We start from the raw sequence: 69323 nt of genomic DNA, 5'->3' as shown, positions 1-69323 counted from the left end.
TAATTCTTACTAGTTTTCATGTGGTGTTAAGGTCCAAGGACTCATGTCTTAAGAACATTTCATTGCTCTCCTCCCACTCTATTATGTCATGGGGAGTTAGGAGCCATGGAGCCTTCATTGTTGATGCTTTAGCTTAGATTCATAGTACTACCAGAGAAACATATTAAATTTATACATGGGGCCTTGAGTCATCAACTTAACATCTAACACATCATTAAACTACCATGCCATCCTTGCATGCTTCAACATTGCCCCAATGTTTCACATTCATCACTTACAATCACAAGCTCTCATTGTTCAAGGGGATTCATGACTCCTTACCAGTCAATTATAAGTTATTAAATACGAGTCTTGTGTCCTTGGATGCTCACAATTTATCTCAATAGGGTAATTCATGCAACATGGTCCATGCTACATGGACCATGGTACATTTACTTTGGCATTTTGTTTCCATGTTGTGACTTGTTGTTTGGATTATTATGGTTGTTATTAGCAGTATGGAAATAAAAAATATGTTAACCACTCCAACTCTGACTTTCTTGTTCCTCTTACTTTCCATTCGATAAACTTTTGTAGGCCTTCAACACATATCAACTCTTTTTTCTTCATGTTCGGTTAGGTCTCACTAGCTTAGTTTAAAGGGAAATCTCTTAGATCTTAATTCTCATTTTTGCCTACTAATAGTCTTGTGCTTATCCTCTTTCAAAAAGGCTTGATAGTTCTAGTAGATCTTGGTCCTTATTACCTCTCACCACTTTAACAACATTATGCATAGCCACTTTTAGAAAGGCTTGAGACTTCTAGATAGCTTAGATCCCAGCTCTAGTTGAGGAAAAATGAATATTGAAAAATCTATCTAGATTTTGGAGATACATTATTAGATGTACTCAAACATGAACACATTAGAATCAATATGACACCAACACACCCTAACTCTTGATCATTAGGCATATGCTTAGACAACACTGTGTTATTGTTCACCTTAAAGCTATTATTTATGAAAAAGCAAAGGATTTGAGTAGAAGCATATATCCTATCCAATCTAGCATTTCTAATATGAAGGCCCTTTAGGTTATTGGACCAGATAAAGCCATTGTGAGAGTTAATAACAATAAAATTGAGACAAGCATTTCTTTATTTACCCAAGATGATGGAACTCATTCCCTTGAACCTCTATTCTACTTCTTAAACCATGTTAAAGTCACCCATGCAAATAATGGGGCATCTTAGAACTAGAAAGGACTCCCACATGTGAGTTCTAGTCCTAACAAGACTAGAATGTTAAGAGACTCCACTATTACCTCTTACATTGTAGGTTGATAGACTACCCACCTAGTCTCTAGGTCAATAGAGGTTTTGAGACCAAGATTAATGGATCTATTCTCAAATATTAGGGCTTTACATCCAGGGTTATGAGTAGTGAATATCCACTTCAAATAATAAGAGATACTCTTAATATATTTAAATAGTTAGATCCATTTTTGATTTCTTGTAACCTAATGACATCATGATTAAGATTGTCAAGAAACTTCTAATCCTTAATTATCTTAGTTCTCAAACAATTGGTTAGCCCTTTGATATACTTATAATAAATTAACTTAATAAACTACATCATTTGTGCTATCCCTCTCGCCACTCTAGTGTAGTGCCTTCAAGGCTTGCTTTGTTGAGTACCTTGCATCCATCGTAAAATGTTTAGCATGAGCATACAAAATTAAAAATTAAAACTATATTCATGCTACTTAATAACAACTCAGTACCTACACAAAATCCATAGCCAAGCAAGTTGTGTATAGTCTAGGCTAGAATTCCACAAACTTTAAATCCTCTTTCATCACCTTGTTTTGACATGTCAACCACGCCTATGTATCTCCACAACTCTTGGCAATCATCGATAAGAAGTGCCAAATATATGTTAACATCTCTAGCTTGGTGTTTTCTTGGAATTATGAGAAACAATTATAGGTCTTAAAGTAAATAAAAGGTGGCAAGTTGTAGTTACTGGCCAAGTAGACAATATACTTGAGCACATGGATAATTGATTTACGCTATCCAAGGCAACACCCATCTCAATTTGTTGTGGACCTTGTTCAAGCTCTAACAATTTTGAATTGATATGCTTCAAGGCAAGACAATCCATGGGAATGCGCATAATCCCATCTATACTTACATCCTTTGCTCCCCAATCCATAAATCTTGCTAAGTCTGGGTTTTGAAATATGTGTTGTATATAGGATGCCAATGGAAAATGCCAAAGTACTTTGCGAGGACTCTTTCCACTCATATCTTTATAATGAGGTGTTTCACATTTTGGGCACCTCTTTTCATTCTTATAATTGCCTCTGTACAAAATACAATCCTTGGGACATGGGTGTATTGTGTTATAGTCGAGAGTCCAAGCTTGGTTAGTATCTTTTTCATCTCTTGATGTAGGAAGGACATTGTTTGTGGTGGGGGTAAAATTTTTTTTGAGATAGTAACATGCAACATTTGAAACAAACACCACATTTAGATTTAAGTATTAAGAAATTTAAAAATATCTCAATTAATATTGACAATCAAGAAGTCACTTACTTTATTATTGCTAAAACAAATACATTACTCCAAGCATAATGATTTTGGAGGTTAGGAATAAGCAAACACATGTTTAGAAGTGTCAATTTTGAGCCTTTGTAGATTTGATTAAGCAATTCACCCTAAGAAAAAAGTATTTATCATGTGTGCCACTTTCTCTGTACCAATCATTAATAAAATCATCCATGCCATCATCATCATCATCATCATCATCATCATCATCATCATCATCATCATCATCATCATCATCATCATCATCATCATCATCATCATCATCATCATCGATGTCATCATCCTTGTTGTCAAGTTGCAAGTCAGATAGTTTCTTCAATTTGGCATAATTGCTTGAATCACTCCTCCAAAAGAGTTGCATGCATTCAATTGACATATGAGAGATGCCATGAGAGGGTAGATGTACATTGTTCTCTACATCATAATATCGAAGCTATCACATTGGCATGATTATGAGCATTCAAGATGTAAGAAACAAACATACCTAGCTATAAGAATCCAAAACAATAAACATAAGAGTAAAGTATACTAATCATAGACTAATCTTAGTATGTAAGAGCATAAACACCCCAAGAAGACTCATGTGAATGACATTCACGTCATGACCTTCGATGTAAGCCTCGACACCTATCACACCAACATGGAATATGTTCCTCTTCATAGTAAGATGAAGTTGCAAGTGGCTCTTCTCCATGTCTCATCATGGTAGTACGACCTCCATGGCTATGATACGGAGGTGATGGTGCACGAGAGGAGTCTAAATTTGTACAAATAAAGAAGTTAAACTTTGATACACTTTTCTTAAGATTGCTGTTAAAAAACCCTCAATACTCTCATCACATTGTGTCGAATCTTATTCTCACTACTAGTACTAGAACATACAAGTGTGATCAATAAAAAAATAACATACTACATTATTTCTTCTTATATGCATACAAATAGCAAGCGTGCCATGATTCTTGAAAATAAGAGATTTGAGGGATTCCATGAGGAGTCCTGGATCTTATTTTGATGAGAGATGTGACTATGAGTGACATTCTCACAGTAGAAAGTATGCCTTTTGTCATTGCAATAATTTACTATGCAATCTAAATCTAGTATCAAATTACTATTATATGCATTCATATTTAATGTAACTTTCATGTCATTTTAATTTCGCTTAAATTTATTAAGGAGGCAGGATAGTCTAGGGCGGTGAGTGGTCACATACTCTGCTTGGGTTGCATGGCGAGACGTGGCTTTATAGCCACTTTTGTAAGTCTATGCTTACAAATTCTCATAGTATAAAGATACTAGCTATAGAATTGATAGAATGGAAAAAGAGTATAACTTTGGATCTGTTCTTATATAGATCAAAGACTATAGACATGCCCCCATTCCAACTGAGATCTAGATGGCCACATACCTAGAATACAGAGCGACACAAATGACACTTTTACCAACATGCCCTTTTGTGAGTATTTTTTGTAATGTTTAGATATCTTTTCAAGCTAAATTGATTTGAAAATAACTTTTTAATCATCAACTAATCTAACTTTGCTCTTATTAATGCAAGAGATTCATGGGGAGAGAGATCTTGATGTGTTTGCTAGAGAGGAGGAGCAAGGTAGACAAATAGACAAGGAGCGAACTTGAGCCAATATATCCTCACAGCAACTACCTCTCTTGATGATTCACATGACATAGTGATGATGATGATGATGATGACAGTGGAAGCAGCTAGCCCTTAGTGGCTTTTGTTGATATTTCGTATATACAACCATACAACTTGCTTTTAGATTATATAAATCTTATTTTGTACATGTTGACATTGTATACATACGCATTTATATTCACATATTCACTCTATTTCACATGTTCTTGTCTCTTCGAGTTTATTTTGTGCAAGTTTGATATTCAAAATGATGACTATTAATTAAGTAGAAAGAAACACCAGAGCATGGAAGAGAGAGCTTTATTCTATGAATTTGTCATCTTTTTCTTTTTGAAAAATTGAGCGTTGCTTATGTGACATCTTAAACAGTATGCATAATTTAATTGACGTAAAGAGCATATCTAAAAATATCTCTTATGTGACATGGTCATAATGACATCGATAGCGACGTCCAATGAGTTGTTTAAGTAATGCAAATTGACATAACTATACTCATGGATTGTAGTAGTGATGGTATAAAAGCCCTTTAGTTAAGGATCAAATATTGTTCATTAATGGCATAGCTTAATTATTTTTAATTAATGACATAATTAAATAATAATCTCTCAAGGCCATGGAATTGGCCTCATGGTTTAATGCAATTCTTAAGGATGTTGGGCACATTGAGCAAATTTACGATGGTAGGATAGGATTTTATGAAATCGTTTTTAGTAATAGGGATGCTACATAGAAAGTTCTTAGCTAAGGGATCTACTGAGCATACTCAACCATAGTCTTGAAAGCTACCTTGTACCTGGCCAGCTTTACTACTAGAAGTGGCCACAATGGGCTACTGCTTGCTCAACCATGGCATGCATGAGCTACCAAACGTGAAGCAAGAACCACTTGTGGATACGTAAATGTTTTAGCAATAGGTAAGTCAAAATTTGAAAAAGCATGAGAATCTAGCAGTAATGATCCCTCGGGATAAGATAGCCCAAGGAAGCGAGTACCACTCAAACTGTAGCAAAAGATATGTTCTATTATTTACCAATGCTTAATGCTTAGGATATGCATAAACCCGCTTATCTATGAGACTGCAAATTGAATGTCAAGCCTCATAATGCACACATAAATCAAGCATCCAATAGCTTGCAAATAGAGAAAAACATTAAAGTAGCCTCCAATACCATGAAGGCTCAACTTCAAACCTATCTCTATAGGAGTAGCAATAGGCTTGCAGTCCTTAAGACCAAATCTTTGTAGTAAGGTTTCAACATACTTTGTTTGACACAAAGCAATATCTCCATCACTCTACTTGAATTGAATGCCCAAATAATGATACAATAGGCCCAATTTTGACATGTCAAAAGTTGACTTCAACTCAACCTTAAAATCACTAATGTATGTCTCATTAGGAATAGTGAGCAATATGTCATTGACATAAACCACAATGATTGGAGGCACATATGAGGTGCTTTTAGTTGGACTATTCAAAACACTATGTTTAGTTAAGTATACATGTATCTTCCATACCAAGCTTGGGGTGCTTGCTTTGGACTATATAAAGCTTTTTCAATCAGAACACTTTGTTTTCTTTCCCTTTCTACAAAAAGTCATGAGGCGAAAGAATATATACTTCCTCCATTAAATCACCATTTAGAAATTGAGTTTTGATGTCAAATGATGTACATTTTAACCATTATGAGCTATTTGTGTAGAAATACTACAAATAATTGTCAGACTACAATTGGGAGCAAAGGTCTTGTTAAAATTGATGCCCTTTTGTTGATCATAACCCCTTGTCACAAGTTTAGCTCTTTGTAGTGATTAACACTACTATTTTGGCTTGTGCTTAAATCGAATTGTAAACTCCACTTGGTATCAGTTAGCTTCTTGCCAAGAGGCAAATCACATAAGAACCAAGTATTATTTTTGATGATAGTATCATGCTCAGATTGCATAGCAATCATCCAATTCTTTGAATTTTGTATCTTTCCAAAAGACAAAGCATCATCTTCATCAGTAGAACCAATAATTGCATAACAATGTGATGCATAACATGCAACACTATATCCTAAACAAGGAGCATGAATGAGTATGACTAGCCAATGTTGCATCCAACTGTTTATCTCATAATGTTTGTGCCACCTATTTTTGCATAGCCCTAGACTAATCAATCTTTGCTCTCTCATCAAGAAGTACATAATTTATATTATCATGAGAAATAGGTTGATTTATGTTATCATAAGAAACCTACATAGACTAAAAAAGTTGTATGGGAAAGTAAAAGCTAAGCGACATCTTCCAAAAATAAAATATTATAGTTAATCAAGATACACTTACTTTATGGGTGGCATAACTTATAATTTTTGTCTTCATTACTTTACCCAACAAAAATCCATCTTACAACCTTGTTATCTAACTTTTTGCATTGTTGCAATGGTATCAAAGCATAAGCCAAGCAACCAAAAAATATGCAAATGGCTCACTTATAGCTTTTTACCATGTCAAATCATATATGGAATGATAGACTACAAAGCCTTAGTGCGACACCTTTGTTAACTACATAGGCCCCACATAAGAACCTCAAGCTAGAAACTATGTGGGAAAGCTTGACTCTTAACCATGCCTCCATTAGTGATCGATCTATTTTTTCTCTTAAATATATTTTATTGTGGTGTATATGGTATCATACATTGGTGTTTTATCTCATATTTAACTAGATATACATTAAATTCTTCGAACATATATTTCCCTTGTCGATCTAAATGGAGAGCGCCTGCTCTACATTTTGACAAATTTTCAACCATACTAACAAATTACTTGAATCACAAAAACACTTTGGACTTGGCTTTTAAAAAATATACCTATGCATACATGGACTAGACTTCAATGAAAGTCACGCTGTATATTTAGTTGCCAAGAGCTATTGTTTCCATTGGACCACACCACTATGTATAAGCTATAGTTTTTGCAAAAATCTCTCATTGAACCATCTTCTAAAAAAGAAGCACCCTAGAGTTTACCCAATATGTAGCCTTCACAAATATCTTTTTCATGCCCCTCAAGAGTAGGTAATGAAGACATCATATTAGATTTGAGTAGGTGGAACGAACAAGAAAAATATAGATGACCAAAATGTGCCACATACCAAAATCTTGCATCTAAAATTGCGTATGAACCATCAATGGCACATGCCATGTCTTCCACACATTATCCATAGTTATTGAGCTCTTACAACCCATGACATAGTGAATCAAATGCAACAATCATATCCTCCTAAGAGAGATCATGAATTGTGTATCTGTCATCCACAAACTTCATTATCAAGCCAATCTTGGTGAGTGCAAAAACTAACAACAAATCTTTTTTAATCTTAAGTACATACAGAGCATCCCCATAAGTATGAAATTACTATGATTAATAATAGTTAGTATAATTTTTCTAACTCCTTTTATAGGATAAGAGGGGTTATTGGTACATGTCACAGTACTGCCCTTAGGAATAGTCTCAAAAGAAGCAAAAAATTATATGTACTATAAAAAGTCATGAGGCTAAAAAATATATACTTCCTCATTTAAATCACCATTTAGAAATTGAGTTTTGATGTCAAATGATGTAGATTTTAACCATTATGAGCTACTTGTGTACATATACTACAAATAATTGTCATACTACAAGTGGGAGCAAAGGTCTTGTTAAAATCGATGCCCTTTTGTTGATCATAACCCCTTGTCACAAGTTTAGCTCTCTGTAGTGATTAACACTATTATTTTGGCTTGTGCTTAAATCGAATTGTAAACTCCACTTGGTATTAGTTAGCTTCTTGCCAAGAGACAAATCACATAAGAACCAAGTATTATTTTTGATGATAGTATCATGCTCAGATCGCATAGCAACCATCCAATTGTTTGAATTTTGTATCTTTCCAAAAGACAAAGCCTCATCTTCATCAGTAGAAGCAATAATTGCATAACATGCACTATGAGACCCTAAATAAGCAACGTAAATGAGTATGACTAGCCAATGTTGCATCCAACCTATTATCAGAAAATGTTTGCACCAGCTATTTTTGCATAGCCCCAGACTAATCAATCTTTGCTCTCTCATCAAGAAGTACATAATTTATATTATCATGAGAAATAGGTTGATTTATGTTATCATAAGAAACCTACATAGACTAAAAAAGTTGTATGGGAAAGTAAAAGCTGAGCGACATCTTCCAAAAATACAATATTACAGTTAATCAAGATACACTTACTTTATGGGTGGCATAACTTATAATCTTTGTCTTCATTACTTTACCCAACAAAAATCCATCTTACAACCTTGTTATCTAACTTTTTGCATTGTTGCAATGGTATCAAAGCATAAGCCAAGCAACCAAAAAATATGCAAATGGATCACATATAGCTTTTTACCATGTCAAATCATATATGGAATGATAGACTACAAAGCCCCAGTGGGACACTTTTGTTAACTACATAGGCCCCACATAAGAACCTCAAGCTAGAAACTATGTGGGAAAGCTTGACTCTTAATCATGCCTCCATGAGTGATCGATCTATTTTTTCTCTTAAATATATTTTATTGTGGTGTATACGGTATCATACATTGGTGTTTTATCTCATAGTTAACTAGATATACATTAAATTCTTCAAACATATATTTCCCTTGTCGATCTAAATGGAGAGGGCCCACTCTACATTTGACAAATTTTCAACCATACTAACAAATTACTTGAAGCACAAAAACACTTTGGACTTGGCTTTTGAAAAATATACCTATGCATACATGGACTAGTCTTCAATGAAAGTCACGATGTATATTTAATTGCCAAGAGCTATTGTTTCCATTGGACCACATCGCTATGTATAAGCTGTAGTTTTTGCAAAAATCTCTCATTGAACCATCTTCTAAAAAAAAAGCACCCTACGGTTTACCCAATATGTAGCCTTCACAAATATATTTTTCATGCCCCTCAAGAGTAGGTAATGAAGACATCATATTAGATTTTAGTGGGTGGAAGGAAAAAGAAAAATATAGATGACCAAAACATGCCACATACCAAAATTTTGCATCTAAAATTGTGTATGAACCATGTGCCATGTCTTCCACACATTATCCATAGTTATTGAGCTCTTACAACCCATGACATAGTGAATCAAATGCAACAATCATATCCTCCTAAGAGAGATCATGAATTGTGTATCTTTCATCCACAAACTTCATTATCAAGCCAATCTAATTGGTGAGTGCAAAAACTAACAACAAATCCTTTTTAATCTTAAGTACATACAAAGCATCCATAAGTATGAAAATACTATGATTAATAATAGTTAGTATAATTTTCCTAACTCCTTTTATAGGATAAGAGGGGTTATTGGTACATGTCACAGTACTGCCCTTAGGAATGGGCTCAAAAGAAGCTAATAGATTATGTACATAAATAATATGCTTTGTGCTACCATTGTCAAATTACCATATATCTAATTCCATAATAGACGTGCAAGAATCATGTAAAGAAGGGTCATAACTTCATTGTACACTAAATATCCTTTTTATATTCTACACAAAATTTGCAAATTTTAACTTAGAAGGAGAGGCATCTTCAAACATCCATAGTAGCTATTTCTTCTTAGTCTATTTTGTAGCCAATTCAAGACAATCCTTAATGATATGATATTTTTCCCTTACAATACCTGCAAAACATTCAACACTCTCTTTTCTTCTTATCATTATCAATCTTCTTTGTCCAAGCACCTTATCAATCTTCTTCGTTTAAGTAGACAATATTTGCATATCTCTACTTGCTAATAGAAAATCAAGGTTTTCTTTATCTTTCTAACTAGCCACAAAAGCTTGGTTTGCAACACACATGATGAACCTATTTTGCCTAGAATTTTCTTCTTGTCGTAAAATAAAAATGAATTCACCAAATGACAAAGCATTCAGATTGCTTTTCATCATCACACAAATAGTAGATGCAAAACTTGGACAAGAATTAGGAATACTATTGCGAATAGTTTGCACAAGTGAATTGTCTCGCAAAATCTTATATGTAGCAATCAACTGCTCTTTAAGGTCTTTGATCTTACAGATCCATGGAGTCACCTTCATCCATACGTTCACTCTCTAACTACTTATGTAGATAAGTAACACATGTCTTATTTCTTCCTCGATACAAACATCCAAGACTATCTTATGTATCCTTAGTTGTCTTACATGAATGAATATGTGGGATCATGGTATATTTAGCAACCAATGCAATCAAAGTATGAGCCACTGCATCTCTATCATCTCGATGAATTTACTTAAGAGTAGGTGATGGTGGTACTCTAGCATCAATTAGAACAAACTAGAACCTATAACATCCTCAACAACACCTCCTTTTGTTACTTATGTTGTTCTTGTAGCTTTTAGAATACCACCAAGATGTCTTTCGATTCGATACACAATGTTCCAAAGCCCCTTTCAATACATGATACATGATATAAACCCACAATGGATAGTTGGTTTCATCCAACTTATCCTCAACAGCCAGCATATGGAATGTATGATTGTTGCCAACCATGGGCTATTAACTATACTTGATGCAAAACTTTCATGTATAGGAAAAAATATGCACAAAATCAATATGTGCTATATAGCACAATATAAAGGAGATTGTAAGGGCTCTTACCGTATAGAATTAACAAATATCTAACATTCTACACAAAATGACAAAATAGCATATGCAATATTACTAATAAAGTGCAAATAGAGGTTGAAATGAATCCGAATCACACCGTACCCATAGAGCTCTCTTGTAGTATTTATCAACTTCTAAATGGCAGTCAAATCTTGTTTCGATTTTAGGAAATCGGGTGAAGGGTGTTGACAACTCTGCCCAAGAGGTTGAAGTTCATTCTTATGCCAATTTTTGGATTTAGGGTTGCAGGAAAGCAAGTGTGCAGCTTGGAGAGGGAGAAACTTATGAGAGCACAAAAAGTATACTAAGAAGTATCAATAGAGAGTATTTACAAGACTAAGTATACCCTAAAAGTGAACATGCATATAGACAAGATCGGGGGGAAAAAACCTCTGCAAGAGGGGAAAAAGTTTGTCAATAGTCCTAAGTGTATCCACACACATTACTATCGAAACAAGTTAGCAAAGCAAATTTGTGGGAGTCAAAACCCATTGCAATGTATGGGGCAAGTATTTAAGAGAATGTCCTAAGCTTAAAAAATATGAGTCGGAGATCGATGAGGAGTAAAAGAAATCTTAGGAGTGGTGGCTTGAGCTAACAACTCTCTATAAGAACTAAAGAAGAAGATGATGAAGGTTGGTGTGCAATTGAGAATAGAGCAGATAAGCAATGATCAATGGCTAAGCAAGAGCTATATGTGCCAAAAAGCCAGTCATTAACCTACCTCAAATCACAAATTTTAAGAATACGGTATTAATTTCTAAGAAATATTAAGGCACTACAAGGCTTAAAGTTAAAATGACAAACAAATTATTGCTTGTGATTAAATACTCAACACACACCATTAGTTTGAATGTTAGCTAGGCTTGTTGTGTTTGATGAACTACTCAGTTGCTTTGGCAACGATATGTAAAATCATGTAGATATGGTGGTTTTGTTTTGGTGATTATAATAGTTTACATTTCTTTTATGATGCATATATCGATGACCCTTGTTAATCCAAGAGGTCAACAATGTGAGATCGTAAAAACCAACTTTTGAATGCATGATTTTAGCTTAAAGTCTCACATTACATGTTTCTAACAGGCAATACTATGAGGAAATAAAAAAATTTATTACAATATTGCGGGGAAGTTAAAAACATATTACAAGAAGGTCAAAGGGCTGATACAAGGAAGCTATATAATCACATGTATCGTAGTCCTTGTGACGAAATCAAATCTACAAATTAGTCATAAACATTAGCATCCCTTTGTTTGTTAATGTGCAATTCGAATTAATAATTTATGTGGCACTCTTCTTTCCCTCGTAACACATAAACTTGGAAGGTTTTCAAAGACGATGAAAACTTGGTGTGTTATGCTAATCAACGTTAAGTTCCTTCGAAATGGCTCGCCAGCATTGTAAGTAGTAGACCTAGTGAGCTACCAAACTATGGAAAATAACATGCATGCACAATGGTGTTGAACAACCGAAAGGTAAAAGTTTGCTTGAGCCTGCAACTAGAATATACAACATTAAGACCCTTACCAGCTTGTTGTAAGATCATTAGTGACATCCTTGTAATTGGCAGTCGTCGACAATCTCGAGTTCTCTAAATTCCATAGCGCCAATCGACTGTTTTTTCGCCGGATGGGCTAGCTGCAATAGAGAAAACAATGGAGTTGGTGCTGGGAAATCGATTGTTTCAGCTTCTGTAAAATGGACTGCGCACCTCGTGTCAAAAATCTTAGCGTTGTAATACACCAAGTAAACTCGGCAAACGACATGTATGAAAAGAGAAAAGAGTATTCCTAAGTGACGTCAAAAATCAAGAAGACTGTCATGCGAGGGCGTACATCTTCGAGAAGAAGAGAAAATATCAGACATTTGCAGCAAGCTAGGCTACTAGTTACCTGCGTTCCAAAATGCTGGCTGGATGAATGTACGTTTTATTAGGTATCAGGTGTGATTCCTGCGGTGCCAGCTGCACTACCGCGCCCATTGCTGAGTACGTGCAGGAGCTGGTTGCTCATGCATACCCTGTAGCTCATCATCGTTTTGATCATATGTAGCTTCTTGCTGTTGCATGTAATTTGCCTGCTGAAAACGTCGACCAGCGACTTGTAACTCGTTTGATTCTTGGCGACCAGTGACGTATGTCATCTGCCACGTCTGTTGTATTTTTGCCAAGGTCAGTGCAACAATAATTTACTCCCCACCTAAGTGAATTATGTAAATACGTTATTAACTCTACTCTAATCGCAATTACACTCCGTAAGAATATTATGCGGCGGCAAACGAAATAGAATTCTACCTGGTTCGACGTAGTAGCTGCATAAGTACTATTGCCAGGGTCAGATACTATATTGGGGCTAGTCGACGGATTCATGCTAGTATTATAGTATCGATCATCCTCATCCCCAGCTGCAGCTACTGCATATTCGTTATGACCAGGGAGTGCCGGAAGCTGTATTCGATTTTGCATAATAGCTCCATAAGCTTTGGTATCAGCCCTGGTCAAATTAGGAGGCTTTTTCCCACCACCCGAAGACGACGATGGCTTGGATTGATGAGGCAGCGAGCTGGGCGCCGAGAGATCCCTAATAGCTGTACCGAGGGCCTTTGACGTATCGGCCCGGATCAGATTCGGAGGAGAGGCTTTCATAGTGTTGCCCTTATATTTTATACTATCAATTATAACATTGGCTGGGGACTGCGTATAATTAGTGGAAGGCTGGCTGGAACTGGACATGAGATTGAGCTGCTGGCCAGTGTTATCTGTTGGCACGATCTGCATAACTACTGCTGCGCCAGGAGGCCGTGAAGCTGGAGCGGCGCCGCTGGCGGCGATCCCGATATTCCCAATCGAGAACGTCATCTCTTCCAGCGCACTGTCCAAGCATTGGAGAGGGACCGATCTTCTTCTTGTTTGCACGTTCTTACAATTCGTCTTTTGCGTCGCCCATTGATCAGCACCTGCTTCAATATTGTCACCAGCAGTCTCGTTCTTATCAACGCCACCTGCAGAGCAAACGTGCGTTCTTGGTCAGTTGTCAAGTGGTACAGGATATTACTAGGTATTCGCAATGCTGCTTCATCCATTTTTCACACAAGAGTCTGGGAGAGAATACACAACGTACTAACATGATACATAAAAGAATTGGACCTTGTGTGTTGGTATCATCGATACAGCTGTCGGGTTCGGACACGATATAAGGAGGACGATGTTGCTGGTCGTCGTAAAACTGCATATTAGGATAATTGTTGTACATGGCATTAACATTGGCCGGAGGGGATTTCGATGGACCTGATGTTGCTGCTGCAGGAGGCAATACTGGGCCTGCAGCTAGCTGCATCATCGGTGGCCCTGCAGCTCGTTGCATGGACGTTGGCGGCCAATCATCGTCGTGTGCGTATCTCATGTAATTATTGTCGTTATGAGGATTAGGCCGAGTCCTGAACTTCTGCTGCTGCTGCTGTATCATGTAATTAGGGTCTGGCTCAATGTAATTACTGACTCCTTCGCCCGATACCTGTCGACGACGATGATGACGATGGCCTCGCCGTCGACCTCTCGGCGACGAGTAATTAGCCGCATCGTTGCTGCTTCTGCTGCCGCCGGAATCCGAGCTGTCGCCAGAGCTGTGATACGACTTCGTCTCTCCATTGGCCGATGCTTCAATCGTTTTGACCCACGATGACAATCCTTCCTGATTCAGGTCATATCGTATCATGCAGCCATATTGCAAAATCCTCCAAGAGTTATATTCTCGCGGCCATGTTACTGCATTATACAGAGTCGATTGTGGCGTGTGGCCAGCTAAATTAACTAGAGGCGTACGTTAATAAGGGATATGCTTATTCCTGATTACCATGGAGGCAGCGCTGAAGGCCAGATCCTTGGTATTTGGAACCATAATTTCGAGCACCAGCTGGCTCCTGCTTAGCTGTTTATCATAGATTCATAATCGTTCCAATGAAGCCAAACCTTCTACTATTCACTGCTTGAAATATTCACAAACGTCTGTTACTAACTGACTCAGGAAATACCTGGACACGGGCATTGACTAGAGTGGTCACGTATCGAACGTGCTTCCCGACTATATTTGGAGTCTAGAACCCATCCATGCATTCAGATCCAAAGTGCAATAATGAGCATTTGGATACTCGTGATAATACGACAGGACCAAACTTGTCATCATGTATACATATGTCTGTGTGTGAGGATTGAACTTATGATATTTACCATGAACAGCAGAAGCTTCCCTGGAACCACAACGATATACCGTTCGTCCTTCTTGTAGGCTGTCTTAGCTTTACGAAGGAGGACTCCGTGCTTCATGATGCGTTTATCCTGCTCATGCACATCCTCCGAATTGTATATTGTAAGTTGGTAGACAGGCTACTAATTATTTGTTTCGTCTGCGTCAATGGTCGTTTCTTTTCCGCATGAGAGCAACAAATTCTTTCTTCCAAAACAATCAAATAATACTTACAACACCAATGAGCCCTTTTTGCTTGCCTAGTTCGGCGGTCTTGTCCGCGGACAAGTTGTTCCCGATACACTGATGAAAGAAGAGACGGGTGCTTAATTGTAGGCTAGGCATATATATAATGATGCTGCAACAGCTGCTTGAAAGGCATTATACCTCTAGAAGATGCAAGATGGTGTTCTTCTCCTCCGCGTTTTGTGCCAAAATCTCCCACTGCTCCGCCCTTGTCATTCATTGAACATGCATGAAAAGAATATCTGATAAGTCTCTCTGAGCTTGGATGATCCTAGTGTATTCAGCCTAGTACGCCGACGTTGTAAATCCAGCTGCTGCCGCCCGCTTTTTTACTTACTCGAATCTAACAGAAAGTAGCGTGTCGTCCTCATTCTCACCTCCACTCACAGTCCTTCTGTAGGTTGGGAAGGTTGCTGACTGGAAGGAATCAGCGTATGATTACATTTGCAGCAAGCGCCGCGGCGCCGGTACATGAAATCAGTCGAGAATGTCAGTTGGCATATTGATTCATGATGTATCTGAACCGATGATCGAGCTAGTATAAGGGCAACACATTGCACATGCAGGTTTTATTGAGGCGCATGATCTCACAGTAACAATCCGGTCCTTATCTTGAAGAAACATCGTTTCCATCACAAAGTCAAACTCTAGGATCGCTCGTTTCCATTCGCCCTTCTGTCCAATCATGATAATAATAGGATGCAGTCATGTATATGCTTTTAGAATTAGTGTCTTCTACGAACTAAGCGAAGCCCATAAAACATCATATGTCACAAGAAGTTCTGGAGAAATTCCCACATTGTGAATTATGATAACATTGCGAGCTTCTAGCTAAGTGCAGTTGGGGGCATGGCCAATGTATTTTTTAAGTACATGAAATAACGGGCTTACTCGCCTTTCTGCCTGCCAGGCTGGTGGCCAGTCCGATCAAGCCAAATCCACCCTGATTGGCGTAGCCTCTGCTGTCTGCATGATTGCTGTAGGCTACTTGAAACGAGAAAAGATGGGCATATGAAAGCCTAACTGAAGATCGATGACTACTACTACTACTGGCCATATTAACGAACTCTTACGTCGAATTACGGCGCGGGCGTGTGGCGCAAATAATGGGTGCAGCAAAGGATCGATCGGCACAGAAACTGTGCAGAAATAATAAGCGGTCCAACTCATGGATTGATCGTTAATCTAGCAGTATGATCGTGGGTGGCACGTGCACTGGTGATCGTCACCCACATTTTCGAATATCGACCTGGGCACTGCTCTGAAATACCGAACCATCACGACCTTTTGAAGAACTCACGTCATTCATTCATGACGTACTAAGAAGGCTTATATAATACGGTGAGACCAACTAGGTCTTCAAGACAAATCTCACGTTCGTCGCCATGACTTCAAACTGAAGTACTCTTCTCATCAACGATCATATTAAAACGATCAATGGCAGGAGGTATGAGAAACTTCTCATGCATGCATGCTCTTCTATTTATCCAATATGTTGTGGTGGGAAACGTACTCACACAAGTCGCACATGCATGCCATAACTCTCTTCACCTCACCATTCATAAGCACGGTAGTAGTGGTCATCTCCATTGAGTTTGTCGTCGTTGTGGAAGGTCCATAGCAATATATTGACGCTCAAAACGACGAAAATGTTCATTAAAAAAATTACCCCGTCGTCACTAAACACGTCGATATTAACGTCTTCATGAAACCGTTGCTATTAGCAATCGTATTTGCATTAGTATGTGCATCGCAAAACCGACATAAATACCGAACCTAATAGCGGATGGTTTGTGACGCTAATAGCGATGGATGCAGTAAAATTGCAATGCTAATAGCGATGGTTATAGAGAAAAAAATAATTGTGATAGGGTAGCTAGCACTATATGTTGTATTTATATTCTACAAATGGATTACATGTTAAGTGTGCAATGGTCATCAAAATGAGTGCAAAATATACTTGAACCCACAAGACTAATCATACATAGAATAAATACAAGATCGTTGACGAAAACTCATAGAATCATGAAAAGATACAAAAAGGATGATAATAACATAGTATATAGAAGATGCATGTATAAATCATAGTACCAAAAAGGAAGAGAATGTGCGCTTCAAACGAATCCAAGCGCAAGCTATAGATCCTCGCCATCTGAAAGCTCGTCTCGACACAAAGGAGCATCGAACAAAGTTTGCAAAAAAAAAAAAAAAACTACACATCAATCCACCATATAAAATACATTTTAATAAAAATAGTAACTACGGACAAGAAAGATGAGTGACTTATTGGGCCGTTGTATGCATACAGTCTATCGATCAATGCAGTGAGACCGTGTCTCTCTGCATATCAAGTCTCTAAGCCGGTGTGATCACGATTTGTAATGGAGTGGTGCAAAGACACTACAACAAAAATGCTCCATAGATGCGCTTGTAGGTGCAATATTTGAATTGTGTTTAAAAATGTCGGGCGCGTTTATTACCGCGTCTACTAGCGCGTCTAAAATTTTGCGTCTACAAGCGCGCTTATAGTGAAAACTACATGCACATATAGACGCGCATATACACCCAAAGATAGATGCTCCTATAGACGCACTTATAGATGCGCATATACACGCACATATATACGCGCAAATACATGCTCATATACATGCACATATACACGCGTATATACACGTGCATATACATGCGCACATAGATGCGATTGTAGACGCGGAAAACAGTGTATGAAAAAAAAACCTCAAAGGAGATGTGGTTGTTTAATACGAGCGCATCTACAGGCGCGTCTACTCTGTGGATCAGACGCGCTCTTACACGCGCCAGGTCCACAAAACTCAAAAAAACCTAGGAGGTGTTATGGATCTTCAACGCTTGCGCGTCTACGAGAGCGTCTACTCTGTATATCAGACGCGCTTGTAGACGCGAATTAGCAGTGAAGCATAAAATAAAACTAGGAAAAGCAAGCAACAACTAATATACCCAAAGCTAAGAAGGAACCAAAATACAAATCAGAGTAACCAGAGAGAGAGAGAGAGAGAGAGAGAGAGAGAGAGAGAGAGAGAGAGAGAGAGAGAGAGAGAGAGAAGAGAAGAATGACTCACCAGCTTGAATATTTATTGTGATGGGCAGCGGCACAACTACAAACTCCTTCTTCTCCTCCATCTCCTTGCTCTTTGGCTATTCTCCTTGTCGCAACAAACATACCAAAAGCTAAGAAGGTAGCAAAATACAACTCAAAGAAAAGATAGAGAGAGAAAGAGAGAGAGAGGGAGGGAGGGAGAGGGAGAGAGAGAGAGTGTGTGTGAGTGAGTGAGAGAGACAAGAAGGACTCACCTTGAATCGGTGTTGTGATGGGCGACGACATGGCTACAAACTCCTTCTCCTCCCTCTCCTTTCTCTTTGCCTCTTGCTTCCTCCTCTCTTTACAATTTCTTCTTTGCCTCTTCCTTTCTCCTCTCTTTGTGTCGTGTGCCTGTCAAAAAAACCCAAAAGAAACGCACGACGGGACTACTTTGAAAAGAATGACACACAAGCAATATTTTTTCAAAATTTTTAAAATTTAAGTGCACGTCTGTGTGCGCGTCTATAAGCGCGTCTATAAGCGTGTGTATATAGAGCAGGAATTGCTTATAGACGTGCTTATATATGCACAGTTAAACGCAGTTATAGATACACATATACACGTGCTTATACATGCGCACATAGATGTGATTTCACCTACAAATTAGACGCAAATATAGACGCGCAATCGCGTCTATATTTTTTAAATTTTTTTAAAAATTTTAGTGTGCGTCTGTGCGCGCGTCTATAACTGCTACTTGTTGTAGTGACACGTCGATATTCGTGTCTATTTGCGCGGATATATAGACGTAAAATTCGCGTCTATTTACACGCTCTTTTACACGCACATACAGACACGATGATAGATGCACTCGACTTTGCGCGTCTAAGATGCGCGTCTATGCCTCGTTTCTGTTGTAGTGAGAAAATAAAATACAACTATTAGAAACACGATTGTCAATACAAGCAATATTGCAAAAAAGAAAGCGAGAAGAACAAAAGAAAAACTTACAAAGTCCTCTAGATAAGTCTATGGCCGCCACTCCCATGATGATGGACCACCCTACCTCCAGTTGTACCCTCGCTGCCTCGCACTGCTATCTCCAACGTCCTGGAGAATCTGTAGCTTCCTCTAGTCCTTACTCCCCTCGGGTATGTTTTTCCAATGGTCCAGGATGTTATGTCGAAAAACTTGTTGGCACAACTCTCTCTCGTATGAGACATCACCCTCCTTCCCTCATCATTCATGATCATGGCTCCTGTCTTGTCATCTACAAGGTATCCAAACCCCTCTGGGGTATGTCTAAGATGTGTTTTCTCCCACCTATGACTGCACTCTTGGATATAACCACCAGGAGATCCTTGTACATCTGGTATACTCATGGGGATGGTATCTCTCGGAGTAGCACCCATAGGGGTGCCACATGTGCAGACAACTGAGCAAAAGCTGGATTCACTGGAGTAGACATCCCCATAGGTATGACAAATCCTACAGGTGATGCAACTCCACTAGAACGACGAGATGGAGACATTGTATCGGTGCCTTCACAACACTTGAGCCACCCTCTCTCGAACCTACACGAGAGCGAGGAGTAGCACCTGTATCTTAAGTCGACCATAGGCTCACCGCATCCACATCTCTGCAGCATCCCCTAGAACCAATTCCTCCATCCGCTGAAGTCTGGAGCGTCGACCTTGTCTAGTGTAAACTGAAGCAACAGAGTGTGTTAAAGTAGATCTAACGGAACGACCTGATGGTGTCTAAGACAGCTCCTAGTTTGCCACATCTTTGAATGGAGCCATCTGATCTGTAGACAGGCACGTGAATATCTTCTGTAACTCCTTATCACTAATCCCTCGACTCATCGTGCTCTCTAAATATCGTTAAAGGTCACCTGCATAGACAAAAGAAAAGTAATGTTAGCATAATCAATATAAAGATTCAAGCAAAGCATGGTAATATAACTCTGAAAAAAATGATATTACTTAAAATGCATATTCTACAGTACCCTTATAAGTGATCCATCAAAGAATTGAGTAGACAGATGCTGTAAGTATGATATAGCCTATGGTCCCATAACAATGTCCTGACATAACTCCGCATACACTGGAAGGTCGATAGATAGGTCACCACAAAAGGATGAGTCCAACTCGTTCTCAAAGAAATCTCGGCCTCCTATCTTTCCATCATCATTACCCGATTCTATCTCCTCTACATGCTCCAAGCCATCTTCGACCTCCACCCCCTAGCAATATCGATCCCTCTATCTGCATACTATCCTCATCCACAATGGAAACATTGCTTTCATCATACACTCTCACACTTTGGGGAGCTGAAAGCACAATATACCACTATCGAGGTTATCGGGGGTTTGGATAGAAATTTACATGTTTAAAATCACATACAAGAGAGATTCAATATTTGTGATATATTTGTGTTATAATAATTTTTTTTAAAAAAGTTCTTCATGCATATGTTCACAATGGGCCAACAAGACAAACGTGTCTTGTAGATCGGTCTATCTTTTTTTGAAATCTATTTTTAGAAATCTAGACGAATCTTGTCGAATGGCTACCCCAGCTCCTTCTAGTATCACTTTGAACCACTGCACATCGAATATGATCATGGAGAAGCTACGGTAATCCACTGAGATAACACTTTGCAAGTTTTCAAAGTACTCTATCTCATCTCTAACGATGTTTGGATCTGTGGTTTATCGTCAGCTCTCTTGCTCGAACTTTGCCATGACACCACAATCTGTTGTAGAGCACATTTTGTCAATGCGCTCCGATGTGAAAATGTCACCCGGGCGACTACGTTGCACTGTATATTTTGTATGAACATTGAAACAGTTAGATTAGCTATCACAAATAAAATCTAGATACGAAAGCTTATAAAACATGTGGTCACCTTTGGACTATATCCCTTTGATAATTTTCACTCCTCTTAGTAAAGACTTCCACCCCTTTGCAAGAGGCTGCGATCAAAGCTCCATGTAACCATCGCATAGACATAAACCGCGGCATCTTCTCCATGCCCTCAAGATATCAAATCGGTTGGTGGCACGTACTGCGTCAAAATTCTGATCGTGCTTCTTTTCGATCTTTCTTGGCTTGCTCGTACCTAGCGAGCCATGTCGCTATGGATGCATGGTATACCATACAAAAACGATTCACTTTCTTCTCCATTGCAGCATCCATACTTTTTTCTACCCCATTTTCAACCACCACATCTTCGGCCAGTCTATCATCATCCTTCAATGACCATAGCATATTGTTGTCTGAATCCATTGTTGGTAGCCCACTGTGAAATATGCACTAATGCCTCTGACCCTAACCAACCTTTAGACATGCTACCTTCTGGTCGAGCTTGTTGTCACACAAAGCCTTTTCCGGTTTTCATGAAGCGCTCCAAGAAAAACATCCATCACGTATGGACATGACCCACAATCTCCACTTCATCTACAAGATGCACCAGGAGGTGGATTTTTAGTGTGAGCATCCTGGTGGGCAGGTACTTCTCAAAGAGACAAACTGTGTCCACTACTCCCCGCCTTGTGGATTCAATAGATGATGTCTTGATCTCCTTCTGTGAGATCCATTGCACTAAATTTGATAACCTATAAATCGCCCCACATATTTTTGGAGTGAGGCATCCTCTGATCGCAATTGATAGTACAAAGTGCCACACATAAAGAAGCATTACAAGCACCGACTAGACTTCAAATAGTAAAATAAACAAGCCACTTACAATCCATTCGTAGTACAAATTTGACATATCTTATGCTAATCATGGGATTTTAGCCCTGATAGTTGGTCTTTAGAAAAAGTGAATTTGAGAGAATGCATTATACTCATTGGAGTGCGGATAGATATGATAATTTGCTTTACAATGTACTCTTCTTTAGTGGACAAAACCCAAGGAGCACGAGGTAGTTGTAGGTGACCATTGATAGTCAACTGTGGCCGAATGTGGCCAAAGCGCCTCCATCTTGCTTATATCCTTCAAATCTTGGGGAAGTTACTATATGTATATTCTTTACATCATGGGCATTCAAGGTCTATTTATAAATATACTTATCTATGAATTTTTTTTGAATAAAACATATCATTTTTCTATTCAATTTATAAATAACCCCTTTATATTACACCCTTCTGTATGTAAAAAGTATATAAAAATGGTATTTTAAAAATAGATTATTTTGAAACCACATGATACACACATATATTCATGAGTAACTTACCCGAGCTTCAAATCCATTGGTGCCCCTATAGTATCTCTCTTTCTTGTGATGTGGTCCCATAGTATGTTGTCCACATTCTTGAAAATATGCATGGGATCCAACAAGTGGTTGATTTGTAAGTAGGTCCAATACGACAACTTGTAGAAAACTGAGAACTGTCACATTCCATTTGGATGTGACTCCGTGTGGACCATTTTCAACTGGTACCAGCTTTGGGCGTTCATTCGTACGAAAGGTCGTCCAAGAAAACATTTCCTCAATTCATGACCCTCCGAAAAAAAAGAGGCATGTCCTTGATATACCATATTCTTCATGGTTTATGACCTTCGGGAGTCTAACCACACAATGGACAGGCATGATAACTTGAGATAATCGAGCTGTCTTAATACCCCTATTTAGTGAATAGAGACTTGAATGAGCTATGATAGATATGACCAACGAGAATAGAAGTCTACTTACCTGAGCACTCCTCGAATCCTGAAAAGTCATGCATGGTCCACATGAGAATGGCTCATATATTGGCGGACCGTTGACCATCACGCTTGCTCATATCTTTCACGGCTATTCCCTCCGCTTATAAAATGTTAAGCTCATCGACTAATGGACGAAGATAGATATCCATATTCTTGACTTTGTAGCAACCAGGAATGAGCAAGCTAAGGATCAGGTGTTCTTTCTTCGTAGGAAACCATGACGGGATGTTGTAGTTAACAAGGACTATAGGCCACACACTGTAAAAAGTTGAGCGGAGACAGAATGGGTTCATGCCATCCATAGAAAGACCGAGCTGAAGATTCCTTGGCTCTCGTGCAAAGCCTAGAAAGGTAGAGTCAATGTGGCTTCATGTGTGTGAATCTGCTGATATTCGTTGGACTCTATCTATGGGTCTATTCTGCCCATGCCATGTTGTCAAGCTTGCCATGCTTGATATATGAAATATGTGACGTATACGGGGGATAAGTGAAAAGTGTCTAAAAAATTTCTAAGGGATAGTTTGCCCTTGCAAGTCTTGTCGATACCTGTGAGCACCACACTTTGGACATGTCTCCATAGTTGCATACTCTACTCGAAATAGCACGCAATCGTTGACACATGTATGGATGCTATTGTAGTCCATGCCAAGCTTTTGTAAAACATGTCACACATCATCACGAGACTCACGCATGGTATTTTTAAGTGATAATATGTGATACTTCAGCAACTTGAAAAGACATCATAAAGCACCTTGAAAAAGTGCAATTATTTTTTATAATGGTACCGAAAAGAAATCAATGAAGCGCACATAGAATTTACTTGAACAACTTGGTCACACTTGCATCGCTCCACCCGTATTTTATCCATCATATAAAACTTACTAGTCACTAAGATTCCATATACACATGTTCGAGAGATTTTAAAATAGTTACTAAATTTATACCAATTAAAAAATAATAGATTTTTCAACAAGAAGAGGTTAAAAAAAATGGATAATTTTCATTATTATAAGGGATTCAATCTTTTTCATCTGCCTCTTGTGTTGCACCATTAGTATCACTAGCTTTTGTCCATGCACCTTTTCAACTAGATTATCCTCTTCTCTACTATCAACAAGAGCATTACTTTCATCTAAATTTAGACTTTGATTTTCCAAATTTTTAGCTCTACGTCTTGTACATCTTATTTTCCTAGACTTGTCATGATCATGATCATGATCTTTCTACAAACCACAAACTTTGTCTTCGAAAATTGCAATAGTTAACTTCTTGATATATCCAATTGTTGTAAGGAAAAAATCATATACTAATATATCCACCTCATCAAGTTTCAATATGCTTGTGCATCGGCTTCACTTTACTCATTTTCTTTTTGTTGTAGGATTTCTTGTAGAGTCTATGGCTAGTGTGTATTTACCTATAAGTGTATCCTTATGCTTTCTAATTTGGAACCTATGTACTTGTATGGAGAATACCTTCTTAACTTCCAAAACTTTTACTATCCAAAATGGATGACCCATCTCATTATCCTTTCAATAACAAGTATTGCTATAAGTGAGCCTGCCTTAATATCATTAATATCATCCTGCCATATTTCTTGCAGCTTCTTAATTGTTTTTCTTGATCTTCTACTACCAATATATATTTCTCACTCCTTAAGATGTAAGATCTTTTGGATCTCCTCTGATATTTGTACATTTGCTCATTGCAAGAGGATTTGCAATACTCAAAATTTTAGGCCATGCAAAAGGTTTTGTTAGATGCCAATGATCATTTTGTATTTTTGTAAGTATTTTCTCTTGGTCCTAGAAAAAGTCTTCCCAATCGAGTCACATCCTATGTGTTTGCATACTTTCTTGCTTTTCTAATTAACTACCTTCGTTCTTGTATACATTTGGTATGATCGATCTCTCGTCTCTTCTTGCATATTTCTTTTCCTTCTTTGATGGAATCGAAGGGTTTTTGTTTTGTTTCAAGCATTATAGTATCTATAGGATACATCTCAAGAACTTAAGTCCCCTTGAAGGCAACCACTTCTTATTGAAAGAGATTTTCTTTCTATATAGATGTACTCTACCACCTTCATTTTCCCTCTTTATTAGAAATGAATGTTGGCAGCTTGGGTCATTTAACTTGTGCAAAGATTTTACATTTTTTTCCTTGGAGCCATATGCAAAAAGCTTGAAGTCATATGTTTCTCTTAGGTGCATGACAATTGCTTTTGGTGTATAAGCATCATGTATGATACACATCATTTCAAGTAAGCTAAAGGCATTATGTCAAGATAGTCCCTTGGTAAATATACTGAACATTTGATGAATATGATCATGTGTATGACCCATCATCAAAAAATTCACTTTTACTTTTTGAAATATCACCATATGTACAAGCATATCGAGGTAGCCCAAAACTGTATGATTTTTGTTCTAGGCTTGCTATCACTACAACAAAAAGGCTCCATAGACGCACTTGTAGACGTAATATTTGAATTGTGTTTAAAAATATCGGGTGCGTTTATTACCGTGTCTACTATGCGTCTAAAATTTCGCGTCTACAAGCGCGCTTATAGTGAAAACTACACGCGCATATAGACGCGCATATACACCCGAAGATAGATGCTCCTATAGACGCACTTATAGATGTGCATACACACACGGATATACACGTGCATATACACGCGCACATACACGCACATATACACGCGCATATACATGCGCACATAGATGCGATTATAGACGCGGAAAATAGTGTATTAAAAAAAATCTCAAAGGAGATGTGGTTGTTTAATGTGAGCGCGTCTACAGGCGCATCTACTCTGTGGATCAGACACGCTCTTACACGCGCCAGGTCCACAAAACTCAAAAAAACCTAGGAGGTTTTATGGATCTTCAACGCTTGTGCGTCTACGAGAGCGTCTACTCTGTATATCAGACGCGCTTGTAGACGCGAATTAGCAGTGAAGCACAAAATAAAACTAGGAAAAGCAAGCAACAACTAACATACCCAAAGCTAAGAAGGAACCAAAATACAACTCAGAGTAACCACACAGAGAGAGAGAGAGAGAGAGAGAGAGAGAGAGAGAGAGAGAGAGAGAGAGAGAGAAAGAGAGAGAGAGAGAGAGAGAGAGAGAGAGAGAGAGAGAGAGAGAGAGAGAGAGAGAGAGAGAGAGAGAGAGAGAGAGAAGAGAAGGACTCACCTTGAATATTTGTTGTAATGGGCAGCGGCACAACTACAAACTCCTTCTTCTCCTCCATCTCCTTGCTCTTTGGCTGTTCTCCTTATCGCAACAAACATACCAAAAGCTAAGAAGGTAGCAAAATACAACTCAAAGCAAAGATAGAGAGAGAAAGAGAGAGAGAGGGAGGGAGAGGGAGAGGGAGAGGGAGAGGGAGAGGGAGAGGGAGAGAGAGAGAGAGAGAGAGAGAGAGAGAGAGAGAGAGAGAGAGAGAGAGAGAGAGAGTGTGTGTGTGTGTGTAAGTGAGAGAGACAAGAAGAAGGACTCACCTTGAATCGGTGTTGTGATGGACGGCGACAGGGCTACAAACTCCTTCTCCTCCCTCTCCTTTCTCTTTGCCTCTTGCTTCCTCCTCTCTTTACCCTTTCTTCTTTGCCTCTTCCTTTCTCCTCTCTTTGTGTCGTGGGCCTGCCAAAAAAACCCAAAAGAAATGCATGACGGGACTACTTTGAAAATAATGACACACAAGCAATATTTTTCAAAATTTTTTAAAATTTTATTGCGCGTCTATAAGCGCATCTATAAGCGTGTATATAGAGCAGGAATTGCTTATAGACACGCTTATATATGCATAGTTAAACACACTTATAGATGCGCATATACACATGCTTATACACACGCTTATACATGCGCATATACATGTACAAATACATGCGCATATACATGCGCATATACATGTGCAAATACATGCGTACATAGATGCGATTTCACCTGCAAATTAGACGCAAATATAGACGCGCAATTGTGTCTATATTTTTCAAAATTTTTTAAAATTTTAGTGCGCGTCTGTGCGTGCGTCTACAACTGCTGCTTGTTGTAGTGATGCGTCTGAAAACACGTCTATATTCGCGTCTATTTGCGCGGAGATATAGACATAAAATTCGCGTCTATTTACACGCTCATTTACACGCACATACAGACGCGATGATAGACTTTGCCCGTCTAACATGCGCGTCTATGCCTCGTTTCTGTTGTAGTGTGTGTTATCCAACTGCAAATAAAGAACAAGTGATAAAGCACCCTACCAACTAGAGAGTACAATGTTTAAAATTGTGATAAAAAGGTCAGGATCATTATGAACATTTGGATAAGTAAAGAATACTCTAGGATAAACTCTTCCATGGTACAAAGGCATCCCATTAAATGCATTTATACAAGAGTTTCTTCATTGACATCCTTTGGAAGACAAGAAAAATGAGGTAAGCATGAGTTCTTTTGGTTCTTACCATCAATGACAAGTCTAATATATCTTTCTGGTACGTCAAAACACTTAGACTTATGATGCATGGCCTTCTTTCTCTCTATTGGTCTTCCTGATGAATTTGTAGTGCTTCCTTTGCCATCACAAGCTCCTCATCATCTCTTGCATTCTTTCGTTAAGCTTTTAAATTTTCACAAATGCTATATACTCCCATTCCAACTTTCCTTTGGATTGATAAATTGTTGAAGAACAACTTTCACAATATGGTGAAATGTGGATAGCTAACAAACTTATCTACATTTTGAAGCATAGCTTGCTCGTAGATGGAATATACTTCAGTCCTAATAAAGTTATCTGCAAGATGTAACCTCCCAATTGTTGGCATAACTTCACGCTGTGCCACCTTAAAGTACATTTCCATCTAAGAAACTGCAACCTTACCTAGAGGACCAATAGTAACATTTGGCTCAAGTATGTATCCATTATAGTTAGACATTTTGGATTTGACTCTTTCGAGATGAGTAATGCCTAGGCTCAAGCCTATTTCAAATGCAATCCTGCAAACCACTATGCTATAAAAATAATACTCAAACTTTCCACATACCCATGGTGTCAACATTGATGAAAGAAAAGCATCCTACTGACTATACATCAAAGAAAAATAAGGTTATTAGAGTGCCTTCAATGTTTGATAACCATATGTAACAAGACAATTCTTCTAGCAACAATCGCATTGTAATGCATACTTGATTTGTGCATCATTTATCTACAAGTAAGCTAACATGCTCCATACCATAATTTCTTCTATTTTTTTGGAATTGCATAATTGTCTTACCTCCACATCTTTCTTACATGCAGCATGAGATATCTTTAGATGATTTGTGATGTTGATAGTATGAGTGATTTACATTATTTGATGATTTCACATCTACATCATTTAGGAAACCTTTGATAACCTTGAAAGTACTAAGATCAAATGAACCTGTTAACCCTTAGATGAATAAGGTGGAAAATCTGAAAAATCTAAAGCAGAAGACGAAGGCATGCCAGGAAAAATATAGGAATACAAGAAGCACAGAAGAGTCCTAAATCAACGAGAAAGGCGCACAAGAAAAAGTGTAAGATACTACAACAAAAAGGCTCCATAGACGCAATATTTGAACTGTGATAAAAAAAGTCGAGCGCGTTTATTACCATGTCTACTGTTGCGTCTACAATTTTGCATCTAAAAGCGCGCTTATAGCCAGAGTTATACGCCCATATAGACGCGCATATAGACGCGCGTATTGACACGCTATGTAAATATATAATCATATTTATAAAAAAGTGGATATATTCATATTGTACGTCTATACACGCGTGTATCTACGCATCTAAAAAAGTGTTTACTCTGCAAGTTTTTGACGAGAATAGATGCACATTTATCCTGCAAATTAGACGTGCTGATAGACGCGCAAAACAGAGATATGAAAAAAAAACCAGAGAGCATGTGGCTTTGTAACATGCTCTCTGGTTTTTTTTCCCCATCAATATCAAATTGTATGCTTAGGGAAAACAGAGAAAGATTATTTTGAAAATTTTTGTACTGAAAACAAAACAATGTATGTAGAACACGAAATTTCATATATATAGATGAAACGTTTTTACATGATGAGTTCTAGTGCTTGTGACCTCAAGCATGGTCATGGTTGCAAGCACTAGCTGAAAGTAATACATACCAAAAATGAAAATTACAAGCCAAGGGGAGGCATGCATGTATGGGGCTCCTTTACATCTCCTCAGAAGAGGCATCATCATCACTACCACCACTGCTGCCTGTGCTGCTGCCGTTGTCGCCACCACTACTGCTAGTCCCCCCTTCGCTATCCCCAACAGCATCAGGGTTCGCCTACACAAAGGATTAAGGTATATAAATACCATTACAAACAATAAATTAGAGTTACCTATACTTTTCATGTAAAAAATAAAACATACCTCTTCTGGTTGTGGAATCCTCATGGCATGACTATATTGCTCCTCCGTGATGAGTCCCTCCTCGTAGAAATGTTGCCAAGTGGATGCCCGGTTATGACCTCGATGGTAGCCTACCTCTCTAGGAGTAGGCATCCTACCAACGATATGATACTACAAAACAATTTGAACATACAACGTATTAGAACACACTACATAATGAAGTGAAACAAATTATAAAATTTAATTAAAAAAGAAATCAAATAATACTTACAAACTCAGCCTCCCATGACTCCCTGCCACCCGATCCATAATGTGACGATCCCATGGTTGCCATCTGGATACGTTGCGCCTCTACATGCTGGCAACTTGTGATTTTCTCTGCTGCTCTCTTCTTGGCCTCTTTCCACTCCCTGCGGTGGCAATTGGGTGGTTGGCCATATCCAGGGCGCCCCTGCTCTTGTCTCCGCAGTGACTTCTTGGCGCGCGTCATAAGGTGAGACCTCTTGTTATGAAGCACGTCTCTCACCTTTGACCATCCCCAATCATATGAGAATCGTGAATTCTCGGGATTGAACTTATGGACCATGATGTTCATGCAATAGGAATTATCAAGTTGGGAGCTGAATTGCACTAAGGGAAAGATTGTAATTACCTCTTCCTAAGTGATGTGGTTGACCATCAAAATGCCTTGTACTCCATCTATGAAGCCCTTTATGTATTCTATCCATTCAGCCTCCAGCTCTTGGTTAAGGTGCTGTTCTTCTCTTGATTATGGTGGATGCAATATCACTGTAATTGCATAATTGGGTGTACGGAAAAATCCCAACAATCAATGATTTTCTCAACATGTATTCACCTCTACACAGAACTGTACATGGTTTCAGTCCCTTCACTAGCACAATCATGTTAGTCCATAAACTATTCCCTAAAACCATGTGTGTAAGGAGAGTGACTTTTTCCCTTCTTTACCTTCCCAATCAACCCTTCACTCTTGGGAAGTGTGTGCAGAACTCCTTGTTCATCTTTTGATCAACCTCTCCACAACCATGAACATGTCCACTGATGAGATTTTGGATGGCTTTAGAAGCTCTGATTGCCATTAGCCCAAACTTCGAGAAGCATGAGAGGATAGGATATGTTTGGCATGCTAGAGGAAGGTGGTGATACAGGAGCATACCCATTTGAATGATTTGCTTGCTATGAGATTAATGGTGAGGAGGCTGTCCTTTTTAGCAAGGGATTGGCTCTATTATACCACCATTGGCTTTTCTGTAAGAATTCAGCCTCATGTGTCAGATTATGATATCTTTTGGCCAAAGTGTTAGGGGGCCCAGTAGTTCTAAGGTGAAACATAAAGGTGAATTGAAATTTGTGGTAAGAGTGTGACTTGGTTTTTCCCAGTCTCAAAAAGTAATTTATTGCAATATTTTCCTAATGTTGTGAGAAATGATGCATTCAGTTTGGTGGTTGCAGGAAAAGTCGACAAGTGTCCATGTTTTGTTATCATGCTTGAGGTAAGTTAATTCACTGGAGTGAGCTTTTATTTAATGCAGTCTCTTAACAAACTAATGTTCACCCAGCAGGTGCTTTAATAACTGGTATTGTCTCGATAGCTAGAACATTATTCCCGTTTCACTGACCAACTACCCTCAAATGTAAAACCAATCATGCAATGTTAGTTCTGTTACCTTGCGACGAAGTAGTTTGGATTGAACTGCTCCCCCCAATTTGCTGCCTGTGCATTGCCAACCCTCCCCCTCCTCATGGCTGCTTGCTGTTCACCAACGCCTCTTCCTTGCATGTGGCATCCCCTCTGCTAGCTGCTGCCTCTGCCTGTTCCATGTCCATGCAGTTCTTGCTGCTGCTTTGCTCACATCACTGCCATCACCCATGTCTCAACTGTTGCCAGCTTGCATCTCACTCCTTGCTGCTGTGTTGTCCATCTCATGTCTTCTCCCTTCACATCATAGTGACGTGGGATTCCATTCCATGGCTTAAGGAACTTGGGAACATGTTCTACAAGCATCACTGTTCCCATTCCCCTTCGACAAACATGCGAGTGTGATGAAGATCTCTTAGGGTGTATATCAGTAAAATCCTAAACTTAAATCACTTCTTAGTCATATGAGCATGTTGTGCAATGATACATTTAAATGTTGTTATGTTTGGGCCATCGTCTAATCTTATGCTGCAAAGTTTGTCAATATGTCACAGTGACATGGTGCTCCCAAATATATAGTGCCCTTGTTCCTGTTCTGAAAAGGAATTTTGTTCCATCTATGTGTTTCCTCTCCATCTGACCATGTTTAGCGCAATGTTTGCCCTCCCTCTGTGGCCGTTTTTTTGTGTTGCTCCCTGTGTTTGCAACAGCCTTCTGTCTTTGAAACGTAGATTGTGAACAGGCTTCTCATTCATGCAATGGAAACCATCAGTCCAGCATTGGATTAGCCTACTGTTGGCCCCCAACCTTCTATCTTGTGTATCAGTCTCTCAAATGAACAGCTCCAATCTGTATGAGCATTGGAGTAGTACTCCAAAACTGTGGCCTTCAGTTAACCTCTATATTGAGCAGCTACAATTCGCACAAAGATCAGAATACTCCAAATAAGTTTCCTTTGGACAGGTGGTGGGGCCATTGCCCCTCATGTGGACAGGTTCTTGACTAGCTTCACTCCAGCCCTCCCCATTGGCACCATGCAAATAGTTGAGCCTATTCTTATGAGATAGGGCAACCTGATGGTTGGGCTTTGAACACCAGAAACTGCTTGGGAGTTGTGGGGTAACTCCACAGTAGTCTTTGGGGACGGGGGTTATCTACATGCTCCCTTGATACAGTGGCTTCACTGCAATGGGATTTCTTTGTAGCTATGCCTTTCCACAGTACTCATTGACCCTCTTTTTTCTTGGACCGACAATGGAGCTTCACCACCTGGCAGAGGACTTCACTGGTAAACACCTCATACACACTCTCTCTATGAAAGTGTGTGCGCATGTGCTTTTCAATTGTGTCCTGAGTGGAAATCGGAATTAGAGCAGGAGATCTTGCCTGGGTGTCTCATGGTTTAATTTCTTTGCACTTCTCAAGCTCTCTTTAGCAATTCTCTTTTTGCTCCATCTCTGCAATTTCCAGAAGTTCTATTTTGAGAAGAGCTATAGGAAGAAGCAAAAGGGAGAGAGAGAACATCAGTAGAATTAAATTAACATGTCATGCTTGGTTTGAGTAGCCTTGCAACCTCACGAAGACATCTTGAGACGCAAGCAGCAGTTCGAGCAATGAGACAAGTCATGAAGGCATTGTATGCACAGTTCACTTCTACCTACATGTAGGTTATGCTGTCTGCAGCCCCCTGAAGGTCATGCCTAGTCATGTGATTTGTCATGTTTCTCACTTTAGCCTCATCTGATTCCATGAATGAATATGTTTCATTTAAATCACCCGTATTGATTCCAAAAGACATCATTGGGACTTCAGGTTGTTTTTCTGGAGGCATAACAGTAGATTTATGTGATGCAGACGGGTGAACAAAAGTTTTGTTGAAAGGTGATAATGTCAATATATTGAGATCTGAAAATACTTATGTTTCAGACTCTGTAATCCTTTAAGGTACCAACAACGGCTCATACTTCCCAATGTTACATTTCTTAACATGAGTAATTGTATTGTTGTTTCCTTTGAGAACATGATTTTAATATCAGAATTGTGTCAAGTATAGCCTTTGGCGAGGGTTTTGTGCCTGCGTTTTTTGCTGGATTGAAATTGGTGCTGCCCATTAATTTGGGCTTTGCCTAACTGCCTGTAAACCAGTTTTCTGGGGCATTGCCCTCAATTTTCTGCAGATCTGACCCTTGGGTTCTTCAAAGTCCTCTTCACATTCATGCAGTTAGTTGGTTGATTCGATGCCGCATTTAGCAGCTATTACATTTTTTCCACCTTGATTTGTTTGGCATGCTTTGCATCTGATGACAAGTTGGATGATATCCACTGTGGGCATAGATATGTGGATCAGCCACGGAATGGACACATCTTTCGTGTCAAAGATTGGAGGGAATATCTTACATATATTAATGTGAGTATTCTTTATGCAACACTTGTGTCTAGTGTGCTTTGTTGACTCATTTTGGACCTTTGCACTTGCCATTTGCAAAACATGGTGCCAACTTTTCTATTTTGATGAGTTGTTGTTTGTGTTGCTCTATGAGGAGTAGACATACATTAACCATGCTTGTATGAGCTTTAGGTGAGAAAGCCTTTGCTTCCAGGCCAAGATCTTTATTTACTGGTAAGCCTAAGGGCAAAGCTCAAATTTCTGATCCTTAGAGCTGAAATGTTGATCACTTTCAAAAGAAAGATAAATGTGGTTATTTTAGGGAGCCTAGCCATGTTATTCAGGAATGCAGCACATGCATAGCCAGTGAGATCAAGCGGCAGTCATGCATGTCAACTTTGCAATTGCTGTTCATGAGTATTAGGTGCAGTTCTTGTTGGGAATAAAGGGCCACCATGCCTCCACCTTACACGGCTGAACATACCCTTTACGGATATTATACTATGTTTCATATATCTATCTGAAAAACCTAAAGAGGTACAAGTCATTGTACCCACACATGCTGTGTCTGCTCTCTTCTCTCTCAACCTACTGCATCTCCATTGAAGCATGGAGGAAGCTCCGTCTCGAATCCTTCACTTCAAACTGGTATGAGAGTTGGACATTTGGAGGAGCTCCCCGGCATTACTTCAGTAGACAGTTCAATACTTGCAAGGTTTTCATTCTTGGCAGCCATATCCACACCATTTGAGGTTTGTATTGGTCATCAATTGCTTGAGCACTCATTGAGGCTTCTTGGAGCTTGCTCAGGGCATTATTGAGCCTGCGATAAGCTCATTTCAGAGGGCATTCACCTCAGTTTCAGGGTCAGTGATTGACAGCTCGTAGAAAGCAAACTCCATTGGCCTACTCACCGCAGCTTGCATTGAAACTTGGTTTAAGGCTTCTAGAGCCTTGGTTGAGCCTTACCAGAGGCTTCTTGATGTCATTAGTTGCTGCCTAAGCCAACAGCCTGTTAGGCTCAAATCATGTTGATCTGCAGCACCCTGTCTTCAGCCCACATAGTTGATTCTCACTCATTGGTTCTCATTGGTAGCTCATCTACAGCTTGGATACATGCATGGTCACACCCATTGACATTGGCATTGGCCCTTTAGCTTGACATTGGATTGGAGCTGATTATATTTAGTCCTTTGACTGTGAATCACACAGTATGCAGTCTGAAATAACAGGGCAGCTCTTGTCTTTGATGCCTCATGATCAGTGGCATGCTCCTTTTGGTGCCCGAATGGTTATGTTTTGATGCTATAATATTCAGGGATCCTATGTCATTGCTTTGAGATGTCTTTGGACATGTTTTGAGGCTTCATTTACTCAGTTTTGATAGTGATATAGCTGTTGGAATACACAAGGCTGAATGTACTTTATAGGCATTATCCTTATGTCTATTGCTTATGGCTATGATTTGGGTGCTCTACATGATGTATTGATGTATGCCATTGATGCTATGCACTCCGATATGGTTATGGGGATATGTTGAGCTGGATTTGGGCTTGCCAACATTGTCATTGGCTGTAGTAAAATTGCAGGTTGTAGGTACAATATTTGGGAGTTCCTATTGATGTCTTCGGGTATTGATTTGGTATTGAATCATTGGCATATGCTTAGACAGTGATTGCACATGCTTTGTGCCTCAGTTTTAGGCTGAAATATATCAGTTTTTGCAAAGATTCTCATGCTGTGTACTATGGACAGGTCTTAGATGCAGACAGGTTATCCATAATGCTATCAAATGCTATTTGGTAATGTACTGATGTATGTTTTTGAGCCCATATGCTTGACTATGCTTGGATATGATCAATAGGTGGTACTAAGCTGAAGATTTTAGAAATATTGTTGGTTGGTATTTGTCTTTCATCTTGGTCATTTGCGTGATAGATTGGGCTTGTATTTGGTGACATTTGAGTCATCTTTGGGCTGCAATGCTGGCAGCAGTGATGGAAGCAACCTTTTGCACATCTAGAAGCTTGAGGGTGTACATAACTTTGCCACATGGCAAAAGCAATGGTACAATGTCTTGGTGCGTAAGAAACAGGTGAAGCGCATTAAGACAAAGGGAGTACGACTAGTAGACACAGAGAAAGAGAATTGGGAAGATCTAGATGAGCTTGCATGCTCTACAATAGAGCTTTCAGTTTTAGACTCTTTGTTGTTCAATATAGAGAAGTTGGATTCTGCATATGCTATGTAGACTAGACTTGAGGAGTTGTGTGCTCAGAAGTTGGATTCTGCATATGCTATGTAGACTAGACTTGAGGAGTTGTGTGCTAGCAAGGTTTATTGATTGAAGAAATTGATGGACCTTTGCATGAAGGAAGGTATAGCCATGCCTGTACATCTCAATGAGTTTAACTCAATTTTCAGCTAGCTGGTTGCTTTGAAGTTTAACCTTGATGATGAGTTCAAAGCCACTTTCTTGGTATGCACTTTGCTTGAAAACTGGGATACATTCAGGACAGCCATGAGTAACTCCAATGCCATGCTGATGTTCTCTGATGTGGAGATCTCTTTGCTTATGGAAGAGTTAAATAGACAAAATAATGCTGCCATCAAGTCTTCCAGTGCATTGCATACTAGAGGCAAATCCTAGCAGAAGGGAAAATTTGAAAATAAAGGATGCAACAAGTCTCGTGGGAAAGATGTTGAGTGCTATCATTGTGGCAAGAAAGGACACTTTAAGTGTGATTGCTATAAGTGAAAGAAAGAGAAGGGCAAGGGTAAAAAGACTGATGATAGCAAGGATGAGAAAAAGGATAGCCAATTTTCAAAGAAGAGCAATGTCAAGATAGAGCAAGCCAATGTAGTCAGTCATTAGAGTGATAGTGGTAGTGATGTCCTCTTTACTTTTTCTTTTAGTGCACTATATTTGATTGTAGATTGCACACTTGCATTCTTAATTCAAGTGCTTCATTCCACGTAATACCACACCATGAGTGGTTCTATGACTATAGTGGTGGCAGACATGGTATTGTCCACTTGGGGGACAACTATGCATGTGATATTGCAGGGATTGGCAGTATATGCAGCTGGAATTTCAGCACTGTTCAATATTCACCTTGCATCATGTGACGTTTGTATCCCAGCTCTCGAAGAGTTTGATTAAGCACAGGGTAGCTAGATGACGAAGGCTATCACACTACTTTTGGGGATGGCAAATGGAAGATACGTAAGGGATCTAGAATCATTGCTAGAGGCTCTAAGAGTGATACTCTGTATCTATTGTATGTGTCTAGTGGGTGTGACCATATAGTCGCCATGACCGAGCAACCAAGTGTTTCTTTGTGGCATGGCCGGTTGGGACACATGAGTCAAATTGGAATGAAAGTGTTTTCTCATTTGGGTTATTTGTTGTGTTTGAGGTATGTTGATTTTGACCATTGTGATCATTGTGTCTATGGTAAACATGCTCAAGCATTACATAAGAAGTCTCTTTATTGAAGTCTTCTCCCTTAGAGTTGGTACATTCAGATGTGTCAAATGCCAAAGTTGTCTCTAGGAAAAAGAAGTACTTTATCACTCTTGTTGATGATGCTACATGCAAAATATGGGCGTATCCTATCTGTTGTAAGGACAAGGCCTTGGATAAATTCAAGAAATTCTTGTCATTTGCTAAAAATATAACTGGTAAGACATTAAAATGCCTTTGTACTGAAAATAGTGGGGAATGTGTTTGAAGCTTTTCAGGACTTTTGTGACAGTAAGGGATAAAGAGAGAGCCCAGTGCCCCTCATAATCCGCTTCAAGACGGTGTTGTAGAGTATATGAACATGACCATTTAGGGCAAGGTCCATACTATGGTGTCTCATGTTGCATCACCTCATGGATTTCGGGCAGAGACTGTTATGATAGCCATACATTTGGTATATCGGTTACCGAACATGTCTTTGGAGGCAAGAGCCCCGCAGGAAGTGTGGTCGGGGAAGCCACCTTCATATGCTCATTTGAGAGTGGTTGGCTGCGAGGCCTTTGTGGACATTCACAAGGAATAATGTAGCAAACTTGAACCAAAGTCTTGTAAATGCATTTTCCTAGGATATGGTGACGAGGGTGAAATGGGATATAGATTATGGGATCCTGAGAAAAGGAAAGTTGTACGTAGCAATGATGTTATCTTTTGGGAAGACCGCATGCATAAACAGCTTGAAAAGACAGAGGAGGTCAGAAGGGTTGATACTGAAAATGATTAGCAAGAAGTTGCCCATGATATACCACAGTCTTACTAGGAAAACATGCAATTAGGATAGCCGGAACTGGCAGGACAGCATGCTGAAATTTTTGGACAGCAAGTTGTAAATGCAGATTTGTACACCCAATAGCTTGGAAAACCTGAACCTTCGGTCCATAGGTCGACTCGAATACCAAGACAACTGGATAGGTTTGTTCCTGGTGCTCAGTATGCTGCTGATTATGTCATGGTGATAGACTGTGGTGAAGCGTCATGTTTCGAGGAAGTAATGGACATATAGAACAATAAGAAATGGCATAAGGGTATGTTGTCAAAGATGGAATCTCTAGAGAATAATGGCACTTGAGATTCGGTGCATTTGCATAAAGGGCAGAAAGTACTTCCATTCAAATTGGTTTATCAGATGAAAGTCACTTTTGGTTCCTCATCAAAGTGCAAAGCACAGCTTGTTGCAAAGGGGTACAAGCAAAAACATGGGATTGATTTTAATGAAATCTTCTCTCTTGTAGTCAAAATGACTACTTTACGGACCATCTTGGGTTTGGTTGCATTTGAGGATATGGAACATATATAGATGGATGTAAAGATTGCTTTCTTATATGGTGATTTGCATCAGGGCATCTATATGTAGCAGCTTGAGGGTTTTGTTACAAAGGGAAAATAAAAGATAGTATGTAAACTCAACAAGAGTTTGTATGGACTTAAATAGGCACCACGAGAATGGTATCATAAGTTTGATACATTCATGCAGTCTCAAGGGTACAACAGGAGTCAAGTGGATCATTGCTTACACATCTAGAAGGCAGTAGATGACAGCTTTATTCTCTTGGTTTTGTATGTGAATGACATGTTGATTGCAGGCAAGGATGTTCATGCTTTGGACACCTTGAAACAAAGCCTATACAATAGTTTTGACATGAAGTATCTCGGTGAGGCAAATCATATTCTTGGGATGCATATACTTAGGGATAGATCGAAGGGTCTTCTCTATCTGTCACAATAGGAGTATGTCTCCAAGATTTTGCAGCGTTTCAATATGGAGGTAGGGAAAGCGATTGGTGTACCATTGCCTCCATATGTGAAACTTAGTGTAGAGGACAGCCCTACATCTGATGATGAAAAGGCTGAAATGACCAAGATTTTGTATGCCTGAGCTGTTGGTAGCTTGATGTATGTTATGGTTGCTACACGTTCTGACATAGTATTTGCGGTGGGAGTGGTTAGTAGGTACATGGCACATCCTGGCAAAAAGCATTGGGAAGCAGTGAAGGGTATCATGAGATATCTTAAGGGCACAAAGGATTTGTGCGTCTGCTTTGGAAAGCATAAGGCATCTGTCGTTGGCTTTATGGATGCAGACTATGTTGGTCATTTTGACTGCAGGATCTGTCATTGGATTTATGGATGCAGACTACGCTGGTCATTCTGACTGCAGGAAGTATACTTCAAGCACCTTCACAAGGGGATTAGTCTCTTGGATATCCAGGATGTAGAAGCGTGTCACATTGTCTACTACAGAGGCAAAGTATGTGGTTGCCACTGAGGTATGCAAGGAGGCTTTATGGGTTTCACATCTGGTGGGAGAGCTTGGCATTACAGAGGTTCCTATCCTCCATTGTGATAGTTAGAGTGCTATCATGCTAGCACGGAATCCTATCTTTCATGCAAAGACAAAGCACATACAATGAAGTATCATTTTATGAGGGATGTACTCGACAACAAGAGCATTGAGCTTGTCAAGGTACATACAGATGATAACCCTGTGGACTTTCTCACGAAGGGTCTTCCAACAGAGCGGTTGGCTCATTGCTGCGAGATGATGGGAGTTGGATAGGTATAGGTGTTTTTAGCTTTGTACATACTTAGACTTTGCTGATGCTTTCTTCTACCTTCAGGCATGTTGCATTTAGGTGGGAGGTTGTTGGGAATAAAGGGCCATTGTGCCTGCACCCTACACGGGTGAACATACCCTTTATGGGTATTGTACTATGTTTCATATATCTATTTGAAAAACCTAAAGAGGTACAAGTCATTGTACCCACAAATGCTGTGTCTTCTCTCTTCTCTCTCAACCTACTGCATCTCCATTGAAGTGTAGAGGAAGCTCTGTCTCAAATCCTTCACTTCAGTTCTTGGATGACATGTGCAAAATGCATGATTGTTTTCATACACAGCTCAAGCATAATGTTGTGGCCAAATGCAAAAGAGATCGGGCTTTCATGGATATGGCATTATGCATGGTGAGGTCTATCCAGTTTATTATGCTATGCAAGTCATTGTACCGCATATAAATATAATTTGCATCGATTCTATGATCTTGTGCAAGTTGATGTACCAAGATGTAAATACAGTTTGCATGGGATTAGCCACTTTCTTCCAGCCTAAGCAGTTACTATAATTAATTAATTAAATTCTCGAGTGCAGTCTGTATTTTTATGTGGATTGTTAAAACCTCCTAAAGATAGTCATCTCATAATCTTCGGATTTCTTCCTCTTTGGGCCAGCAAGCCACCAGGTTTAGGAGCAGGAATGGGGCTTCTTGACATCAAGCCAATAGAGTGAGCCATACTTGGTGTGTGTGGTAAAGCTTTTGGATGAGCAAGATATGGCTTGTTTTCATCTATCGCATTCTACTCACAAGAAGAACGTTCTAAAAGTTTCACAATCACAAATGTGCCAGAATCCACCAGATAATCTGAGAAGATAAAAGGCAAATGTATTGATCATTTTGTGCAAGAATTTGGGAGTTCTTGAGCAGATGCAACCGGGAGGATATTGTTTCTGATAAAACAGATTATATCAATAGTGAATCAGATCTCCCCAAACACATGGTGTCAAAGGTTCAACTTGCCCTTTCAAGTTTCGACTTTTGTGTGAATAGTTAAAGCCAAAATTGTACATCCATATAAACAATCTAAAAGATCCTTTTTACATGCTTACTTTTAAAAGTAAAAGAGGTTGATGTGCTCTTGTCTACAGGTACTAGATAAGTAAAAGAGGTTGATGTGCTTGTGTCTACAGGTGCTAGATAACCAACCGCATGACCTTATTTATAAGGAAACCTTCAGTAGTCCTTGGCTCGAGACTCGCATAAAAGAAGAAAAAAGGTTGTCCTTCCTCTTGAACCCCAAGGACTGTTTAGATCAACAAAAAAATGGAAAGTTTCTTTGGGTTTTTAGAACACTAGGTACTCTAGGGCATGTCATAGTCTCTTCCACTGCCTTAAAAAATTTCCTTAGAATCCTTCTCTCTTTTCTTACCCTTTTCTGACTCTTCTCAACAATTGGTACATACAATAAAGGGCAGAGTTTGTTTCTTCTGCACTTCATTCCTCAGCATCTTCTCACTTTGTTCTTACATTAATGAATGTCCATCTTGTTTGGCAAGTAGGTCCAGCTGTGTAACTTATGCTGAAACTTACCAGCCGTTGCAAGATCCTCTGATACAACGTTGCATCGATATCATGGAGAAGAAGTCCAAGGTTGCTTTGCCGTGGACCAGGGTCTTTAAACACTTATTTTCTAGGCTTTTCTTCAGCTCACAGAAGACTTGGATTCCTACGGGCAGCTTGGTAAGTGCCAAATATCGCAAAGACCCATGCTTCTCAAGAGAATCCATTTAAAAATCTTCTGCTTCTTTGCTTTTGTCTTTTTACATTGCCTGTCATAAAATGGCAGAAACTCTTGGAGGCATTGTATGCGGTACGACCCAACATGGCTCTGATTGCCAGTGACTTCAGCATACTTCCAGATGTGAAGGTTGAAGGGGATGGCGCTCCCTTGGTGGCTAGAAAGGCATGCACGTTCTGTATGTTTTTCTATTGGCTTCGCTCTTGTTTGGCACGTTTCTTGTGGTTGAAGATCAAACCTGGTTTGCCTGTCGCAGAAAGATGGTGTCACCAGGGATCTCTCAACGTATCTTGATGTACAGGTGATTGTTTTGCCACCTAATCTGGCTTTAAAAACTTCTGAAGTTAAGGTTTGGATTTACAAAGACGATTCTGTCGGCTGTCATGTTAAAACCCCAGGGAGATGCAGACATATTTTTCCCAACAGATTTTCGGCTGTTAAGAGACCTGGATCAGTATTGTCATCATACGTTTACCTCTGGACCAGTTTGCAAAGGACCACGCAAATCCTCTATAGTAAGCTTGATCCCAAGGCGGGGTTGTTTTGGAGAGGGAGAGTGTGTGTGTGTGTTTAAAAGGACTTTCAGATATTTTCCTGCAAATTCTCTTCCCCTGAGGTGGGAATGTTTTGGACCAAACAGGTTTTTGAAGGTTTGAAGAGTTTCCTTTTCCTTTTTCAGATGTCTTCTGCTCAGTTCATGGTCCAGCATGCTGAAGTTTCGAGGACCAGGACAAAAGATGGCTTCAATCCTTTGTTGGATGACTACAGCAACATGAAGTTTTACTTGAGTATGCTGACCTGAAATATTTCCTCGTGTATGAAGATGGGCATGCACGCATGTGCCACCCTTTATATGCAGAAAGGAGCCAATACTCTGGTGAGTAAACTTTTATGCAAAATTCACGAGGGGAAAGGATGTCAATCGTGTTTTGTATAGTAAGTGTTCCTTTTCTCTTGGTTTCAGCTTCTCCTGTGCATAGGATTTGGAAGAAAGCACTGGTAAAGTTATGCTACAAGCTGGGGAGCTAGAGGGAGTGTTCTAATGGTTCTACTATATCTGATCAAGGCAGACTATTTTTAGCAAGTCTTCGCAATTCTCTGAAGGTAATTTCAATGGTCACTCTTCGAAATCTAACACCAGTAACATTTTTGGTGATTTCAATCTTCTGTATGGGCCAAGTCTTGTAGCTCAATTCGTGTATCTTTAAGCCCTGCAATACTTGGGCATTGGATATAACGTTCTCTAAAACTTGTATTTTGGGCCAAATATCTTTATCCGAAGCACTAGAAGCTATAGATTCAAACTAGTTCCGTTTCGACTAATTCTCGACAACAGATCCACATGTCCAATACTTCCGACTTGTTATGCCTCTGTCTACAACTTATCTATGTTGATTCATCACCTAACTTCTATGTTCTCTGTATCCAAACTAAAAGAACCTAAGAAAGAACTGCCGAGCCCTGAGATGGATACAGTGGAAACTTTATCCCAATGTAAACCAGTGTGGCTCAATTGGTAGGGTGAGCACATGTCCTATGAACGTGGTGATCCAGTGATGGGAATAAAAAGCAGTAATTGAACCCAAGAATGTGGGTGGATATGCGGTGTGTGTGAGATATCAAATGGAGATTATTTCATTTGTCGGTCAAAATACTGAAGCTTTTGTAGGCTGTACAATGTTTGGACGGGAAGATCTCAAATATCCACAATTTTGGCCATTTGGGCCATTTCCTGATATTGTGCTTGCTGTGCATAGACTTGAAGGATTGGATGCATGTTTGTGGTTGTAGAAGGATCATTCTGCAAGATTTTTATTCATTTTGGAGTGTAACAGAGCATGTGGTCATTTTCTGCGTCGGATTGCAGAATCAGAGTCTGTGCATGTAGACAATGTCTAATAACACACCGCCTTTGAATTTCGATAAGAACAACTGTCAAGCTTGGATGTCCAAGACAGTAGACTACTAATTTCTTTTGCTGTCAAAGATCTTGAGAGGCCACGGCTTGCACCCTTGCCTTGGAATTGCTGCTTGTTTTAGGCTGTTGCAGAGTCCAGACGACTCATATTATGGATTTGTCAGTGATTACATATCATTTAAATGTTGAATGGATGTTGGCAAGAAGGGTCTACAATTCGCCATCTATAGGACGGAGCTTGCATTGGGTGTAAGTTGTATAGCGTAATCACCTATGTGACTACTTGAACTCTTTAGTGTGCGCCTCTTAATACACTTAGCGTCACGTTCATAAACCACCCCTATTACTACACTCAAGTGGATGGTCTATGACTTGTATACTTGAATATTACTCTTATGATTGACAAACTTTACAAGTTACTCCTTAATATTCGTCTTCTAGAATCGAGGTTAGAGTTGAATGTCTCTTAATTCAAGTTCACTTTGGGTCACATGAATTTTATTTGTAAGTTCAAGTTTGGACTCCCTTGATTAGCATGTTTCGAGCTAATGTAATACTAACATTGCATGTAGTAAAGTTTTCGCATGAAACTTACTTCTTGTCATTTCTAAAGTTTTATAAAATAGGTTTTGGTGTATGAATCTCATATGAAGCATTCCTTTCTTGAAACCTTGGCAACACTTACGTTGATTGGGTTTAAATCTACTTGTACTTCTATCTTACACTTAGGAGTATGCTATGATATGGAGCAACAACAAATATCATCTAGTTTCTTTAAATTGTTATAATTCAAGACAACATGGGATGACATAATGTTGGGGTAAAGGCCAATGGCCTAACGTCACGGCCTAAGGTCTAGCCAGTACCTTGTGTAGAACTATATAATGTACCATTTATAAATTAAGTGGAGATAATAGAAAATAAGGGTGTCAAATATCCACAAAAGGTCCTCTTTCTTTGTCTGTCTGTCTGTTTGTGTCTCTCTTTTTTTTTCCGTAAATCTCTCTCTCTCTCTCTCTCTCTCTCTCTCTCTCTCTCTCTCTCTCTCTCTCGCACGTGTGTGTGCGTGTGTGAAGATATTTGAATTAATGAGACGATATTTACAATGGGCCTTCAAGCTAGCCAAGCAAAATTAGAAACAAGTAACAAATATGGATGAAGCCAAGAAGCGACAAAGGAAAAGTGACAAGAACAAGAAGAGGCTCACAAAGTGGGCACAATAGGGGTGGTGGGAATAATATCTAGACATGGAGCAACCACCTCTCTAAGTATTAGACTAGCCAAAACCATGGAAGTAATCTACCATAACGACAATTTAGTGCACACAACCTACATGACCATGGATACCCGAGGTTGAGTAAAAAATAGGAGCATTATGAGCACCATAGGTGTGCGAAAGACCAATCCATTGTATAAAATGAAAGACAGATGATGTGGTTGTGGATGTCAACTTGCCAAAAATCCAAGAATGGGTAATCGTTTGCTGTGCTAACAAGTGATAGAGGTTCTATATAGGAGAATGATATCCCAAATCTCGCTTGTTCTTGGGCAAGATATAAAAGGGTGAGGAAGGGTTTCATCACATGATGTACAAGACACATCTATAGTGGGAGATCTTACGACCACAAACACATACTTGTGGGAAGACACATAAGAAGCTTCCATATGAACACTTTTCCCTAATAAGGAAGCTTAAATTTTCATAGTTGATAGTCGAAGTAGCCAATCATGCCACTTAGCTCTATCGCCATAAATAGACCAAACTTTGCTTTTCCAATAACCCATCTCTTATCCTCAACTATTTTATGGTAAATTATATTAGCCAATCATTTTAGAAAATCCTTTGGCTTTACAAAAACCCAATCCAATCACGAGGATGAAGATTAAAAAGCAAGCAAAGGGGAAAGTTGCTTAAGTAGGTCCTTTGAATTTGACCAAATCAGATTGTAAGCTCGAGACACTTTGAAGTATTGACAAATGCAATTGAAAGAGAAAACCGAAGTATGACATGGAATGATAGTATCCTACACAATCTTTAAACTTAATCTTGCCATGGAATTTGACTTATCTCTTACCATGTGCTTCTCAAGTCAATCAAGCAACTCAATTGTGGCCAAAACCTTGGCTTGCAAGGAATTAGCTTCCTTACTAGAATCAGGGGGTGCCAAACAGTGAAGTGGAGAATTTCTTACCATGAGATAATAAAGTGGAAAATAAGAAAAGATTGTGGAGTTTTGAGAGGCTATGTTGAATTCAAAACATTCCAACATGAGGCATGTATAGTAGTGTGGCTATGAGAGATGCCAATCTCCTTAATAAAATACCTAGCAATGTCTATCCAAGGATGACATAATATACATAAAAGGGATTGCAAGAGAGCCAATTACAAAGCTATCATACAAATCTTGACATCCAACAAGGCAACATCATCCAAACATTTTGGCATAGTAAAATGTTGTTAAGACACCCTCGCTTACCTAGACCATTGCCCAACTTCTTCCATAGCATAAAGTGGTTGGGTTGTACCAATTCTAACAATGATTTGTGTGGCCAAGGAAGCAAAGGCAAGAAATAAGAGATCATACTTACCATGATCATTTAACTTTTAATCACACATATAGAGGCTAATTGTAGGATTTTCGATACATAAACTTATCATGAATATGTGAAGGTATCCAATGAAGCAATGCACAAGGATCCACATCCACCATGATGGGATAATCCAAGTGTCTAATTATCTCTTCTTGAGAAACAAGCCCTCCTTGCCAACCCAAAGTATGCAAATCACTCTTTCTTCAAACAAGCCCTCCTTGAGCTTAAAAATCAAAGAGAAATTAATGGTTGAAGAAAGAACTAGCTAACATGATCAAAAGCCTTTTCAATATCAAGATGGATCATAACAACTTGCTAGCTTAAGGCTTCAACATAATCTATCCCCTCTATAGCATGTTAACAATGATCTTACAAAAGATTCTATACAAGGATCATATAACAAAAATGGGCCTCCACCATTTCAAAGTTCAAAGGAAGAAGAAACCTTTGGTAACAAACAAAGCACTAGAATTGCATGCAACATGATCTCCAAACATGCTCTCAAAGATGAGTCAATGGTTCCTTAAGTTGATCAGCATAAGCTAAAAATAGTTCATCAGGCAAGCCATCCCAATCAAGGCTTTTCCTGCATGGAAAATGGGACAATACTTCATTGACCTTGACCTTAGCATTATTAATATCTACTTCCATAAAATTCACACACTCAAGATTCAAATGCACCATATCTAAGATATACTAACAGGCAACATAAACTACATTACAAAGGCTTTCTTGTGGACTCAACAAATATTTATAGTAGTTCAAACACAAAGGCAACATGAACTACATTATTAAGACTTTCTTGTGGACCCAACAAAGATTTATAGTAGTTCAAATACAATTGAATGATAGATTGAGGCTTAGTGACCATAAAGATAGGCGAATCCAATAAGGACTTAATATTCTCATGTGTACTTTTTGGCGAAGTCAAGCAAAAAAATGACGAGATTATTATCATGCAAAGCATCCAAGTTAGCCAACAATTTATATTTTGCATATCACTCATCTTAAAGAGTCTGGAATCTACATTTCAACCACTTTGAATAAGTAGTCGATTAATTGGATGTGTCCCCAACTTGTTGCAAGGTCATGGAATGCTTTGGCAAAGAGTGCAAATGTTGCAATTCAACTCTAAAGGCAAATGCATGATGAATCTCATATTCACAAGAATAAGTATATGCATTTTCTTGGAAAACGGACCATGCCTCTATACCCCCAAATAGGACCTATCTACCAAAATGAAGCAATGAATTGATCCATATACCATGAGAATTTATCATGTGATAGAAAAGATTGATCGAATCTTAGGGTCGAACAAGCAAACTAGGCCTTGAAGCACTCACACACGCGCACGCGCGCACGCACGCACACACACACAAAGATGCACATATGCATGCATGCACACACTTGTGGATACATATGTCTCTATGTACCTTGGAAAGCTTAGGAAGTAAAGAAGAAGCATCAATGTGACAAAGTTGAGAACTTAAGCAGTTGCCATGCATCCCTTTATCTTTGTTCTCAACATCTTCCCTTCTTAGTTGGCCTTTAAGCTAGCTATACAAGATGTGTCCTATTAATAGGAGCTATTGGAGATGCACTAGAGAGAAGCCGCAAGAGCTTCTCATTGGGTTGTTATCTATTATGTGGTCACACCTTTGAGGCAACCATGAGTTGCTATATAGAAAGGGTAGTGTGTGCTTATAAGCTACTATGTGAGTTTCTACCATGTGAGGGTGTTATTCTACTCGGGTTTCAAGAAAATTTTAGCTAAGATAATCGTGTTTTTAAAGCCAACTTGTAGTTGTGTTCAGGATGCATATCTAGGCCACTACTAGTATATATTTTTCCAACCATCATTAGTAAAAACAAGCACCATTAATTAGTAGTTGCAGGAGATGAATTTTTGGTAGTAAGACAGGCTAGCAACAACTCATATTTTTTAGCCATTGTTAGCATCAATAGGTGCCACTAATCACGAGTTATAGTAGGTGTGTTTTGAAATGTAAATCACATAGTGGAGTGCTACCCAATTTCTTGTAGGTTGTTTGATGGAAACCTTTGATAAGTTGAGAGAATGTATCATATGCTAATCATATTGCATTTGGAGGTAGACTTATGCAAATTGTCACTCCACATATGGAGTGGTCCATGTCATATGATGCAAGTAGGAAAGGTGGTGTTTGGTTGGGTAATGACTGTGCATGTGATATTGTTAAAGAGTAGGAGATGTATTTATCTCTTGTAAACAGTTTCTTTCTTTGTTCTTAAGAATATAAGGCATCCACATCTTAATAAGAGCTTGATCAATGTTGAATAGTTGGATGACTACCAAGTTATTTTTTGCAATCATTTGTAGAGGGTTTACAAAGAGTCTCTTGTTTTTCTAAAGGGCTCGAGTCTAGTACTTTTTATTCTTTGCATGTTTCTAGTGTCAAAGATCATGCCATAGCTGTGATAAAGTAGTCATTTGTACCTCTTTGGCATCACCATTATGTTAGATGTGTATAACGAACACAAATCCTTTCTAGCTTGCAATATATTCCTTCCTTTAAATTTTCAAATCTTTCTATATGTGAGCATTGCATGTATGGCAATAAAAATATGTTGTTGATTCTGGACATGCTAACAAGTTTTCCTATCTTCTTCCAGTTAAGACAAACTACAAGGCTTCAAACATTACAAGATTGTTTATCAAAGAGGCCTTCAAGCTTCATGAAAAGTTTACCAAGAAGGATCAAGATTCCCTATTCAGTTCTGCATTTTGGAAGAGCTTATTTAAGGCTATTGAAACCCTAGTTGTAGTTTAGTATGGCTTACCACCCGTATACTGATGAGATACTGATGGTCAAACAAAATGAGTCAATCAAGTCATCGAAGACATACTAAGAGCATATTGTTGTTGGAAATCTAAGTGATGGATGAAATGCCTACCCTTAGTAGAATTTTGCTACAATCCATAGTATCAATAACTAAGAAGAGATGTTTAACTTAATGAATAAGATATTAAATTATGGCTTTAACACCAAGACTTCTCTATTGAGAGAAAGAGCTTGTGTACTTAAAACAAAGGCTATGTATCCTAGCTACTCAAGAGTTAAAGAAGAAGATACTGCGGGAGGCACATGATTCCATATTTTCAAGACAACCTTGCTATATCAAGTTACTCAACACACTTAGAAAGAGCAAACGTTAGGAGAAGCTAAGAGTTGATGTACTTAAATATGTCACTAAATGCCTAAATTGTCAAAGAGTGAAAGCAAGGCATGTCAAGATGCCAAGAAAGCTTCAATCACTTGATGTTCCTCAAATAAAGTGGAAATTCATTAGCATGGGTTTTGTGGTAGGATTTTCCTTGGTCTAAGAAGGATATAACTCTGTCATGGCAATTGTGAATGTGCTAACCAAGGATGCCCACCTTCTTCTTGTGAAGACAAACTATAAGAATTCAGACATTCCAAGGTTATTTTTTAAGGAGATCTTCAAGCTTTATGGTTCACAAGAAAAGACATTTAGTGATCAAGATTCCCTATTTAGTTCTCTATTTTAGAAGAGCTTATTTAAGACTATTGGAACCCCACCTATACTTCAATATAGATTACCATCCCAAATTGATGGTCAAATAGAACGAGTCAATCAAATCATATAAGAGCATATTGCTACAAGAAACCTAAGTGGTCGATGCAATATCTAGACTTAGTAGAATTTACCTACAATCCAAAATGTCAATAGCCAAAAAAAGATGTTCAACTTAAAGAACACAATCCTAAAGTATGGCTTAAATACCAAGACTTCTTTGTTGAGGGAGAGCTTGTGTACATAAAAAAAAGACCGTACATCCAGCCAATCAAGAGTTCAAGAAGAACACACTTTGGGAGGCACACAATATCCCATGTTTAAGACACCTTGGTTATGCCAAGACACTCAACATAGTTAGAAAAAAGATGGTGTTGACTAATTGTTGTCCATCACTCGAATAAATCAGAAGGTGTCTAAGCAAAATACACTTGACCATGGTTGTCAATGCTACCTTATACTGAACTTCACAACTAGAAGTAGCCACAAGGGTTACTTCTTACTCAATCACATGGGTTGCCAAACATAAACGAAAAATCATTTATGGAAACAAAGTATAATGACAATTAGCCAATCAAAATCCAAAAAAACAGCTAGATCTATCAAGAAAGATCCTTCTTGGGATAAAATAATGTAAGGTTCCTTGCTCCACTCAAATAGTAAAAGATGCATTTCATTGCTTGCCCATGCTTGGTGCCTAGACTATGCATAAACCTACTCATTTGTGAGATAGCAAACTCAATGTCAAACTCATAACCCATACATTAAGCACCCAAAGACTTGTTGATAGAGAAAGACATAAAAGCAATCTTTGGCTTAATGAAGGCTCATTCAAACTTATCTCCATTAGAAGTAGTAATAGGCTTGTAGCTTGCTTGTAGTCCTTAAGATCAAATCATTGGAACAATGTCTCAGCATCCTTTCTTGGTACAAAGCAATGCCTCCATCGTGCTTGAATAGAATGTCCAAAGAATAATGCAAAAAGCCCAAATTTGGCATATCAAAAGCCAAATTCAAATTTACATTAGAATTAGCAATACGTATCTCATTAAGATCAACGAGTAGCATGTTGTTAGTATAAACCACAATGATTAAAGGTGCATTATATCCACATGTTTGAGATATGAGGTGCTCTTAATTGAACTATTATGAAAATCACATGTAGTCAAGAATGGATAAATTATCTCATACCAAGCCCAAGGTACTTGCTTCAAATGATACAATATTGTTAATCTACGTATTTTTCTTTCTTAAACTTTTTAAATAAAACTATGAGATTGAAATGCATATACTCCCTCACAAAAATCACTATAAAAAATGTATTTTTAATACCAAATGAATATACTTCCAATGATTTTGACCTACTAGTGTACATGAATTGTCATCATATGGCAAGCATGAGCAAATGTCTCATCAAAGCTACCTAAACAAAACCATTTGTTATGTCTAGCCTTATAGCAATCAATACTACTATCTAACTTACGTATTAATTTGTAAACCTACTTAGTACCAATTTCTTTTTGCTAGGAGGCAAGTCATATAAGAACCAACTGTCATTCTTAATAATAGCATTGTACCTAGACTGCATAGTGGCCATCCAATTTTTGAATTTTGTGGCTCTTTAAAACAAAGAGGCTCACCTTCATCACATATTACTTTGTGCCTAATAATCTAATGTATAAACAAAGTATGAGAGCTAGAAGGACTATGACCTATTGCCCAAACACATTTATTTAGCCTAAGAGATATATGTTAGTGAGAGGCATTTATTTGGCCTAAGAGGCGTATGTTCATGAGAGGCATCTGTTGAGTCTAAGAGACATATATCCATGAGAGGCATTTGACCTGAGAGGTGTATATCTGTAAGAGGCATACTATTTACCCTAAAAGGCATATGCCTATGTGAGAGGTTTAGCTTGAGGGGTTCATGTCCATGAGAGGCATATTATGCTTGCCCCCATGAGAGGCAAATTTGGATGAGAGGTGTATTTAATATCCCATGAGAGGCGTATTCATTGGCTTGGGGATATTATTAGTTAAGTTTGACTATTTATTGTTGTGAAATTAACCAATGTTTGATCATTTATATTTTCATGTTATAGAAAATGATTTGTTTATAACGATTCTCACATTAACTTAATATATATTGTTAGACTCAATTGGTGTTTAAAGATAAGTGAATATATGTCTACGATAATGTTGGGCTTAGCATCAACCTATTCTAGATTATTCACATTTATTTATGGATGCCAACATATTTATTTACTTGATACAGTATGCCAATGGATGCGTTTATTTCTATGGTGTGGCCTACATTATTGGTAATTGTCAATTGCAAATCATGATACCATTATCATAGGACAATTATTTATTTGGTGATAGAGTTATATTATTATTCAAGTGAAAAAGTTCAAGAACCTTAGTGCAAGTAACCAAGCAAAACGCTTCAATTATTTTTGTAAAGAGGGATAACTTTGGGCACAATCATAACCAAATCACTAATTACATACATTGAGAGCCTTCTCACAGCATGTGGGGAGATTGTACATACCCAATGATGGTGTCGTACATGCTCTCTTACTTTTTACTATGTCTCTTGTGAATTTCTTGTATATAGAAGCTTAAGTTGTGGTGAGAGGATAACCTTGGGGATCAAGATTTTGCCTATTGGATAATACTACCACACAAAAGTTCATGGATCAAGACTACAATTTCTCTTCACCTCCCTTTTAACTTGGTGCTATCACGAAAGAATAGGCTTCTCTTTAGTTATTTTAGCTTGGTTCCTAACACAATAAGGAGGCTAATACATAAGGCATTGATACTTTATTCTATATATAAAGTTTTAAATATATTAAAAAATCTCATATAGAAGGGTTGTGAGCTATTTTCACCATCACCATCATCCATATATATAAGGGAGGAGAAGCCTTATAAACAAGCTACTAAGGCTTGCATGTTACTGTAGTCTCTTGCCAAAGAAGCATGAAAGGGAAGGGGAGGAGAGGGGTGAATGTCATTGTTCATCATTCTTTTCCACCATCATTATAGCCTATAGGCTACATTTCAAGCCCACAAATTCAGTGTGATGAGACTCTAGTAGCCTATCTGGATGATGTAGTTGTAGGAACCAATGAGGCTTTACTTTTTTAAAGTTCTACTAGTATACATATTTATTTGAAAAAAGAGAGAAATTTGTTGTTAATGGCTTCCCTTAATGTTAACTAAGGTCCATTTTAAAGCTTAAAATTTTGTTCATGTGTAGAGAGAACTCAAAGGAACTCAAAGGGATAGTGATTGAGGAATCACATTGAGATCAATATTTGGGCTATCAATACAAGCAATAACTTTCACAACAAACTATTCCCTTGGGAGATTAGACTCCATACTCACCTATACTACCCAAAGATTTTGATTCTTCACCACCATCATCTACCATGGAGCAAAGTGTTGATCTTTCACTGATGTCGATAGAAGATAAATACAAGGAGCACATACGACTATAGGAGTAACTCACTACACTCAAGAGATTGTGCAGTGAAGATTTAAATCAAATTACCTTGCTATGTGGTTGCTACATTTGATATCCAACCTCAACATAAGGAGGCGAGGATTAGTAAGACGATATAAACATAGGAAAAATAAGAGAGAGTTCATGGCACCAACATTGGGTACAATCTTCTCCATGCATTGATAGGGCTCTCCTTAATGCATGTATTTAATGTTTTGATTATGCTCATGCCCAAATTATCCCTCTTTACAAAAATAATGCAAGATTTTTTCTTGCTTATTTAAACTAAGGTTATTGATCCTTTTTGCATCAGTAATATAATTCTATATCTAAATAAATATCCATGCCAATACTAATGGCATTATGCCTAATGACATCTGTAAATAAATGTGAATAACCTTAAATTGGCTAATGCTTGGCCTAATACCATTGTAGACATATCCTCACATGTCTCTACACATCAACCGAGACTAATAATAAAAAAATTAGCATGACAATCATGATAAACAAAGCATTTTCTATTATACTAAAATATAAATGATCCAACATCGATTTTCACCAAAATAAATAGTCAAACTTGACTGATAATATCCCCCAACCAATGCATTTCCTCTCTTGGGCATTTGCTTCTCATGGGATATTAAATACACCTCTCATGGAAAAGAAAAATGTGCCTCTCATGGATATAATCCTCTGAAGCTAAACACTTCTCACAAGCACATGTCTCTCACATGGACACATGCCTCTCAAGCTATACGCCTCTCATGGGTGTATGCCTCTCAATTTAAATAGATCCCTCTTGCGGACATATGGCTCTCATGCCAAATAAAGGTTTCTCATGAGCATGTTTCTTTGAAGCTAAATAAATGCCTCCTAGAAATCTATGCAAATAAATATCTCTCATAGCTTCTCTCTTCATAGTCTCTTTCATAGCCAGTTTAGAACAATCCTTAATGGCATAATCTCTTATCCTATAGTAGCAACTTGACAAATATTTTAATCTCAATTTTATTCTTATCCCTATGAACCTTATTTGTCAATAATATGTGTATATTTTAGCTTGCGAGTAGAATATGAACCATTTTTTGTACCTTTGTGACTAGCCACAAAAGCTTGATATGTGACATATGTAAGGGACCTATTTTGCCAATATTAGTCTTCTTATAATAAAACAAAAGCAAACTCCTCAAATGACAAAGCATTAGGATTGTCTTTCGTCATCAAAAAATTGCTATATGCATTGGGATTATCTTTCATCATTGAACAAATGGTAGATGCAAAACTATGATATGCATTAAGAAGTAATTAAGAATAGTCTTCACATGTAAATTGTTTGGCAAAATCTCATTGTATTACAATGAAAAATGACAAAGCATCGGGGTTTCCCATCATCATCAAATGAATATTTGATGTGAAACCCACATTACAAGTTAACATAAATTCTCATCAGATCTATCCCAATTGGAAAACATGAAGTGATAGGTGTCAATAACTATGCTCGAGCCAAATGTGGATTTAGGGTTGCAAGAATGCACTTACACAAATTAGAGAAGAAAAAGCTTGAGAGCATACAATACAAGGTGTATCAAGAAGTATAAATATACAAGATTTACAAGAACTAAGTTTGTTCTAGAAAGCCGAGGGGGTGGAACTGAGGAAATAAAGGTGCATTGGTAGTCAAAATATGGGAACATTGATTGTTGATTATTCTATTTGTACTTTTCATGTATTATTGTTGTTTGAGTGCTTGTGAGAGAAAAGACAACAAATTTGGCAAAAGCATTATATCTATGAAGACTATGAAGAGGACGCTTTTATAAATATGGACTCGATATGATGTTTCAAGTTAAACCCATCAGAGAATCAATGAAGGTGTGATACTTTGTTCTGGAAAGCTCTTGGGAGCCATAAATACATGTGCTATATAAAGGGCTTATTTAAAAATTGAATGGAAAGGGGTGTGTTTTATTTAGGAAAAATTCATAGATAAGGGTATTTATGAATATGCCTTGAATGCACGTGATGTAGAGTGTATAGATATAGTCAACCCCCAAGTAAAGTTCTTATGGTTGTTTCTAGATATTTTTCCATGATTTTGCTTATGAAAGAGATGAATGTGGCGGTTGTAGGTGATACAATTTTGTGTGATATGTTTCCATTTTTATTGGTGTTCTCTAGAGAACTCCACCAAATGGCAAGTAAACCACTAGAGTAACAAGTGGCTATCCATGTCACCTATAATGATGCACATACCTCATGTATTTTTAATGTTTTCATCATTAATAATACCATTCCAACCTCATAGAGTTTAGCACTCACTAGTGGGTGGTTAGATACGATCCTCCATTGGCATAGTAGGAGATGCTTAAGCACAAATGGTCTATCATATATAATCCACTTTTTCCTCCAAGCATCAAGGTTCATGTTTTATTTTTATAAAAATAAGAGCTACTATGCAAGAATTTTCATAATATGCATGAATGCAACAATAGTGCAAGGATTCATAATTCTTACTAGTTTTCATGTGGTGTTAAGGTCCAAGGACTCATGTCTTAAGAACATTTCATTGCTCTCCTCCCACTCTATTATGTCATGGGGAGTTAGGAGCCATGGAGCCTTCATTGTTGATGCTTTAGCTTAGATTCATAGTACTACCAGAGAAACATATTAAATTTATACATGGGGCCTTGAGTCATCAACTTAACATCTAACACATCATTAAACTACCATGCCATCCTTGCATGCTTCAACATTGCCCCAATGTTTCACATTCATCACTTACAATCACAAGCTCTCATTGTTCAAGGGGATTCATGACTCCTTACCAGTCAATTATAAGTTATTAAATACGAGTCTTGTGTCCTTGGATGCTCACAATTTATCTCAATAGGGTAATTCATGCAACATGGTCCATGCTACATGGACCATGGTACATTTACTTTGGCATTTTGTTTCCATGTTGTGACTTGTTGTTTGGATTATTATGGTTGTTATTAGCAGTATGGAAATAAAAAATATGTTAACCACTCCAACTCTGACTTTCTTGTTCCTCTTACTTTCCATTCGATAAACTTTTGTAGGCCTTCAACACATATCAACTCTTTTTTCTTCATGTTCGGTTAGGTCTCACTAGCTTAGTTTAAAGGGAAATCTCTTAGATCTTAATTCTCATTTTTGCCTACTAATAGTCTTGTGCTTATCCTCTTTCAAAAAGGCTTGATAGTTCTAGTAGATCTTGGTCCTTATTACCTCTCACCACTTTAACAACATTATGCATAGCCACTTTTAGAAAGGCTTGAGACTTCTAGATAGCTTAGATCCCAGCTCTAGTTGAGGAAAAATGAATATTGAAAAATCTATCTAGATTTTGGAGATACATTATTAGATGTACTCAAACATGAACACATTAGAATCAATATGACACCAACACACCCTAACTCTTGATCATTAGGCATATGCTTAGACAACACTGTGTTATTGTTCACCTTAAAGCTATTATTTATGAAAAAGCAAAGGATTTGAGTAGAAGCATATATCCTATCCAATCTAGCATTTCTAATATGAAGGCCCTTTAGGTTATTGGACCAGATAAAGCCATTGTGAGAGTTAATAACAATAAAATTGAGACAAGCATTTCTTTATTTACCCAAGATGATGGAACTCATTCCCTTGAACCTCTATTCTACTTCTTAAACCATGTTAAAGTCACCCATGCAAATAATGGGGCATCTTAGAACTAGAAAGGACTCCCACATGTGAGTTCTAGTCCTAACAAGACTAGAATGTTAAGAGACTCCACTATTACCTCTTACATTGTAGGTTGATAGACTACCCACCTAGTCTCTAGGTCAATAGAGGTTTTGAGACCAAGATTAATGGATCTATTCTCAAATATTAGGGCTTTACATCCAGGGTTATGAGTAGTGAATATCCACTTCAAATAATAAGAGATACTCTTAATATATTTAAATAGTTAGATCCATTTTTGATTTCTTGTAACCTAATGACATCATGATTAAGATTGTCAAGAAACTTCTAATCCTTAATTATCTTAGTTCTCAAACAATTGGTTAGCCCTTTGATATACTTATAATAAATTAACTTAATAAACTACATCATTTGTGCTATCCCTCTCGCCACTCTAGTGTAGTGCCTTCAAGGCTTGCTTTGTTGAGTACCTTGCATCCATCGTAAAATGTTTAGCATGAGCATACAAAATTAAAAATTAAAACTATATTCATGCTACTTAATAACAACTCAGTACCTACACAAAATCCATAGCCAAGCAAGTTGTGTATAGTCTAGGCTAGAATTCCACAAACTTTAAATCCTCTTTCATCACCTTGTTTTGACATGTCAACCACGCCTATGTATCTCCACAACTCTTGGCAATCATCGATAAGAAGTGCCAAATATATGTTAACATCTCTAGCTTGGTGTTTTCTTGGAATTATGAGAAACAATTATAGGTCTTAAAGTAAATAAAAGGTGGCAAGTTGTAGTTACTGGCCAAGTAGACAATATACTTGAGCACATGGATAATTGATTTACGCTATCCAAGGCAACACCCATCTCAATTTGTTGTGGACCTTGTTCAAGCTCTAACAATTTTGAATTGATATGCTTCAAGGCAAGACAATCCATGGGAATGCGCATAATCCCATCTATACTTACATCCTTTGCTCCCCAATCCATAAATCTTGCTAAGTCTGGGTTTTGAAATATGTGTTGTATATAGGATGCCAATGGAAAATGCCAAAGTACTTTGCGAGGACTCTTTCCACTCATATCTTTATAATGAGGTGTTTCACATTTTGGGCACCTCTTTTCATTCTTATAATTGCCTCTGTACAAAATACAATCCTTGGGACATGGGTGTATTGTGTTATAGTCGAGAGTCCAAGCTTGGTTAGTATCTTTTTCATCTCTTGATGTAGGAAGGACATTGTTTGTGGTGGGGGTAAAATTTTTTTTGAGATAGTAACATGCAACATTTGAAACAAACACCACATTTAGATTTAAGTATTAAGAAATTTAAAAATATCTCAATTAATATTGACAATCAAGAAGTCACTTACTTTATTATTGCTAAAACAAATACATTACTCCAAGCATAATGATTTTGGAGGTTAGGAATAAGCAAACACATGTTTAGAAGTGTCAATTTTGAGCCTTTGTAGATTTGATTAAGCAATTCACCCTAAGAAAAAAGTATTTATCATGTGTGCCACTTTCTCTGTACCAATCATTAATAAAATCATCCATGCCATCATCATCATCATCATCATCATCATCATCATCATCATCATCATCATCATCATCATCATCATCATCATCATCATCATCATCGATGTCATCATCCTTGTTGTCAAGTTGCAAGTCAGATAGTTTCTTCAATTTGGCATAATTGCTTGAATCACTCCTCCAAAAGAGTTGCATGCATTCAATTGACATATGAGAGATGCCATGAGAGGGTAGATGTACATTGTTCTCTACATCATAATATCGAAGCTATCACATTGGCATGATTATGAGCATTCAAGATGTAAGAAACAAACATACCTAGCTATAAGAATCCAAAACAATAAACATAAGAGTAAAGTATACTAATCATAGACTAATCTTAGTATGTAAGAGCATAAACACCCCAAGAAGACTCATGTGAATGACATTCACGTCATGACCTTCGATGTAAGCCTCGACACCTATCACACCAACATGGAATATGTTCCTCTTCATAGTAAGATGAAGTTGCAAGTGGCTCTTCTCCATGTCTCATCATGGTAGTACGACCTCCATGGCTATGATACGGAGGTGATGGTGCACGAGAGGAGTCTAAATTTGTACAAATAAAGAAGTTAAACTTTGATACACTTTTCTTAAGATTGCTGTTAAAAAACCCTCAATACTCTCATCACATTGTGTCGAATCTTATTCTCACTACTAGTACTAGAACATACAAGTGTGATCAATAAAAAAATAACATACTACATTATTTCTTCTTATATGCATACAAATAGCAAGCGTGCCATGATTCTTGAAAATAAGAGATTTGAGGGATTCCATGAGGAGTCCTGGATCTTATTTTGATGAGAGATGTGACTATGAGTGACATTCTCACAGTAGAAAGTATGCCTTTTGTCATTGCAATAATTTACTATGCAATCTAAATCTAGTATCAAATTACTATTATATGCATTCATATTTAATGTAACTTTCATGTCATTTTAATTTCGCTTAAATTTATTAAGGAGGCAGGATAGTCTAGGGCGGTGAGTGGTCACATACTCTGCTTGGGTTGCATGGCGAGACGTGGCTTTATAGCCACTTTTGTAAGTCTATGCTTACAAATTCTCATAGTATAAAGATACTAGCTATAGAATTGATAGAATGGAAAAAGAGTATAACTTTGGATCTGTTCTTATATAGATCAAAGACTATAGACATGCCCCCATTCCAACTGAGATCTAGATGGCCACATACCTAGAATACAGAGCGACACAAATGACACTTTTACCAACATGCCCTTTTGTGAGTATTTTTTGTAATGTTTAGATATCTTTTCAAGCTAAATTGATTTGAAAATAACTTTTTAATCATCAACTAATCTAACTTTGCTCTTATTAATGCAAGAGATTCATGGGGAGAGAGATCTTGATGTGTTTGCTAGAGAGGAGGAGCAAGGTAGACAAATAGACAAGGAGCGAACTTGAGCCAATATATCCTCACAACAACTACCTCTCTTGATGATTCACATGACATAGTGATGATGATGATGATGATGACAGTGGAAGCAGCTAGCCCTTAGTGGCTTTTGTTGATATTTCGTATATACAACCATACAACTTGCTTTTAGATTATATAAATCTTATTTTGTACATGTTGACATTGTATACATACGCATTTATATTCACATATTCACTCTATTTCACATGTTCTTGTCTCTTCGAGTTTATTTTGTGCAAGTTTGATATTCAAAATGATGACTATTAATTAAGTAGAAAGAAACACCAGAGCATGGAAGAGAGAGCTTTATTCTATGAATTTGTCATCTTTTTCTTTTTGAAAAATTGAGCGTTGCTTATGTGACATCTTAAACAGTATGCATAATTTAATTGACGTAAAGAGCATATCTAAAAATATCTCTTATGTGACATGGTCATAATGACATCGATAGCGACGTCCAATGAGTTGTTTAAGTAATGCAAATTGACATAACTATACTCATGGATTGTAGTAGTGATGGTATAAAAGCCCTTTAGTTAAGGATCAAATATTGTTCATTAATGGCATAGCTTAATTATTTTTAATTAATGACATAATTAAATAATAATCTCTCAAGGCCATGGAATTGGCCTCATGGTTTAATGCAATTCTTAAGGATGTTGGGCACATTGAGCAAATTTACGATGGTAGGATAGGATTTTATGAAATCGTTTTTAGTAATAGGGATGCTACATAGAAAGTTCTTAGCTAAGGGATCTACTGAGCATACTCAACCATAGTCTTGAAAGCTACCTTGTACCTGGCCAGCTTTACTACTAGAAGTGGCCACAATGGGCTACTGCTTGCTCAACCATGGCATGCATGAGCTACCAAACGTGAAGCAAGAACCACTTGTGGATACGTAAATGTTTTAGCAATAGGTAAGTCAAAATTTGAAAAAGCATGAGAATCTAGCAGTAATGATCCCTCGGGATAAGATAGCCCAAGGAAGCGAGTACCACTCAAACTGTAGCAAAAGATATGTTCTATTATTTACCAATGCTTAATGCTTAGGATATGCATAAACCCGCTTATCTATGAGACTGCAAATTGAATGTCAAGCCTCATAATGCACACATAAATCAAGCATCCAATAGCTTGCAAATAGAGAAAAACATTAAAGTAGCCTCCAATACCATGAAGGCTCAACTTCAAACCTATCTCTATAGGAGTAGCAATAGGCTTGCAGTCCTTAAGACCAAATCTTTGTAGTAAGGTTTCAACATACTTTGTTTGACACAAAGCAATATCTCCATCACTCTACTTGAATTGAATGCCCAAATAATGATACAATAGGCCCAATTTTGACATGTCAAAAGTTGACTTCAACTCAACCTTAAAATCACTAATGTATGTCTCATTAGGAATAGTGAGCAATATGTCATTGACATAAACCACAATGATTGGAGGCACATATGAGGTGCTTTTAGTTGGACTATTCAAAACACTATGTTTAGTTAAGTATACATGTATCTTCCATACCAAGCTTGGGGTGCTTGCTTTGGACTATATAAAGCTTTTTCAATCAGAACACTTTGTTTTCTTTCCCTTTCTACAAAAAGTCATGAGGCGAAAGAATATATACTTCCTCCATTAAATCACCATTTAGAAATTGAGTTTTGATGTCAAATGATGTACATTTTAACCATTATGAGCTATTTGTGTAGAAATACTACAAATAATTGTCAGACTACAATTGGGAGCAAAGGTCTTGTTAAAATTGATGCCCTTTTGTTGATCATAACCCCTTGTCACAAGTTTAGCTCTTTGTAGTGATTAACACTACTATTTTGGCTTGTGCTTAAATCGAATTGTAAACTCCACTTGGTATCAGTTAGCTTCTTGCCAAGAGGCAAATCACATAAGAACCAAGTATTATTTTTGATGATAGTATCATGCTCAGATTGCATAGCAATCATCCAATTCTTTGAATTTTGTATCTTTCCAAAAGACAAAGCATCATCTTCATCAGTAGAACCAATAATTGCATAACAATGTGATGCATAACATGCAACACTATATCCTAAACAAGGAGCATGAATGAGTATGACTAGCCAATGTTGCATCCAACTGTTTATCTCATAATGTTTGTGCCACCTATTTTTGCATAGCCCTAGACTAATCAATCTTTGCTCTCTCATCAAGAAGTACATAATTTATATTATCATGAGAAATAGGTTGATTTATGTTATCATAAGAAACCTACATAGACTAAAAAAGTTGTATGGGAAAGTAAAAGCTAAGCGACATCTTCCAAAAATAAAATATTATAGTTAATCAAGATACACTTACTTTATGGGTGGCATAACTTATAATTTTTGTCTTCATTACTTTACCCAACAAAAATCCATCTTACAACCTTGTTATCTAACTTTTTGCATTGTTGCAATGGTATCAAAGCATAAGCCAAGCAACCAAAAAATATGCAAATGGCTCACTTATAGCTTTTTACCATGTCAAATCATATATGGAATGATAGACTACAAAGCCTTAGTGCGACACCTTTGTTAACTACATAGGCCCCACATAAGAACCTCAAGCTAGAAACTATGTGGGAAAGCTTGACTCTTAACCATGCCTCCATTAGTGATCGATCTATTTTTTCTCTTAAATATATTTTATTGTGGTGTATATGGTATCATACATTGGTGTTTTATCTCATATTTAACTAGATATACATTAAATTCTTCGAACATATATTTCCCTTGTCGATCTAAATGGAGAGCGCCTGCTCTACATTTTGACAAATTTTCAACCATACTAACAAATTACTTGAATCACAAAAACACTTTGGACTTGGCTTTTAAAAAATATACCTATGCATACATGGACTAGACTTCAATGAAAGTCACGCTGTATATTTAGTTGCCAAGAGCTATTGTTTCCATTGGACCACACCACTATGTATAAGCTATAGTTTTTGCAAAAATCTCTCATTGAACCATCTTCTAAAAAAGAAGCACCCTAGAGTTTACCCAATATGTAGCCTTCACAAATATCTTTTTCATGCCCCTCAAGAGTAGGTAATGAAGACATCATATTAGATTTGAGTAGGTGGAACGAACAAGAAAAATATAGATGACCAAAATGTGCCACATACCAAAATCTTGCATCTAAAATTGCGTATGAACCATCAATGGCACATGCCATGTCTTCCACACATTATCCATAGTTATTGAGCTCTTACAACCCATGACATAGTGAATCAAATGCAACAATCATATCCTCCTAAGAGAGATCATGAATTGTGTATCTGTCATCCACAAACTTCATTATCAAGCCAATCTTGGTGAGTGCAAAAACTAACAACAAATCTTTTTTAATCTTAAGTACATACAGAGCATCCCCATAAGTATGAAATTACTATGATTAATAATAGTTAGTATAATTTTTCTAACTCCTTTTATAGGATAAGAGGGGTTATTGGTACATGTCACAGTACTGCCCTTAGGAATAGTCTCAAAAGAAGCAAAAAATTATATGTACTATAAAAAGTCATGAGGCTAAAAAATATATACTTCCTCATTTAAATCACCATTTAGAAATTGAGTTTTGATGTCAAATGATGTAGATTTTAACCATTATGAGCTACTTGTGTACATATACTACAAATAATTGTCATACTACAAGTGGGAGCAAAGGTCTTGTTAAAATCGATGCCCTTTTGTTGATCATAACCCCTTGTCACAAGTTTAGCTCTCTGTAGTGATTAACACTATTATTTTGGCTTGTGCTTAAATCGAATTGTAAACTCCACTTGGTATTAGTTAGCTTCTTGCCAAGAGACAAATCACATAAGAACCAAGTATTATTTTTGATGATAGTATCATGCTCAGATCGCATAGCAACCATCCAATTGTTTGAATTTTGTATCTTTCCAAAAGACAAAGCCTCATCTTCATCAGTAGAAGCAATAATTGCATAACATGCACTATGAGACCCTAAATAAGCAACGTAAATGAGTATGACTAGCCAATGTTGCATCCAACCTATTATCAGAAAATGTTTGCACCAGCTATTTTTGCATAGCCCCAGACTAATCAATCTTTGCTCTCTCATCAAGAAGTACATAATTTATATTATCATGAGAAATAGGTTGATTTATGTTATCATAAGAAACCTACATAGACTAAAAAAGTTGTATGGGAAAGTAAAAGCTGAGCGACATCTTCCAAAAATACAATATTACAGTTAATCAAGATACACTTACTTTATGGGTGGCATAACTTATAATCTTTGTCTTCATTACTTTACCCAACAAAAATCCATCTTACAACCTTGTTATCTAACTTTTTGCATTGTTGCAATGGTATCAAAGCATAAGCCAAGCAACCAAAAAATATGCAAATGGATCACATATAGCTTTTTACCATGTCAAATCATATATGGAATGATAGACTACAAAGCCCCAGTGGGACACTTTTGTTAACTACATAGGCCCCACATAAGAACCTCAAGCTAGAAACTATGTGGGAAAGCTTGACTCTTAATCATGCCTCCATGAGTGATCGATCTATTTTTTCTCTTAAATATATTTTATTGTGGTGTATACGGTATCATACATTGGTGTTTTATCTCATAGTTAACTAGATATACATTAAATTCTTCAAACATATATTTCCCTTGTCGATCTAAATGGAGAGGGCCCACTCTACATTTGACAAATTTTCAACCATACTAACAAATTACTTGAAGCACAAAAACACTTTGGACTTGGCTTTTGAAAAATATACCTATGCATACATGGACTAGTCTTCAATGAAAGTCACGATGTATATTTAATTGCCAAGAGCTATTGTTTCCATTGGACCACATCGCTATGTATAAGCTGTAGTTTTTGCAAAAATCTCTCATTGAACCATCTTCTAAAAAAAAAGCACCCTACGGTTTACCCAATATGTAGCCTTCACAAATATATTTTTCATGCCCCTCAAGAGTAGGTAATGAAGACATCATATTAGATTTTAGTGGGTGGAAGGAAAAAGAAAAATATAGATGACCAAAACATGCCACATACCAAAATTTTGCATCTAAAATTGTGTATGAACCATGTGCCATGTCTTCCACACATTATCCATAGTTATTGAGCTCTTACAACCCATGACATAGTGAATCAAATGCAACAATCATATCCTCCTAAGAGAGATCATGAATTGTGTATCTTTCATCCACAAACTTCATTATCAAGCCAATCTAATTGGTGAGTGCAAAAACTAACAACAAATCCTTTTTAATCTTAAGTACATACAAAGCATCCATAAGTATGAAAATACTATGATTAATAATAGTTAGTATAATTTTCCTAACTCCTTTTATAGGATAAGAGGGGTTATTGGTACATGTCACAGTACTGCCCTTAGGAATGGGCTCAAAAGAAGCTAATAGATTATGTACATAAATAATATGCTTTGTGCTACCATTGTCAAATTACCATATATCTAATTCCATAATAGACGTGCAAGAATCATGTAAAGAAGGGTCATAACTTCATTGTACACTAAATATCCTTTTTATATTCTACACAAAATTTGCAAATTTTAACTTAGAAGGAGAGGCATCTTCAAACATCCATAGTAGCTATTTCTTCTTAGTCTATTTTGTAGCCAATTCAAGACAATCCTTAATGATATGATATTTTTCCCTTACAATACCTGCAAAACATTCAACACTCTCTTTTCTTCTTATCATTATCAATCTTCTTTGTCCAAGCACCTTATCAATCTTCTTCGTTTAAGTAGACAATATTTGCATATCTCTACTTGCTAATAGAAAATCAAGGTTTTCTTTATCTTTCTAACTAGCCACAAAAGCTTGGTTTGCAACACACATGATGAACCTATTTTGCCTAGAATTTTCTTCTTGTCGTAAAATAAAAATGAATTCACCAAATGACAAAGCATTCAGATTGCTTTTCATCATCACACAAATAGTAGATGCAAAACTTGGACAAGAATTAGGAATACTATTGCGAATAGTTTGCACAAGTGAATTGTCTCGCAAAATCTTATATGTAGCAATCAACTGCTCTTTAAGGTCTTTGATCTTACAGATCCATGGAGTCACCTTCATCCATACGTTCACTCTCTAACTACTTATGTAGATAAGTAACACATGTCTTATTTCTTCCTCGATACAAACATCCAAGACTATCTTATGTATCCTTAGTTGTCTTACATGAATGAATATGTGGGATCATGGTATATTTAGCAACCAATGCAATCAAAGTATGAGCCACTGCATCTCTATCATCTCGATGAATTTACTTAAGAGTAGGTGATGGTGGTACTCTAGCATCAATTAGAACAAACTAGAACCTATAACATCCTCAACAACACCTCCTTTTGTTACTTATGTTGTTCTTGTAGCTTTTAGAATACCACCAAGATGTCTTTCGATTCGATACACAATGTTCCAAAGCCCCTTTCAATACATGATACATGATATAAACCCACAATGGATAGTTGGTTTCATCCAACTTATCCTCAACAGCCAGCATATGGAATGTATGATTGTTGCCAACCATGGGCTATTAACTATACTTGATGCAAAACTTTCATGTATAGGAAAAAATATGCACAAAATCAATATGTGCTATATAGCACAATATAAAGGAGATTGTAAGGGCTCTTACCGTATAGAATTAACAAATATCTAACATTCTACACAAAATGACAAAATAGCATATGCAATATTACTAATAAAGTGCAAATAGAGGTTGAAATGAATCCGAATCACACCGTACCCATAGAGCTCTCTTGTAGTATTTATCAACTTCTAAATGGCAGTCAAATCTTGTTTCGATTTTAGGAAATCGGGTGAAGGGTGTTGACAACTCTGCCCAAGAGGTTGAAGTTCATTCTTATGCCAATTTTTGGATTTAGGGTTGCAGGAAAGCAAGTGTGCAGCTTGGAGAGGGAGAAACTTATGAGAGCACAAAAAGTATACTAAGAAGTATCAATAGAGAGTATTTACAAGACTAAGTATACCCTAAAAGTGAACATGCATATAGACAAGATCGGGGGGAAAAAACCTCTGCAAGAGGGGAAAAAGTTTGTCAATAGTCCTAAGTGTATCCACACACATTACTATCGAAACAAGTTAGCAAAGCAAATTTGTGGGAGTCAAAACCCATTGCAATGTATGGGGCAAGTATTTAAGAGAATGTCCTAAGCTTAAAAAATATGAGTCGGAGATCGATGAGGAGTAAAAGAAATCTTAGGAGTGGTGGCTTGAGCTAACAACTCTCTATAAGAACTAAAGAAGAAGATGATGAAGGTTGGTGTGCAATTGAGAATAGAGCAGATAAGCAATGATCAATGGCTAAGCAAGAGCTATATGTGCCAAAAAGCCAGTCATTAACCTACCTCAAATCACAAATTTTAAGAATACGGTATTAATTTCTAAGAAATATTAAGGCACTACAAGGCTTAAAGTTAAAATGACAAACAAATTATTGCTTGTGATTAAATACTCAACACACACCATTAGTTTGAATGTTAGCTAGGCTTGTTGTGTTTGATGAACTACTCAGTTGCTTTGGCAACGATATGTAAAATCATGTAGATATGGTGGTTTTGTTTTGGTGATTATAATAGTTTACATTTCTTTTATGATGCATATATCGATGACCCTTGTTAATCCAAGAGGTCAACAATGTGAGATCGTAAAAACCAACTTTTGAATGCATGATTTTAGCTTAAAGTCTCACATTACATGTTTCTAACAGGCAATACTATGAGGAAATAAAAAAATTTATTACAATATTGCGGGGAAGTTAAAAACATATTACAAGAAGGTCAAAGGGCTGATACAAGGAAGCTATATAATCACATGTATCGTAGTCCTTGTGACGAAATCAAATCTACAAATTAGTCATAAACATTAGCATCCCTTTGTTTGTTAATGTGCAATTCGAATTAATAATTTATGTGGCACTCTTCTTTCCCTCGTAACACATAAACTTGGAAGGTTTTCAAAGACGATGAAAACTTGGTGTGTTATGCTAATCAACGTTAAGTTCCTTCGAAATGGCTCGCCAGCATTGTAAGTAGTAGACCTAGTGAGCTACCAAACTATGGAAAATAACATGCATGCACAATGGTGTTGAACAACCGAAAGGTAAAAGTTTGCTTGAGCCTGCAACTAGAATATACAACATTAAGACCCTTACCAGCTTGTTGTAAGATCATTAGTGACATCCTTGTAATTGGCAGTCGTCGACAATCTCGAGTTCTCTAAATTCCATAGCGCCAATCGACTGTTTTTTCGCCGGATGGGCTAGCTGCAATAGAGAAAACAATGGAGTTGGTGCTGGGAAATCGATTGTTTCAGCTTCTGTAAAATGGACTGCGCACCTCGTGTCAAAAATCTTAGCGTTGTAATACACCAAGTAAACTCGGCAAACGACATGTATGAAAAGAGAAAAGAGTATTCCTAAGTGACGTCAAAAATCAAGAAGACTGTCATGCGAGGGCGTACATCTTCGAGAAGAAGAGAAAATATCAGACATTTGCAGCAAGCTAGGCTACTAGTTACCTGCGTTCCAAAATGCTGGCTGGATGAATGTACGTTTTATTAGGTATCAGGTGTGATTCCTGCGGTGCCAGCTGCACTACCGCGCCCATTGCTGAGTACGTGCAGGAGCTGGTTGCTCATGCATACCCTGTAGCTCATCATCGTTTTGATCATATGTAGCTTCTTGCTGTTGCATGTAATTTGCCTGCTGAAAACGTCGACCAGCGACTTGTAACTCGTTTGATTCTTGGCGACCAGTGACGTATGTCATCTGCCACGTCTGTTGTATTTTTGCCAAGGTCAGTGCAACAATAATTTACTCCCCACCTAAGTGAATTATGTAAATACGTTATTAACTCTACTCTAATCGCAATTACACTCCGTAAGAATATTATGCGGCGGCAAACGAAATAGAATTCTACCTGGTTCGACGTAGTAGCTGCATAAGTACTATTGCCAGGGTCAGATACTATATTGGGGCTAGTCGACGGATTCATGCTAGTATTATAGTATCGATCATCCTCATCCCCAGCTGCAGCTACTGCATATTCGTTATGACCAGGGAGTGCCGGAAGCTGTATTCGATTTTGCATAATAGCTCCATAAGCTTTGGTATCAGCCCTGGTCAAATTAGGAGGCTTTTTCCCACCACCCGAAGACGACGATGGCTTGGATTGATGAGGCAGCGAGCTGGGCGCCGAGAGATCCCTAATAGCTGTACCGAGGGCCTTTGACGTATCGGCCCGGATCAGATTCGGAGGAGAGGCTTTCATAGTGTTGCCCTTATATTTTATACTATCAATTATAACATTGGCTGGGGACTGCGTATAATTAGTGGAAGGCTGGCTGGAACTGGACATGAGATTGAGCTGCTGGCCAGTGTTATCTGTTGGCACGATCTGCATAACTACTGCTGCGCCAGGAGGCCGTGAAGCTGGAGCGGCGCCGCTGGCGGCGATC

At 37.8% G+C, this 69323-nt stretch overlaps 3 protein-coding genes across 14 annotated transcripts in view; 1 reads left to right on the top strand and 2 right to left on the bottom strand.

Annotated features, from left to right (window-relative positions):
- Nucleotides 1-9749: 9749 nt before the first annotated feature.
- LOC148031772 (uncharacterized) lies at nt 9750-16693 on the bottom strand. 9 transcript variants are annotated; one of them, XM_087685804.1, is made up of 14 exons: nt 16477-16693; nt 16299-16387; nt 15995-16078; nt 15741-15820; nt 15545-15611; nt 15392-15460; nt 15142-15249; nt 14946-15008; nt 14768-14842; nt 14062-14605; nt 13210-13916; nt 12809-13067; nt 12444-12554; nt 9750-9924 (listed from the first exon to the last, which is right to left on the bottom strand). In XM_087685804.1, exons 1-12 carry the CDS (start codon nt 16571-16573, stop codon nt 12885-12887), a joined length of 2166 nt encoding a protein of 721 aa, XP_087541930.1. In that variant the 5' UTR covers nt 16574-16693; the 3' UTR covers nt 9750-9924; nt 12444-12554; nt 12809-12884. The 9 variants fall into 9 exon arrangements, with proteins under 9 accessions (XP_087541930.1, XP_087541929.1, XP_087541931.1 ...); XM_087685803.1 differs by lacking the exon at nt 9750-9924 and having other exon boundaries at nt 10227-12554; XM_087685805.1 differs by lacking the exon at nt 9750-9924 and having other exon boundaries at nt 10227-12554; nt 16299-16369.
- A 13549-nt stretch (nt 16694-30242) lies between these two features.
- Nucleotides 30243-43803, top strand: LOC148031771 (uncharacterized). Of its 4 annotated transcripts, none has more exons than XM_087685429.1 (8): nt 30243-31080; nt 40880-40965; nt 41249-41429; nt 41536-41652; nt 41744-41788; nt 41886-42002; nt 42167-42364; nt 42452-43803. In XM_087685429.1, the coding sequence occupies exons 1-7, from the start codon at nt 31072-31074 to the stop codon at nt 42287-42289; spliced, it is 678 nt and encodes a 225-aa protein (XP_087541555.1). In that variant the 5' UTR covers nt 30243-31071; the 3' UTR covers nt 42290-42364; nt 42452-43803. The 4 variants fall into 4 exon arrangements, with proteins under 4 accessions (XP_087541555.1, XP_087541553.1, XP_087541554.1 ...); XM_087685427.1 differs by lacking the exon at nt 30243-31080 and adding an exon at nt 37197-40430 and having other exon boundaries at nt 40539-40965; XM_087685428.1 differs by lacking the exon at nt 30243-31080 and adding an exon at nt 37197-40698.
- Nucleotides 43804-65802: 21999 nt separating this feature from the next.
- LOC148031770 (uncharacterized) overlaps nt 65803-69323 on the bottom strand; it is a 5230-nt gene continuing 1709 nt past the window's right edge. Inside the window, exons 6-8 of the mRNA XM_087685802.1 lie at nt 68786-69323; nt 68385-68643; nt 65803-68130 (exon numbers count right to left, since the gene is read on the bottom strand). The exon at nt 68786-69323 is cut by the window's right edge and continues 169 nt beyond it. Coding sequence (XP_087541928.1) covers nt 68461-68643; nt 68786-69323 — 721 coding nt within the window. The 3' untranslated portion in view covers nt 65803-68130; nt 68385-68460. The remainder of the gene's footprint in view (nt 68131-68384; nt 68644-68785) is intronic.

This window comes from Lygodium microphyllum, chromosome 9 (assembly GCF_053477565.2).
Source record: "Lygodium microphyllum isolate KBCC chromosome 9, Lygodium_microphyllum_v1.1.10, whole genome shotgun sequence".
Taxonomy (NCBI): Eukaryota; Viridiplantae; Streptophyta; class Polypodiopsida; order Schizaeales; family Lygodiaceae; genus Lygodium; species Lygodium microphyllum.
The sequence above is the reverse complement of the archived record's forward strand: the minus strand, read 5'-3'. Positions and strand labels throughout refer to the sequence as shown.

Excerpts from the sequence above, each read along its gene's own strand:
- LOC148031772 (XM_087685804.1), bottom strand. The coding sequence starts at position 16,573 with ATGAGTTGGACCGCTTATTATTTCTGCACAGTTTCTGTGCCGATCGAT. Across the intron at positions 16,079-16,298 it reads CCAGCCTGGCAGGCAGAAAG|AAGGGCGAATGGAAACGAGC; the intron begins GCGAGTAAGCCC and ends ATGATTGGACAG. Across the intron at positions 15,009-15,141 it reads GGAAGCTTCTGCTGTTCATG|ACTCCAAATATAGTCGGGAA; the intron begins GTAAATATCATA and ends GATGGGTTCTAG.
- LOC148031771 (XM_087685427.1), top strand. The coding sequence starts at position 40,862 with ATGTGCTTGTGTCTACAGGTGCTAGATAACCAACCGCATGACCTTATT. Across the intron at positions 41,789-41,885 it reads CAACGTATCTTGATGTACAG|GGAGATGCAGACATATTTTT; the intron begins GTGATTGTTTTG and ends TTAAAACCCCAG. Across the intron at positions 42,003-42,166 it reads GACCACGCAAATCCTCTATA|ATGTCTTCTGCTCAGTTCAT; the intron begins GTAAGCTTGATC and ends TTCCTTTTTCAG.